At 47.7% G+C, this 70,492-nt stretch overlaps 2 protein-coding genes across 6 annotated transcripts; both read left to right on the forward strand.

Moving 5' to 3' along the window:
* Nucleotides 1-4,382: 4,382 nt before the first annotated feature.
* On the forward strand, nt 4,383-10,084 carry BHLHE40 (basic helix-loop-helix family member e40). Its single transcript, XM_006745864.3, has 5 exons — nt 4,383-4,782; nt 4,947-5,016; nt 5,275-5,382; nt 6,330-6,453; nt 7,777-10,084. Exons 1-5 carry the CDS (start codon nt 4,703-4,705, stop codon nt 8,631-8,633), a joined length of 1,239 nt encoding a protein of 412 aa, XP_006745927.1. The 5' UTR covers nt 4,383-4,702; the 3' UTR covers nt 8,634-10,084.
* An 8,764-nt stretch (nt 10,085-18,848) lies between these two features.
* Nucleotides 18,849-36,031, forward strand: LOC145721714 (uncharacterized). Of its 5 annotated transcripts, XM_081821121.1 has the most exons (4): nt 18,849-20,024; nt 21,263-21,325; nt 23,360-23,399; nt 24,570-25,255. In XM_081821121.1, exons 1-4 carry the CDS (start codon nt 19,968-19,970, stop codon nt 24,761-24,763), a joined length of 354 nt encoding a protein of 117 aa, XP_081677247.1. In that variant the 5' UTR covers nt 18,849-19,967; the 3' UTR covers nt 24,764-25,255. The 5 variants fall into 5 exon arrangements, 1 of the variants encoding a protein (XP_081677247.1); XR_014145569.1 differs by lacking the exons at nt 21,263-21,325; nt 23,360-23,399; nt 24,570-25,255 and adding exons at nt 25,963-26,263; nt 32,371-36,031; XR_014145570.1 differs by lacking the exons at nt 21,263-21,325; nt 23,360-23,399; nt 24,570-25,255 and adding exons at nt 26,145-26,263; nt 32,371-36,031.
* Nucleotides 36,032-70,492: the final 34,461 nt, after the last annotated feature.

The raw sequence follows: 70,492 nt of genomic DNA on the forward strand, positions 1-70,492 counted from the left end.
TTATTGGTGGGTTGTAAAATCAATTTATCAAGTAAAGACCAGAATATATTTTTTTAAGATTTTTATTTATTTATTTGAGAGAGGAGAGCATGTGAGCACACAAGCAGCGGAAGGGGCAGAAGGAGAGGGAGAATGAGAATCCTCAGGCAGACTCCCCACTGAGCCCAGACCCCATCCCGGGGCTTGATCCCAAGGGATTATGACCTGAGCCAAAATCCAGGGTCAGCCACCCAACCAACTGAGCCACCCAGGAACCCCAAGACCAAAATATTTTTTAAATAAAATTGACTAGACGAAACTAGAAAATATCAGAATTCACATATCAAGGAGATATTGTTTTATAAAAAATTTTTAACGATTTTGAGAGAGAGAGTGCGCATGGCACTCCAGCACAAGCAGGGGAGGGGCAGAGAGAGAGGGAGGAGCAGACTCCCTGCCGAGCAAGGAGCCCACGCAAGGGAGCCCATTCGAGGCTCCATCCCAGGACACTGAGATTACGACATGAGCTGAAGGCAGACACTTAACCAACTGAGCCACCCAGGCGTCCGAAATACATTGAGCTGGCTTCTTCCTAAATAGTTTTAAGTTTTTCTTTAAGTGAGCAATGGTTACTCAGTAGTAAGAGAGAGAAGGTAGTGGCGGCTTATTGCCGTAGCCCCATCAGGACTTGGCTGCCCTATGCTTAATGTACTTAAAGTGTATGTGTTTGTATGTGTTTATTGATACATAAAAATGTGATATGTGAAATGTGATAAAAAAAATTTCCCGAGGGTCCATAAATAGGCAAAAAATGATGTTATCTGAGCAAGAAAGAAAGTGAGCTCTAACTTCCTACACAGGAAGGGGCCAGGTAACAGGATAGACTCTCCCCAACACACAGCATCAGACCTTCAAAATGCTGAGTCTCAGTAGGAAAAGAAAAGGAAAAGCCGGTCCTTCCCTGTACAAAATTATGTTCTCTCTACACTTAAAAGGACAAAACAGAGGGGAGGGCTACAAAATGTCAGAATTACCCAGTGCAGCTGCTCAGTGCTACAATGCACAACTGGAGAGGGTGCTCTCACACAGACTGGGATGTGAATGGCTCCCCCTGGAGTTGAACAGTGCATAACTCATACAACCCTACCAGGCAGCCAAGAGTATAATGATTAAGAGAGTACAAGCTTCGGAGCCAAACAAACCTAGGGTCTAGTTCCAGATCTAATCTCAGGCTATTATACCTGAGGCAGGTTATTTAACCTCCCTGAGCCTCAATTTCCTTAAGAGGACACATATATTCCTAGGACCTACTTCAGTGCCTGGCACATAGTGGTTCTCAATAAATATGTGTTAAATGAATATAAAAATGAGCTAATACCTGCCTTATAAGGTGGTGGGGAGGACTAAATGAATTAACATAGACAAAGTTTTTGCAGACGTCTAAAAAATAAAACAGCATTAAACAAGTATCTACAAAAGATGACAGAGTGAAATTTTAAGATTCTTCAGGGTGGAAAGATGCAGGTTGGGAAGGAATTATTCTGTTTAAATTGATGAAAAAATAATCACAAGCTATTGAGAAAAGAAAAACAGACTAAATGGTTTAAAATATATAAAATCTGGAAATGGTATAAAATATATAAAATCTGGATAGGATAGAACTTTTGTACGGTGGAGACTTTTTCTTTCTTTCCTTTCTTCCTTTCTTTTTCTTTTTCTTTTATTTCTTGAAGCTTAAGAATACATTTGGAACAAAAAGTAGGAAATGCATATATTTTGTTATTTCCAACTGTAGCACAGGTAAGGACAAAAAGTATTGATAACATCAAAACATTCTAAGAACGACATTGTGCCATGGGAGCTGAAATGTTCGGGTTCATGTCCGGCATGGGGGGAGCGAGGTGTATGATGGTTCAGGGACAGGTGTTCCTTCCTCCCCCAGCGCTTCTTTCCTGGTAGAACTGTGGTTTTGGTGCAGTCATGACAATCCTTCACCCTTATTAAAGTCGCACAATGAAGCAGGTCGCCCTAGATTGAAAGCACAAACCCGGAGCAGGCCGGTCCCCTTCTTCCCCGATGGTTCTGCTGCCCACCTCCCGGCAGGAAGCTGCGGCGCAGTCATTCCCTCCCTAGAGATGGCTGAGAACAGAAACCAGCAAAAGTACATTCTGGGAGGGAAGGATCCCTGAGCCCCCAAGAGAGGTCACGCCAGTTAGCAGTTAGAAAAGGAGGCATTTCTCACACTTGCTAATGAGTTCGACGCTTGTGAAACATAAACAGGAAGTGGGAGCTCTCCAAAGCGACCTGAAGGAAATCCACTCCCAGTTTGGTCAAAGTGTGAATCCCAGTTCTCTAGGTTGTCAAGGACACTGCCAATTAAGACTGACACCCCCAAACTCTGCCCGAGGCAAAGCTTCACCCAGTCCCCGCAGCGACCCCGTTTTTGTTCTTTTTTACAATCCTTCCCACCGCCAGGCCACTCAGCAGCGGGGTAACTGACCCGAGGCGCGGTGGGAACGGCTTACAGTCATCTCTCAACTCCCCGAACTTGCAGGGCAGGGCAGCGCAGAGGTCAGTGAAATCCCCAGCCAGGCCTTATTTTAGTCATGAATTTCCACTGGCTCCCTCCTCTGACTGCATCAGCGCGGCTCACACCGCGGGCTTGGAGTTTCAGCTGTTTTCCCTGCTCCAGGCTGAGTTAGAAGGTCACAGAGCCCGGACTTTGCCGGGGGAGGTAGGTCCCCCCCGCCCTCCCCTCCCCCTCCCCAGGCGCGCTTTGCGGAGATCTGGGGCTGCTTGTGGGAGGCCTTTCTGCCCCAAGCTCAGGGCAGTGGGTTAGCTTCTTCCTCCTTCTCTTCCCACGCATCTTGGTCCGAATTAAATAAATTTTGAAACAAAACAAAACAAACTTATCTTTTTTCTGGCAGCCAGTGGCACCTATATAATTTTCCCAGGGCTGCCTTCCCCTCATTGCCCAATTTGTCCTCTTTCCAGAGGTTCCTGTAAATTCAAGGGCAGAATCTGTCTGATTCCCCACAGTATCTCTAGCAACGGTCACAACGCCCGGCACACAGGAGGGGCCTCAACAAATGTGTATCGACTGAATGAGTGCTAAGATTTCAATGTGATGGACAGATAGTTTTTTCTAGTCTCTCTTCCCTCCCGCTCCGGGTGCAGACCGCCAACAGCGCCGCCCAAGTTCCTGGCAGGCAGGGAGATGGCCCACCCGGCGGGCACACCGCGTCCCCGGGGTCTGGGTCCCACGGGCGGCGCAGAGGGACTCGCATGCGGCGGCCCTGTGGCCCGAGCTCTGGCCACGTGAAGCGTCACGCCCCGTGCTGCTGCAGGGCAGGCGTCGCCGCCGCAGTTGTGTAACGTTGCAGCCGGAGGGGAGGCGACCCGGGAGCCTCTGCTCCGGAGGGGGCAGGGGAGGGAGAGAACGCAGGGCATCGCGCCCGGTATCTTTCTATGCCGGACTAGCCGAAGTGGGGTGGAGGTGGGCACTGGGACACCCAAGGGGGTGCGCAAGAGGGTGCCCGCCGGCCCGCAGGCTGTACCCAGGAGAGGAGCTCCCGGGGAGCGAGGGGGCCGTGGCGCACACGCTCGGCGGTCAGGTGCGCGCAGCGTGCTCGGCGGCGGCCTCGGCTGCCCCTGCGCTTGGCTGCCAGCCCGCTTCCCATGGGGTGACATCCGCCCCGCCCCTCGGCCCCTCCCCACGGCGGGCAATTCCTGGACGCCCGGCTGAGGGGTGGGGGCGGGGAAGCCGGGACGGAAAGAAACACCAGCCTCTGGGGAGGGCAGGGGGACCGGGCGACTCCCTCCGCTGCGCGCCGGTTCCTCGGAGCCGGCCGGGAGGGGGAGGAGGAAGAGGGTTGGGCTGGAGCGAGCGAGGGGATATTCCTCTCCCGGCTTGAGTCAGACGCGGGCGGATCCGTCCTCCCCCGTTCCCTCCCAGGAGACGGGAACTTACTTCATTTCCCTGGGGCAGGTTCGCCCACGTTACCAACCCCCCCCACCACCCGGGCCCAGCGGCTCCCCGGCCCCTTCCAGCTTCCGCGCCCCCCACCCGGTTGGGCAGGACCCAGGCCGTGCTGCCACCCCCTCTTCGGGGAAAGGCAGCCGCAGCCGCAGACACCTGGGGGCTGAGGCTGGGGGTGGGGGCTCCCTCGCAGCCGCGGGAGCGTTGTCCAACACGTGAGACTCATGTGATGAAGCCGGGGGAGGGCGGGCAGGTCGCTCCTTCCCTCCCTGGCAGCGGCCAGACGTGCCTGGAGTCACAGGGTAGAACACGTAGCTCCAACCCACCCACTCGCTCCCATTTAACCCAGCCCGCAGCCTCTCCATTACTCCTCAGCTCGCACCCCCCACCCCCCGCCACCCTAGCCGGCCCCCCCCTCTCCGAGCTCCCTCCCGCCTCCCCGCCCGCCCCACTTCTCATTCACTTCGCTCGCACCGCGCAGACGGCGCAGGGAGCACACGCCGCCAGTCTGTGCGCAGAGCCGGAGCCAGAGGCCGCGGGGACACCATGCACGCCCCCAACTGAAGCAGCACCTCAAAGCCGCAGCGCCCGGCAGCCCAAGCGGATTTCAGGGAGCTCAGACTCAGAGGAACCCTTGCTGAGAGAGACACCCCCCGCCCCCCGGAAGCCCTTTGTAGGACAGTCCTCACCCCGACGTTCCGCTACTGCAGACAGGAGTGCACAGTGGCCCCGGCTCGCCGCGCCATGGAGCGGATCCCCAGCGCGCAACCGCCCCCCGCCTGCCTGCCCAAAGCTCCAGGACTAGAACCCGGAGACCTACCTGGGTAAGTTGGCACTCCCCGGCCCCTTCAAGCCTCGGCTCCAGCCCTGCGTTCTGCGCGGCTCTCGACTCGGAGCAGCTCTGGCCGCATCCGGGGGGCTTTTACCAGGGCTCCTGCAGCCTATGCGCACGCAAAGTCATGACCCTACCTGGCCCCTCTCCCTGCAGGATGGATTTTGCCCACATGTACCAAGTGTACAAATCGAGGCGGGGAATAAAGCGGAGCGAGGATAGCAAGGTAAGAACACCGCGCCCCTCGGGACCCCAGACCCTGGCGCGCGCTGTTTCCAAGAAAAGTTTTCTCACTTTGAGCTTGGCCGGGCTATGCAAGGTGTGGGCTCGGTGCTTCTATGAAATGGCTTGGACTAGAAGGGGCAGAAAGTGGTTCAGGGTGTGACTCCGCGGCCCCAACTCTTACCGCGCCGCGGGGTGGGGGAGGAGAGGGGCTTCTTACCCGCTTCCTCTGGTGCCCACCGCCTCCCCGTGTGCCTTGCAGGAGACCTACAAACTGCCGCACCGGCTCATCGAGAAAAAGAGACGTGACCGGATTAACGAGTGCATCGCCCAGCTGAAGGATCTCCTACCCGAACATCTCAAACTTACAGTAAGTGAGAATCTGGCCCCTCTCCAAGCCAGCTCTTCTGCCCAGAGAGCGGGCGGGGGTCATTCGCCGCCTGCAGGCCCCACGGGGAACTGCAGACCAGATGCGCGGCTCAAGAGCTTGCTTGCGGGTGGCAGTTTTGGGGTACCCTTCCCCAGCCCCGGGGATTTTTCTGGCAGCCTCATGCAAATGAGGTGAGAACCGCTTGGACTTCTCCAAGTTGGCTCCAACACCAACTAGACTTCGTTTTCAAGAGTTTAAGCCTTTCCTTTCTGGTGATTTTCAGGGTTCTTTAGTTTTGCTGACTTGGGTAAACCAAGGAACACGCAGATTTTATTTACTCCCTTTCTGTCGCCCTCCCCCTTTTTAAAAATAAAGAGGACTTGTTTGGGTGCGTGATTTTTATGTCCTGTCCTTTCTTGGCGGTAGCCAACAGCTTACTGGCTTTGGCAGCCTTTGGTTGGGAAAGGAAAAAAAAAATAGTATTTGAGGAGGAAGTAAAAAGCCTGGATGAGCTGAAAGTTATGAAAGGGTGTCAGGAAAGAAGCTAGGGGAAGCCTCTTGGCTGCCAGACACAGTAGAAGTCCCTCCTCAGGTTGACACCACTGCAGAGAAATGTTATCTCCGGATTCCCCTGAGTTAAGGTCAGCTGGGGCTGCTGGAGAAATTTATCTGTCAGAGCTTTCTCCTGATGTAGCTGCCTCTTCCCAAATGCCTCCAAAGATAAGTGACGCTCATTTTTTATTCTTTAATCAGAAGTGTGTGCATGTATGTATACATACACACACTTTTTAAAAACATCATCTCCAAACTTAAAACTAAATGTAGTCAACCAGGAAAGGCTATTTCATATTTTTTTTTTCCTTTAGAGATATTTCCCATTGCTAATAAGTGTCCCAGAGGTGGGACTTCTCTGAGCTCACTGTTGACTAAGGCTCTTTTTATTCCAGACTTTGGGTCACTTGGAAAAAGCAGTGGTTCTGGAACTTACCTTGAAGCATGTGAAAGCACTAACAAACCTAATTGACCAGCAGCAGCAGAAAATCATTGCCCTGCAGAGCGGTTTACAAGCTGGTGAGTGCCCGAGTCTGGTTATCATCACCTAAGAGTTGTAGCACAAATAGCCTGTGGGCTCAACATCTGGTATAAGGAACATTCCTACAACAAATTGCTTATGCACATTCGTTGGGGGAGATGTCATTTTATCTTTCCTAAAAGGTCAGACTTTTCATTCGGAATGCTGCTGTATGCCACCTGGCATGAATACGTATTAGTCAAGTGGTAAAATATTTCCGTGGCATTTTGGTTTAAGGGTTTCTGGGTTCTGGGACATTTTCCCCCTCCTGTTTAAAATGCCAAGGCACCTATAATTTGTATCGTGGGTGTTTTACAGTTGGTCTTCTTAGTCCGCTTTCATTGGAGAATAAATCATGGGTATGCCCCAGTGTTTTCCTGTTTCTCTACTTCCTTATCACTCTGTGTGTGGTATGATCCTGGCAGGATGACAGCAGGAGCTTTTCCTGCATTTCATGTGGTTCCCTGAATAGCCACTAGGTATCTTGGTGAGTTGCACAATCTAATGAAACCACTGAAGTTTCATCATTAGTTTCTACCAACTTCCAGAGAATCACAGTCAGCTTGTAACCTTCTAGTTTCACCCCTTCCAAATAATACTGTACAGACCGGGAAGAAATTCTTCTACCCACTCCCTCATTCCATTCTTCTTGCCCTTCTTTCCAAGACTAGTATGATGAGAATCACAAAAACCTAGCAGGTGCTTCTGCCAGTTTCTTCATTGAAAATAGGAAGATGATTGTACCTGATTTTTCGGGGCTTGTGGATAGAATACATGGAAAAGGCTTAGAAATAGCTTTGAAATTTAAAGATTGCAGCACAACTGCAACTTTTTTAATCGAAAATAAGCTTACTTGGGTGACATCGTTTCCTCATTCCTTATCTCATTCTATGACTGGTCTCTGTCCGATCTTGCTCTGGTAAGACTGATGTTCTATAAATTGACTCTAGTTATAAACATACAAGGATGTTCACTGCTGTGTCATGTATAATGAAAACTCAGGAACAAGCTATCGATTCAACAAGAGGAAAAATAGTCCCATCGCTATTAATTATGTTCTGTTTCTGTGATGGGATATTATGCAACCCTTACAACTCATATTTTACCTCTGAGTGGTAGGATAATGGATTATTTTTGTTCTATTATTTGTACTTTTCAGTATAACCCAAATTTTTTCTGATCATATTACTTTTGGAGTTAGGAACACGAATCAGTGAGTGCTAATAACAGAGAGAGGAAAGCTTCCAGTCTTTGAGGTGTAGGTACCCAGGTGAACCACAGGGCCTTCTGAAACGTCTTCCTTTGGATCTGTGTCGATCCAGGTGAGCTGTCGGGGAGAAATGTTGAAGCAGGTCAAGAGATGTTCTGCTCAGGTTTCCAGACGTGTGCCCGGGAGGTGCTTCAGTACCTGGCCAAGCATGAGAACACTCGGGACCTGAAGTCTTCGCAGCTAGTCACCCACCTTCACCGTGTGGTCTCAGAGCTGCTACAGGGGGGTACCTCCAGGAAACTGTCAGACCCAGCTCCCAAAGCCATGGACTTCAAGGAGAAACCCAGCTCCCTGGCCAAAGGCTCTGAAGGCCCTGGGAAAAACTGTGTGCCGGTCATCCAGCGGACTTTCGCGCACTCGAGTGGGGAGCAGAGTGGCAGTGACACGGACACAGACAGTGGCTATGGAGGAGAATCCGAGAAGGGTGACTTGCGTGGTGAGCAGCAGTATTTCAAAAGCGATCATGGACGCAGGTTCACCATGGGAGAAAGGATCGGTGTTATTAAGCAAGAATCGGAAGAACCCCCAACAAAAAAGAGCAGAATGCAGCTCTCCGATGATGAAGGCCACTTCACTGGCAGTGACCTGATCAGCTCCCCATTCCTGGGCCCACACCCACACCAACCTCCCTTCTGTCTGCCTTTCTATCTGATCCCGCCGTCAGCAACTGCCTACTTGCCCATGCTGGAGAAGTGCTGGTATCCCACCTCCGTCCCCGTGTTATACCCGGGCCTCAACGCCTCCGCAGCAGCCCTCACCAGCTTCATGAACCCAGACAAGATCTCAGCCCCCTTGCTCATGCCCCAGAGACTCCCTTCTCCCTTGCCAGCACATCCGGCCATCGACTCTTCTGCCCTGCTCCAAGCTTTGAAGCAGATCCCCCCTTTAAACTTAGAAACCAAAGACTAGGGGACCCTGCTGCTCTGCTTTCCTTCCTCCCTACTCCCCCTCCCCAAAAAAAAAAAAGTGTGACTGCAGCAAGATTGCTCTAGTGTGTATGCTGAGATAATCTGAGGCACGGAGAGAAGATTTGGGGTGCGTGTGTGTGCGCGCACACGCATTATGGTGTGTTGGTATAGGACATGAAAGCTCCTTCTGGCGTAGGGAAAATATGAAGGATTGCCTGACGTCAGGAGATTTAGGGGGGATTGTAGCAGATCTCTGGGCTTTCCTCCACCCAGAGAATAGCCCCCTCAGATACAGACAAATCAGCTGGATTTTCAAAAGCTTCAAAGTCTTGGTCTGTGAGTCAGTCTTCATTTTGGGAGCCGGGTCTGTGGCTTTGAGAAAAAGGTACTTTCAAAAGAGGGCTTTCCAGAGCGCTGTTCCCAGCCAGCTCTTATGACCCCACCCTTCTCCCTTTTATTGTTGCCGTGACTCACCACACGGGGAGAGGGCAGCCACACTGAGCTTTCTGCTAAGTGGTGAGGTAGCAGACACTGGCATAGCATGGTAGTGGTTTGGGGAGATTGCTACAGGTCTGCTCCCCACCCCCTGCCTCTGATGAATAAAGAGAATGTAGTTCCTACTCAGGCTTTTGTAGTGATTAACTTAATAAGGAACTGAAAAGGGCCCCTGGTAAAGCTGAGCTGCCAGGAATGAGGGAGACGTCCCTGGGCCCTATGGCACCTGTTTCTAAGTCTCACCTAGAAAACAATCTTGCTGTCCCGGGAACCAAAGCAGGGTCTGAGAGATGCCGGTGCCTAAGTTCCACTCACCCCCAAAATGCGTAAAGCCAAGTAACAAATTGCTACCTTCAACAAGCAGAGCTAGACTCGGTTTTCAGTTCTATCCTAAAACTCCTTTTAACCAAGCTTAGCTTACAGGCCTAACCAGCTCTTGGCACAGCAAGATCCTTTCTGCAGGCTAATGCCCCTCGCCCGACGGCATAGGGAGTGTCCTTATTGCTAAAAAGGATTCTGTCTCCTTCAAAGAAGTTTTATTTTTGGTCCAGAGTACTTGTTTTCTGACTTGTCCAGCTAGCCCTGCACCAGCTTTTCAAAATGCACTATGCTTGATCGCCGATGGTGTTTTAACTTTTTCTTTTCCTGTTTTTATTTTGGTATAAAGTCATTGCCTTTATTTGTAAAACTGTTATAAATATATATTATATAAGTATATTAAACAGGAAATGTTTCAGATGTTTATTTGTATAATTACTTGATCTACAAAGTGAGAAAAATGAATGTATTCCTGTTTTTGAAGAGAAGAAGAATTTTTTTCTCTAGGGAGAGGTACAGTGTTTATATTTTGGAGCCTTCCTGAAGGTGTGAAATTGTAAATATTTTTATCTATGAGTCAATGTTAAGTAGTTGTTTTAAAATACTTAATAAAATAATCCTTTTCCTGTGGAAGAGAAAGGTGGTCTTTTGCATTTTTTTTTTTTTTAAGATTTTATTTATTTGACAGAGAGATAGCGAGAGCAGGAACACAAGCAGGGGGAGTGGGAGAGGGAGAAGCGGGCTTCCCGCCGAGCAGGGAGCCTGATGTGGGACTCGATCCCAGATCCCTGGGATCATGACCTGAGCCGAAGGCAGACGCTTAACGACTGAGCCACCCAGGTGCCCGGTCTTTTGCATTTTTTAAAAATACCCTAGTCGTGTGAAAACGGCTATCTCCTGCTCTCCCCTTCTTGGCTGGAGACAACAACTAGTTAATCTTGGCGACATTTCATTCAGCTTTTTATGTGCCTTGTATTCAGTCAGACAGAATAAATGAATAAACTTGGTCAATTTTGTAGGTAAATATTTGTTTGTTTGTTTTTTTAACACTTGCTAAAGGTTCATGGTCACCCTGTGCCTCCTTCCAGAGTTAGGCAAAAAGTACATTGTCCCTGCCACCCCCCACCCCGCCCTGGCCTGCTTTTGTCGTGGTCCTTAGAACTTGACAGAAAATCAAATTATGGAATTGTTAGGCCGTAGGGTCTGGGGAGCTTGCTGGAACGGTAGGCACATGGAGAAAAGATTTAATGGATTATTATGCAATAATTGGTGCTGGGGATAGCACCTCTGCCAAGCCAGTCTAACTTTTTTGAGTCCAGCAAAGTCTAATGGGTTTGCCATATCCTGTCTTATTGCTGCTGAGGGCAACATTCCATAATTATTTTCTACATCCTTCCTGGATTTCCTCTCATTGGGTGTGTTTGTGTGTGAATGAATATTGGTGTTCCTTAGTCAAGTGCTCTTATGAAAAAAAAAAAAATTCCATGTGAAAAGAAGTGGGAAATGACCTGACCCGGTCGAGGATTTTTGCCTCTCTCCTTCTCCCTGTCAGGGATGTCCTGATGGCCAGTGCCTGGCTTGCCATGCTTCTGATCTCCAAGTATCTTGAGCCTTCCAGAACCCTTTGGTCATCTGGAGCCTAAGCAGGGAACCTGCCCCCAGGGAGTTCTCAGCCCGGCAAAGGCGCCCCCTGCCCATCATGAGTTTGCTTCCAACGTCGCCTTCCCTGTCCCCTGATGAGCCAGCAGGTGAGAGTGAGCATTGCCTGGCTGTGTGAGATGCAGAACGCATGCTCTCAAAGACACAGTGATCCGCCGGGGCAGCATGGAATCATGGACGGGAGCCCTGCACCAGGAGTCTGGAGATGAACCGATGGCCTGTCATCTCCCTTCCACCCCTGGTCCTGACTAGGTAAAATAAGGATTCTGAGCCCTGTCACAAGTCCTGTCGCAGGCAGATGGCAAATTCTGGAAGTCCCTCCTTCTCCCAGCTCTTTAGGGCCTCCAGGTCTCCTGCCTGCTAAGTCCCTTGAAATGCCTCCATGAATGGCTAGGCTTTTCTGGCTAGGCTTTTTTGGTAAAAACCTAAACAAGTCAGTTGCTCCCGGGGATGGAGCATGGGGTTGAAATCAGGGCCAAACGCCCTTTGCACGCCCCTCTCTCTTTCCTGGGCCATAACTCAAGGAGTCGCCGTGGAGACTGAAGGAAGTGGTTGGAGCAACCTGAACTAAAAAAAACACGTGAGCGTTCAGACACCTAACAGTCGACCCAGAGTCGCCCTCCTGGGGTCTGCGGGGTCACACACCCCTCAAGGGAGCCGCTGCCCCGCTGCCCCCTTTGCCCTTGCCTTTCCTTCTAGCCCACTTGCAGCAGGTTCCAAGTGGCTCCCAGGGAGATGCGAGGAGGGGCTTGCACCCCAGCCCTTCGCCCATTCGGGACAAAGAGGACCTCTGTTTAAAAGGGGTGTGTGTGAGTGTGAGGGGGTGAAGTGTTGGCTTTGAGGTAGGGGAGCCGAGGCTGGGGATCCGGCCGCCTTCAGACAGGGCGTGACCCTCCGGGCCTGCCGGGATGGTCTCACCCAGCGCTGACCTGCCTCGCCTGTTGACACAACGTCACGTTTCCGACTGCAGCCCTTTCATGTGCGGCCCGCGGCTAAATGCGGCTGCCGGTTCCTGGAAGCAGACGTGCCTGGCACCGCGTCAGCAGAAACCTGATCCCCGGGGAAGCTTGGCACGGCCACGGGATCGCTCGGCCCCCAGAATAGGGCCTGGCAGCGGGCGCCGGGCAGCCCCCGCCCCCCACCCCTCGCGCCCAGCAGGAAGGAATCCAAGCGCTCTCCCGCAGGGGTGGGGTAAGGAGCTGGATTTAGGCAGGGCATTGGGACAAGGGCCTAAGTAACTACAAGCTAGAAGCTTCCCACGGGTCATCGCTCGTTAATGAAGCCTAACAACCTAGAAGCACCATTATGGGTAGTAGTATAACTCGCGTTTTGGAGAGAAATAAAAGCGGGCTCAGAGAGGGGAGGTAATTTGCCCAAAGTCACACAGCTTCCGAGTTGCTAAACCATTAGTGGGATGGTGAACATGTTGCACTGTGGCTCCTCTTAATCGGATCCAAGGTGAAGGCTTTCAGAGTTCGGTTGTTAATAATAATGATGATGATGATAATAATAATAATAATAATAATAATAATAATAATAATAGCAACAGAACTATCACTACTGTTAAAGGCAAACCCATCCGAGGCACTTACAATTTGCCAGGCACTCTTCAAAGCGCTCCCATACAATAATTTAATTCTTGCAGCAACTCCATGAGATAGATACAATTATTAATCCCCTCATATGGTTTTAAAAAACATAGGCACAGAGAGGTTAAGTAACTTGCATAAGGTCACACAGCTCTAGTGGTGAAGTGAATTCAAACCTAGGCAGTTTGGCTCCAGAGTCTATGTGCTTAGCTACGAAATCACATTGCCCTTCTAGCTAAATGATAGTAATAATAATAAAAGTAAAAGTGGTAATAATTATAGCTGTTACTACCATATTTTGAACACTTTCCCTGTGCCATGCACTGTATTAAGCACTTTGTGTGAATTATCTCTATTTCCTCTAGCAACTGTGATAGATAACAGATATTAATATGCCCATTTTACAGATGACACAACTGGAGCTCAAAGAGAGGAAATGCCTCATCTGAGGTGACACATCATTTAAAGACAGCGTCATGCCCTTTCTCTGGTATGGAACTGCTTCTAAACCGAGCTGCTGTTGGGCTTGGACATGCATGAGCTCATTTAATCCTCAAAATAGCCCTATGGAGTAGGTATTATGCTCCCCAGTGGGCAAATGAGATAACTGACACTCAGAGTGAAGTTATTTGCCCACCTCTTTGTTGCCTTACAAATGCCCCCACACACCATCCTGCAGCAAAAAATGGGCCCATTCTCTAATTAAAGAACTAACCCCACAGGCATTTGGGGTCACATGGGGAGGCCCTAGAGACTGACTGCTGAGAACCAGAATCTGGGTTTGAGGAAATTCTATGTCATATTTTCTGGGGTGGGACTAGGGGTACTCACATCTCTCTTCAGGTTAGGAGAGAGACAGGTAGAGGGGCCTGAGGGAGGAGCTGCATGTGGACCACTCAGGTCAAAGCAACTCTGCTGGAGGGAGGGAGGGAGGGAGAGAGGGAGGCAGACACTGAGTTCCATGCTCTCTTGCTGGAAGGGAACCTGGCAGGCGCGGAGACCTGGCCACTGTAGCTGCTGTCTCTCTCAGCTTCCTTCAGCCCACCCGAACCCTGGTCCATGTCCCCAGCCCTTGGCTGATGACGGGTAAGCAAGAAGCCATTTTGCTTGGGGGCATGGGCCGAGTATCTCAGGTGGGAGCTTGCCTTGCTGCCGGGTTTCTCCTCAGGCCTCTAGAGCCCATTGCAAGGCTCAAAGAGACAGAATGTGTTGAGTTCCCAAGCGCTCTCATATAACGACTCTGTGTTAACAGGATCGGCGTGTTCTTCTGAGACCCAGAATTCCCAGAGGTGCCACGTGGCATGGAGGGCGGGGAGGCTCTGGGCTTCTCACTGCCTCTTCAACTGGAGCAGCTTCCTTTTTCCTTTTTCCTCTGTCTTATGTCTTGTAATGATTTGTTTGAACAAGAGTTCTACTGCTAAAAACATCCCACACACGTTTGGAAGGCACTAAACTGTAGCATACCCTTCCTCAGGCATGGCCTTCACATTCCCTGCCTCTTTCTCCAGGATCCTGAGGGAGGCTGAGGCCACTCAAAGCCACCTCCACCCCCTCAACCCAGCACCACCCCCCTGTTTATCCCAAGCCATCTGTTTGGCCCGACTACCACAGCGGAACATGAGCCGGGTGAAGCCTCTCCCACTGGCTATGGAAGCCACTGACATGCTTGTCTCGAGGCTGGGCCATCCAGTCTTATGATGTGGCTGGACTGGGGCCCAGAAGGTTTCTTCTGGTATAGATGGGACCCTCCCTTCCCGGAGGAATCTTAGTAAAGACACTGAGGTGGGACATCAGGGAATGAATCACCAGGCTGGTAGGTAGTGGGGTCAGCCTCAGACTGAGGCCAAAGTGATGGGGACAGTCAGAGTCTGTTCCTCCAAAGACAGCCCTGCTCTCTGTGTCTCCCACCCACCTTTGAGAAGGAGAAAGGGAAGAAACATGCTTATTTATTTGTTTGAAGGGCAAATGCTTTTTTTGAAGTCGCGTTATGAATGGCACATGGAGATTGGGATTATGCAAGGGTCTCTGGGGAATTCAAGTAGGGGGGTGGGAGGAGGAGGGAAAAGTACTCTCCAGAAAATAAAAAAAAGTGTTTCTTAAAGTTTTAAATACAATATCTAATATTTTTGTATCTTCTTACTATGGAGAATTTAAAACATATATAAAAGTAGACAGAAACAACAAAAAGAAAAATGACCCAATTTAAAAATAGGCAGAGGACTCGAATAGACATTCCTCTAAAGAAGATAGACAAATGGCCAAGAAGCACATGAAAAGATGCTCAACATCATTAGTCATCAGGGAAATGCAAATCAAAACCACAGTGAGATATCACTTCACACCCACTAGGACGGCTGTAATGAAGAAAAAACAAAACGGAAAATAACAAGTGTTGTCGAGGATGTGGAGAAATTGGAATCTTCATACGTTGCCAGTGGGAATGTAGAATGGTCCAGCTGCTTGGGAACACTTAAGTGGCTCCTCAAAAAGTTAAATATAGAGTTACCATAGAACCCTGCAATCCCACACCTAGGTATATACCCCAAAGAGTTGAAAGCAAGTACTCCAGCAAGTACACAGGCATGCATATTCACAATAGCCAAAAGATGGAAACAGCTCAAGTGTTCATCAATGGATGAATGGATACACAAAATGTGCCGTGTGTATACATACACAGACACATATATATATTAGACTAAAAAGCAGTGGAGTGCTGATATATTTTACAGTATGGATGAACCTTGAAAACATTACACTCAGTGAAAGAAGCCGGACACAAAAAGTCGCACAGTGGATGATTCCATTTATATGAAATCTTGAGAATAACACACTGACCGAACACAGATTTGTGGTCTCCAGGGGCTGGAGGGAGGAAGAAATGGGGGAAAAGTACTGAATGGGTACAGTGGTTTCAGTTTGAGGTGATGGAACTATTTTAGAACCAGATAGAGGTGGTAGTTGCATAAGTTTATGAATATGCTCAGTGCCTCCGAATTGTTCACTTTAAAATGGTTAATTTTGGGATGCCTGGGGGGCTCAGTTGGTCAAGAGGCTGCCTTTGGGCTCAGGTCATGATCCCAGAGTCCTGGGATCAAGCCCCACATCAGGCTCCCTGCTCAGCGAGAAGCCTGCTTCTCCCTCTCCCTCTGCTGTTGCCCCACTTGTGCTCTCTGGCTCTCTCTCTGTCAAATAAATAAATAAAATCTTAAAAAAATAATAAAATGGTTAATTTGGGGGCACCTGGGTGGCTTGGTCAGTTAAACGTCCCACTCTCCGTCTTGGCTCAGGTCTTCTTTCTTTTCTTTTTTTTATTTATTTGAAAGAGAGAGAGCACAGAGGTAGAGTGGGAGGGAGAAGCAGACGCCCTGCTGAGCTGAGAGCCTGATGCGGGGGATCAATCCCAGGACTCTGGGATCATGACCTTGGCCGAAGGCAGATGCTTAACTGACTGAGTCATCCGGATACCCTCACCTCAGGTCTTAATCTCAAGGTTGTGAGTTCAAGTCCCGTATTGCTTTAAAAAAAGAAAAAAAAAAAGGTTAATTTTATGTGAATCTCACCAATATAAATTATTTTTTAAAAAATACCCAGCATAGCATAATAAACCCTCTTTGTACCAGTTGCTTGGGTTTAATAATCATCAACTCATGCTCAGTGTCATCTGTAATATATGTACTGATCTGCTTCCCCTGCTCATATATTATTTAGAAGCAAATCTGGACATCATATAATTTCATTTATAAATATTTTAATATATATCTCTAAAAGGTAAGCAATCTTTAAAAATTACAATAGCATTATCACACCTAAAACAATTTAACCATACTGGAAGCCAATTTTTGTTTATTTTTATTTTTTTATAAAATTCGATAAAAAAAAGTATTTCAAACTGTACAGTCACCAGAAGTTCACGGTTACCAAAAATGCATGCATTTCACCTGCCGTCTCCTGGAAGGCGATTTTTAAAGACTAATTTTCTGAGAACAAGTACAGAATGGTTTCAAAATCTAAAAGCATGAGAAATGATCAGTGAAAAAAATTTTTCTCCTGTCCTGATTCATCCTCTTTCATCCAGTCCCTCTCCTCACCAAAGTCACCCGTGAGTAGGCTGCTAGGCACTGTTTTAACTTATTTTAGAGCTTATTTATATTTATGTGTGCAAATAGGAACGTTCGCTATCATTTGTAGTCTTTTCTCATACAAAAATAACATGCTATGCACACCATTTTGCACTTATTTTTCAATTACTATATCTTGGCAGCTATCCCCATGAATACATAGAAAGGCTTTTAATTCTTTTTCACAACTGTATAGTATATTATTGTATATACTATCATTTATTTGACCAGTTCCTTATGAAGGACATTTGGGTTATTTCTGATCTTTGGCGATTATCAACAGGGCTGCAATGACTAATTTTATACATGCATCATTTTGCATGTGTACAACAATACTTTCAGGGTAAACTCCCAGAAGTGGGATTGCTGGTCCGTAGTATGAGCATCTGTCATTATGATGGGTATTACCAAAGCTGTCTTCCATGGGGCTGTGACAGTTCGTATTCCTTTAGCAACCCAGCAGAGTTGCCTGTCTAGGAAGTAGTTTGCAAGAGATGTTGGAAGCCTTGGAACGTGTACATCTTCAGACCAAGAGATTCTACTTCTAGGAGTTATTCTAAGGGAGTTGTGAATCAGGTTTTCAAAGATTTAGCTACAAGGATGAACATCTCTGTGTCATAATAAAAAAAAAATAATAACAATCAGAAAAATGACCTACGGAAGACTGGTTGAGTAACTGAGTCATTTATGGTATGTGTAAATGCTGGAATACTACATAGTCATGAAAAAGTATGTGGGGAAAGTGTATTAGTTATTATTTATTTCTTGTTAAGGGGGGAAAAGTAGGTCACAAAACAGTATCTTCAGAATGATCCCATTTTTAAAATAAAGAATAGCATCTATACTTTTAAGTTTTCTCTTTCTCTTCCTCAATTTCCACTCCTGTAAAATGAGGACAATAATTATCAGCTCACTGAGTTGCTGTAAGGATTAATTTAGTTAAAATGTCTAAAACGCTTAGAATAGTATCTGGCCCAGAGGAAATTCTGTGTCGGGGTTAGTGAAAATTAGTGAAAATCACCATTATTCTTATCATTATTAATTGTATTAGAATTGCATAAGAGAGGGGCGCCTGGGCGGCTCCGTCGCTGGGCGTCTGCCTTTGGCTCAGGTCATGATTCCAGAGTCCTGGGATCGAGCCCCGCATCGGGCTCCCTGCTCCGCAGGAAGCCCGCTTCTCCCTCTCCCACTCCCCCTGCTTGTGTTCCCTCTCTCGCTGTGTCTCTCTCTGTCAAATAAATAAATAAAATCTTAAAAAAAAAAAAAAAAGGAATTGCATAAGAGAAAGGTCTGGCAGACAGTATAACAAAATTTTAACCATCTTAGCAGGACTTAGAGTGATTATTTGAGAATTTTCGCTTTTCTGTATTTTCTTTTTCTTTTTTTAAATAATGAACATGTGTCGTTTCTGTAATATATATCATGAAGTGCAAAAGAAAAAAAAAGGACAAGAATGGAATAATGGAATTCTTCTGAGGTAGTCTTGGAAATCCGCACTCAGCAGAGCCCCAGAGTGATGTGGAAAGAAAAGGCAGGAGGTTTTTTTGGCTTGTCAGCTCAGCCTTGGGTAGGATCAGCTCCGCACAGTAGGAAGAAGGCAACTCCCTCGGACAGTCAATTGGAAGGAAGGGAGAGGCTCTCCCTGCCCACGTGCACAAGCTTTGAATGGGACTTTCACAATTAGAGCGATGACAAAAGGTACAAATGCACACAGTGGCCAGAGTCTTAAGATAGGGGTCCAACTCCTTCACTGCTGTGTCCGTAGCACCTCTCCTGAAAGAGAGCAAAAATTCAGCGCATGTTTCCTGCATGAACAAGTGAACCCAGGCTCTTCTGGGTGACTTTGGGAACATTCTTTCACCTTCCTGAAACTCAGTATCCTCCACCACTAAATGGGGATATTAGCGATCTTGTAGACACCGTTGTGAGGATGAAAAGAAAAATCTGTACGTAGATTAAATAGCACCTGGCTCAAATTGGGCACATGGCATGTACCCAAGCATTTGTGGAATAAATGAATGGAAAGAACGAAGGGCACTGGTAGGAGCTTATTCACGTTAAAGTGTGAATGACTGATGACATTCTTTCCTGAGAGAAGCTTTGTAGGGGACAAAGGGAGAAGCTGGGAGACACCTAGCATATACCCCAGACTCTGTGCTAAGTACTGTACTAGGGCACTACGTTGTGTAATTTCCATTTTGCATGTACAGAAATTGAGACTCAGTGAGATCAAATGACTTACCCAAGGTCACATGGCAGGCAGATGGCACAGCCAGGATTTAAGCCAACATATGACTCAAAAGTCCTTGCCAAAGAGCCTTGGATGACAACACGGACGATGTCCTGAGGAGTGAAGAGGTTCTGGGGCATCCACCAGAGACAAGCTGCTCTCTGTGCCTGGCGCCGAATTACCCAAAAGGCAGGTGCACTAAGGGCCCTGGGAAAGCAGCCCTGGCTCCCTTCCATGGCCCCCCAACACTGGAAAATAATTTCTTTTTGATATTTCCGAAAAAACCATTGAGATAATCTCATGAAGCCAATCAAGACCTTATTGGGTTTTTCTACATTTATTTTGTTTAGTGTTGTTTTCTGTTTGAATTTCCTATGGGGAGGGAGCACCATGACATTTATGCCTCAGGATATTAGGGTTTAATTCCCCCTGGGGTCTTAGGACCTCTCCAGACCTTCCCCAGCGCGTAGGTACTATGCCACCCTCCAAGAGTTTAGGAGGGGCGGTGAGGAGGGCCCCCGCCACCCTGCTTCTCTAGGGGCTCCTGAGGCCGCGTTCGGGTGTTTCCCAGGGCAGTGGCCTGGTCTCCCCTGACCCGTGGCTTCCCATGGACCAGCCCTTCAGACAAGGCGCTCACTGTCCAGGCATGTTCCAAGCCACCGGCTCGAGTCTGAGCCAGCCCAGGCCTGTTGCAATGAGTCAGCCTTTCACTGGGGAAAAACGTGGTGACTGGCCGGCAAGTCACTTTTTCCAGCTTGGCCGTGGTCCTGGGCTGGGTTTTGGGAGGGCTTCTTTTCTCTCTTTGGGATTCTACTGCCTAGGGCATGCTCCCAGGGGGTCCTGGGAAGCATGGGAGCTGGAATTCTTATGCTGGGGGGTAGGTCGAGTTGCTTCAATGGAGCAGGACGAAGGTGTCCCTCCCCTACATGAGAGAACGAGAGAACGCGGAGGCCACAAAGATTGTATCTGCATCTGCTACACAGGTGAGCCCAGAATGGCCGCTGGGGAAGGGGTGTACACAAGGAAGTCCACCCTGCCACCCTCTGCAGGCTGGGGTGGCCCAGCACCCCCAGTGACCTGGAGCTTGGGGCATTCTTGGCCCCTTACCAACTAGAATGCTTTCCTGAAGATGCTGCTGCCGAGGGCCCCCGGAATCTTAAAGCAAGCACCGTTACCTCCCATGAACCTGCCCCCACGCCCAGCTCAGTGCCAGGGCTTGGGTTTCAGAGCCGTTCACTTTACCGTCCCTTCTGACTCACCCCCAGCTTCCCTGAGGTTTGCACAGCTCTGCTGACATGGATTCTCCCAGTGTAACTGGGGGAGGGAGAGGCGACGACAATTAGTCAAAGGTGGGAAGGGTGTGTGCGGGTGGGGTTTTGGCCCTTGGTGGCTCATGGAGCAAATTCTTTCTCTCTGCCTCTGAGGCTCTGACCTCCTCATCATTTTTGTGATTCGCAAGGACTAACCTCTCTCACTAGACCATTCATCCAGGCCACAGATATTTGCTGATACCCTTTACTGATAGCCCAGATTCTGGGCTTTGGGGGTGTAGCAGTGCACGGAACAGTCATGTTCCTGTCTTTGTGGAGAGTCTGAGGGGCGGACACAGGTACTCTCCAGGTAATTACATAAGCAGATACCAACAATCCACGAAAAATATGAAGGAAGAGTATGTAAGAGAAGGCATCAGGGCCTGGTGTCAGAGAAGGCTCGCCTGAGATAGAACAGATAAGGAGGAGTTGTCTGGGGGAAGTTGGAGTGAGGAAGAGGGTGAGAATGGTGCTTGTTATGGGTTGAACTGTGTCCCCCCGCCCCGAAAAAGATGTTGGAGTTCTAACACCTCGGTATCGCAGAGTGTGACCTTATTTGGAAATAGGGTCTTTACAGAGGTAAGCAAGTCAACCTTGCTTGAGGTCATTAGGATGGGCCTTCATCCAATAAGGTGTCCTTATACAAAGGGGCAATTTGGATGCCAAGACAGACATGATACAGGGAGGAGGCCATGTGAGGAAGAAGGCAGAGATCAGAGGGCTGCATCTATTAGCCAAGGAACGCCAAAGGTGGCCAGCAATTCACCAGAGGCTGGGGGAGAGGCCAGGAGCAGATTCTCCCTCGAAGCCCTCAGAAGGAACCACCCCTGCCAACGACACCTTGATTCTGCACTTTCTGGCCCCCACAACTTGAGACCAAATTTCTGCTAATCTGTGGTCCTCTGTTACAGCAGCCCCAGCAAATCAATACAGTGTTCCACGCGGAGGAAGCCACAAGTGGGAAAGCCTTGAAGGTGAGGGGGGTGAGGCAAACTTCAGAAAGCAAGCCACCCTGGCTGGAAGGCAGAGTCACAAATCTCTTTATCTCTAATGAGAGGAGAGGGGGTCAGTGAGGGCAACTATACAAATAATAAAATAATAAGCACCTTGAAGATGGATAGAACATAGAGATAAGCCCGCGGAGGCAGCAAGTGACTGGGGTAGGTGGAGGTTTTCTTGTGGGGATGAGGACTGGAGCCTTAACCCTAGGAGAGAGAGAAATCTATCAGAAATCACAGGGCAGGAGACCTGGAGTCTAGTTGGAGCTGTGTGACCTTGGGCAAATTGCTGTCTCTGTGTCTTAGTTCTTCAATCTCTTTCCTTATCTGGGACATTCCATGACCATGTGACTAGCAGTGTGCTTGATGTTGCCACCCTGTGCGTGACGGGCAGGGTGAGAGGGAAGAGAGAAGAATGAAAATAGTATCCAACATCATTTTTGTTCTTAGGGAGCTTGTAGTCTACTTGGGGACATGACATTCGTTTAGGCCAGTACACAATAAAGTGTGAAGTGTGGTAAGAAGACAGCATCAGCTAGTCTCAGGGGCTGAAGTGGGGGTTTCCCTCATGGGGGTGGGGGAGGAGAGGGAGTCCTGATACCTGGGTAAAGGCCCCCTGGTGGCCACATCTGTGCTATGCAACTCCATCTCTCCCTCCCCCTCCCCCCATAGTTGATTGACCCAGGGAATAAACACATGATCCAAGCTGGACCAATCAGAGTCTTCCCCTGCGATTTTGGAGGCAGGGCAGAAGCCTTGGATCTAGGGAAGAAAATTCAGTTTCTCTCTAAAGAAATAGGATGCTTTGGTGGCCATGTTTCCTGCCCCATAGAAGGGGCTGGTTTGTGGGAATGAAGCTGACAGGCAAAGACAAGATGGGAGAGACAGAAAGACAAAGAGAGATAGACAGAGCAAGGGAAAGCCCTTCCGTTGTCCCAAGGGCTGGCTGCACTTCTGCTTTTCCTGGGCTTACATGAGTTATACTCCCAGATTCATCGTCCCACATTTCTCCTTTTGGCCTCGGCTATTAGAGAATAAGAACAATGTGTATCTTATTTATTGAGAGCTTACTATATGCCAGGCACTCTTCTAATGCTTTGTGGGTGTTCATTTAGCTGACTGTCACCCAGCCTTATGAGGTTGGTACCGTATGCCCATTTTAGAGATGAGAGGGTTGAGGCTGAGAGAGTAAGTGGGTAAATTACCACTTACCTGGAAGTGGGGTAGGCTAGCAACTGTCAGAGCGATGTCTAGCCCTCTGGCTCCCAGGTGCACTCCTAACCATTGGCCCGTACTGCCTATTTTTGAATGAATGAGTGAAAGCACACCAGCTAGCTAAAGACACACACATACACCTGTGTTTTAGGGGAGCTGGCAGTGGAGAAGAGCAGATGGGGAGGAAAGCACCGAGAAGTAGTGAGGCCTAGGAAACTTACACTCCAGAAAGATTCCCAAAGAAGTGAGGTGTGAATGAGCCTCAAACATGAGTTGGACTTCTGAATGTCACAAGGAAATAGGGACACTTAGGTCCGGAATCTCCTTCTTTTTTGGAAGATTTTATTTATTTATTTATTTGAGAGTGAGAGAGAGCGCGAGTGGGGGAACTGAGAGGGACAAGCAAACTCTGCACTGAGTGCCGTGCCCAGTGTGGGGCTCATCTCAGGACCCTGAGATGATGACCTGAGCTGAAAGCAAGAGTCAGGTGCTCAACCAACTGAGCCACCCAGGTGCCCCTGGAATCTCCTTCTTAAATCAACAGAATAATTGCTTTCATGAATTGAGAGCGTTCTCTATGGCCTGCACCCTTCCTACCTTCTGAGTCGTCTCATCCTCTGGTGTTAGAGGCTTGTCTAATCACCCTTTGGACGGCTCCCCCCTCCCCCGCCCCCCGCCTTGCAGTCTACAGCAAGGTCAGCTTCATTGGCTGTTCTTTTCAAAGCCATGCGATGTTCCTTGATAATGACCAACGTTTCTAAGGCAAAAATTGACAAATATTTATGACACCCACAGGCTTCACAAGCTGAGGACAGGAAGCCCAGAACTCCGACCTGTGAGTTGGACTAGATCCATGGATGAGGGTGGATGAGCCACAGTGGGAATGGCAGAGCCCAAGGAGGTCACTTTATCTGCTGGCCGCCTTCGCTGGGGGACTAGATTTCACTCACTATCTCCCCTGGTGATCTCTCGAGCACCCACTTCACCCTGGTGTGGCAATGCGCTGCTTATTAGCTTTGAGGCCAGGCCAACCAGACAAGAAAAGGCACATCCCAATTTCAAAGGGCTGCTGCAGACCAGGACGCTGGGCAGAGGCTGGTGCCCCCACGGCGAATCCGGCTGCATCAGGATCGAGCTGGTGCGAGGCAGGACGGAGTGCTGCCCTGCGGGCTCAAGGGGTTTCCAAGTTGCCAACAGGAGATTTGAAGAAAATTCATTTTCCAGGCAGCCTCATCTTTCAGGAGAACAACCTCTGGGGTCTTTTTGGGGAGTCTCAGGGATAAAAGTTCTTTTGGAGAAAAATGGCCCTTAAAAAAATGCACCCTCACTCTTAGACACATGAACTCTTAAATAACTTTGGAGCATTTTCTTTGTTCCTGGTACTATGCTAAGCACTCTATACACAGAATGTCTCTTAATTAATCCTCAGAACACCTCATGCAGAGAAGATGACTCCCCTCATCACATGTCCTGGGGAAAACTGAGGTTCAGATTTTTTGGAGGTCATATAGCTAATAAGTGACAGAGCTGGGGTAAAACTCGGGTCTGACTTCAAATTCCTTGCTCTTAACCAGAGGGCTATGTTGGGACCTATGAGGCACACATTTCACTGAAGCCTAGATGTTTCCCTCTTATCCCTTCACCCAACTCGTAGTTCTTAAGGACCTACTACTGTGTGGCGGGTACTGTTTTAGATGCTGGGGATAGAGCAGTACTTAAATAAAACAGACATAAACCCCCGCCATCATGGAGCATAAAATACATCAACAAAATTGAAAAGCAGCATTATAAGTCAGGGATCATCGCTCTACTTGGTAGCTGAAGTAACTGAGACAGGTGTTCATTATTGTCTGCGTAACCCCCAAATCCCTTCCTTCGTGCTTTGTTGTCCAACAAATATTCTTTGACAACCTACTAGGAGTCAGGAGCTGTGCTAGGCACTGGGGCCCCGGGGTCACTGAAACGGATGCAGTCCCTGCTCTCATGGCATCTACATTCCTGTCAGATTGCTCAGTCTTCCTAACCTGTAGCTGCTGCTGCCAGGACAAGGAACTGTACTGGCTTTGGCCCCGAGGCTGTTTCTCTGAAAAACCTGAAGCAGAAGGGGCAAGGCCAGCCGTGTGTGAACTAACCAAGTCGGTACAAGTGCTGGGGACCGTAGATGCCCTTTGTTCTCCCTCTCTGGATGGTGACCCCTGACCCAAGGTTTGTTGGAAGGAACTCTAGGGGAGAAGTCATAGCCCTGGGTCTTAACCAGCTGCCTAGCTTTGAGCCAGTCATCTAAACAATCCAAGGCTCATCCCTCATCTATAAAATGGAAAGAAGCCCTTGACCTAGCAGCAGACTTGCAAGATGGTGATGAATTCAAATGAAATAATGGCCCCATGAGCATTTTTAAAAAAAAGATTTAATTTATTTGAGGGGCACCTGAGTGGCTCAGTCGGTTAAGTGTCTGCCTTCGGCTCAGGTCATGATCCCAGGACCCTGGGATAGAGTCCCATGTCGGGCTCTCTGCTCAGCGGGGAGTCGGCTTCTCCCTCTCACTCTCCCTTTGTGCTCTCCCTCTCTTCTCTCTCTCAAATAAATAAATAAAATCTTTTTAATAAAATCCTTAAAAAAGATTTTATGTATTTAAGAGAGGGCACAAGCCGGTGAGGAGGGTTTGGGGGGGGAGAGTGGGACAGGGGCAGAGGGAGAGGGAGAAGGAGACTCCCCGCTGAACAGAAAGCCCCACATGGGGCTCAATCCCAGGACTCTGGGATCATGACCTGAGCTGAAGGCAGCCACTTCATCAACTGAGCCACCTAGGCGCCCCTCCATGAGCATTTTTGGATTTTTCTTCTGGGTCCTACATTCTACGCTAGTGTCTTCCAGTTCTTCACTTCCTGTTACTACAGTGCTTCAGAAGGATCTTAGAAAGTCATTCCCATGAAGGTATAAATAACTTATGGGCTTTCAAGTCTTACCTCTCCCAGGCCTAGAGCCTTTCTCATTAAAGAAAAACTGATTCTGGACAAAATGGAGTAACAGGGGCTAGTTCTACTCTCCCACCTGAAACAATTAAAAAGTGCCTTAACTGTGTCCTGACAAAACTTGATAATATTTATAAGAGTGAAAAAATATCCAGCACCCAACAAGGTAAAATTCCCAACGTCTGTCATCCATTCGAAAGAATTTCCAGTGGCAATATCTTGGACAAGAATATTAGCCCCCCGAGGGCAGGGATTTTTGTGTTTTATTCCCCAGGTCCTAGAAAAGTACCTGACACATCGTAGGCACGCAATAACTCTTTGCTGAATAATGAATGAATGACAGGGGATGTCAGGCATCAGTGAGCATAATGTCCAGCCCGGGCAGGGGTCACCTCCGGAGTCCTAGAACCCACCCGGTGCTTACAGCCTGCCCGACAGATACGGTCCTCAAATCAGCCCACGCATGGGAGAGGAGACCCTCTGAACAGCGACAGCCTTTAGGGGGAGGGAACCTCTGCCTCAAGAGCCCCGTCATCACGTCATCACGTAGGGAGGAAAAGGAAAGCTTCTACTCAGTGATAACCATCGCTGTGAATTCCTCCCCGCAGCACCCCCTCCCTGCAAGCCCCCGCCTGTTTACTGGAAGACGCGACCCTGTGTTCTACATCCTGAGCACTGAGAGATTTCATCACTGGCTCAAGGCAAGACAGAGAAGCTGGGTGTCAAGGTGATAAATCGTGTCAGATTTGGGATGGTTGGGGTGCTGTGGGGGGTGGGGCATATGTCGAATGAGTCTGCTCGTTCTTGTGTTAATCCTTTCATTCTGCACGAATTGATTTGGGTCATGCCTCATGTGTGCATGGGGCCTCCAGAGACAAAAATGAAAACAGTGGTGATGAAAATAATCATAAAAGTCATATTTTCTAAATGATTACTTCAAAAGGCAATGTGTTGGCGTGGCCAGGAGTGTGGCTCTAAGCCAGTCTACTTGGGTTCTTAATTTCAGCCTTTTACCAGCACTGTGACTCTGGGCAAGTTACTGAAACTCTCTGAGACTCCATCTCCTTGTCTCTAAAATGGGGTTGTTCTAACTAAATGAGTTAATACATTTAAAGCTCTTGGAACAGTATCTGCTATTTGTTTGCCTGGCATCCCGTTAGACACTTTCCAGCCCTATGCTGGGGCGGCTGGTGTGGTGCTGGTGGTGGGGTCAGGGAGGGGGGTGGGGAGGGTTGGAATTGCAGTCATGAGCTCTGAGTTCGAAGCTGGGCACCTGCTTTCTCACTGTGTGACCTTGGGCAAGTACTTACCTTCTTGGAACTTCCTTTCTCTCACCTGGCAGGGGATGCAAGTAAACTCCATGAGGGTGGAGAATTCTGTTTGTTCACTCCTATCTCCTCAGGGTCTTCAACCGTGCCTGGCTTAATAAATACCTCTTGAATATTTGGATGAATATATCATAATCAGGTTCAGCAGCATCATTTGTAGGGCCCAGGGTAAAACGAAAATGTGGGGCCCCTCATTGACAAATCAAGACTTTCAAGATGGCGATGGCTGAGTATAAAACCAAGCGCGGGGCCCTTTGAAGTGCGGGGTGGCCCTGTGTGACTGCACGGGCCACACGCCCACGGAGTTGGCTCTGACAATAGCTCTACCATGTTGTTGATACAAGGATGAAGTGAGTTAATGCCTGTAAAGCAATGAGCATATGCTTGACCCAGAGCAGGCTCTCAATATGTGCCGATATTCCTCCTGTCCTAATTTGTGTTCACCCACGTCCCTGTGAGAGCACACGGGTATTACCCCACTTCCCAGGGCAGGGAAGGGGGCTTGGAGAGGTGATGAAGGCACTTGCCCACTGTCCCACTGATGAGGAGGGTAGGATTTGAACGCAGGTCAGGCCAATGCTGACTCTACCATGAGGGAATGGTGAGTGGAAGCAGGGGAAGATGCAGAAGGGTGCGGGGAGCCAGGAAGGAAGGGTCTTGGGTTGGAATGGCTTCCTTAGGCCTGATTGTCTGATAACCCGAGTTTGTTCCTGTTGTTCAGTGGGGAACCCGCAGGCCTGAGAGGCTTCTGAGCTGGGCAAATGAGAGTGGCTCTGCCTGGCTCATGACCCTCTGCGAGTGGAGGGGGTCATGGACAGCAGGGACCCAGCTGAGTCAGGACTGAGGCCTGGGCCAAGGACAGAGCCTGGGCTGGCCGTGGAGGCCTGAATTTATGGATGAAAATCCAACCTCTGCTACTGACAGCCCCTGACAAAACTGTCCCTTTCCCGTGGTCTAGAAGGCTGCTGTGACCCAGGCCCTGCTGCCCCACCTTCCCTCCTCCCATGCTTCTCCTTGCTCACCTCAGTCCCTCCTTGGACTTCCTAGAAATCCACCAGTTTCTTTCCCACCCAAGGGCCTTGGCTCTCCCTGTTTGTCCTGCTGAGTACAGCCTTTCCCAGCTTCCTTCCCACCCATCCCACCATAGCTCAAATGGCACCTCTGAAAAAAAGCCTTCCCTTACCGTTTTTGCTAAACACCACCATGCTCACAATCTATACTTCCTTGCCTTGCTTGCTTCCTAACCCCATCTACAATTGCTTTCCTTGCTGATTTGCTTATTTGTTCGCCCTTGACTAGAACATACACAAATAAACTTGATAACAGGAACTGTGCTCGGATTTCTATTCCTCTCACCTAGGACAGTGGCCACCACATGGGAGGGATCGATACCTATTTGTTGAGTCCACAGACAAATGAATAGCTGTATGACGGTGGGAAAATGACTTATGCTCTTTGGGCCTTAGTTACCCCATCTATAAAATGGGATTAATACCTACTTCTTAGGTGGACATGTGGATTAAAACAAGGCTGCCATTTATTGAGAGCTCCCTGTGTGTCAGGCACTGTACTAGGTACACAAAGCCTGGCATCTAGAAAGAGTTTGATTAACGACAACTCTTACTTGCATTACTACCATTGCTACTACTAATCGGACCCCATAGGTTGGGCTCCCCAAATTGAGAAGCTGCACCCTGGATCCTGAGATGTCCCCCAAGAGGTTCCATGGAGTCCCAAGGTAGGGAGACAATCCCAGGAGCCGGAAGCAAAGGTGACACTCTGGGAAGGAACACTAGTCTGAAATCCTCTGGGGTTCCTTCTTTTTGGATTTCTCTTTTCTCTCCTGACTATCCCATCCCACTCCACCCCTGCTCAGCCCCGCCCTTCCCAACCACACACCAAGAATAAACCTCACACCCTGCGTGCCTCCGTGTCACAGTTTCCTGCCTTTATGGTCACAGGCGGCTCGGGCTCTGAGGGATTTTCCAGCTCAGGGCAACGCTAGTGGGACCCGAGGCAATGTGACATAAGAGGAGCTGTGATAGAGACCCAGAACCAGGAAAACCCCAAGCAGACACCGACAGAGAACCGGAGCGGGGCCCCTCAGACGGTGCCTGCGGCGGAGGCCCCCGGGAAGGGGAACCAGGCCTTCTCTCTGCCTTCCTCCTCTGCCCTCACAGCAGGCCATCAGAGCCTTGCTGCTGGCGGTGAAGGCTGTCCTGGCTCGCGGCCAGGGGTCCCCAGACTGACCAGGCCCAGAACCAGAAACTGCACTTCGGGTCTGAGACATTCATGGCCAGGCTGGATCCAGATGGATTCCAGTTTAGAGACCCACCCATTCCTTGAGGAAGTCCTGTTTTCTCTCCCTTCTCTTCCCCTTCAGATAGTCTCCAAGGACTCTCCGGTGTCCTGTGCTAACCCCTGGGGCAGTCTCACAGATAGCTATCACCGTCAGATACCATCGCGAGAGAGCTATTTCCCCCCTTGGTCTTTCTCTTCTAATCTCCACTGCTGATATCTATCTACTTCTTCCAAACCTGTCAGGGGACCTGGTTTCCAGTTCTGCTCTGGCTCTGACTTACTCAGTGACTTCAAGCAATTTCCAGCCGTTCTCTGGGCCTCGGTGACCCATCTATAATATGAGGCCCCACATGGTCCATTTCAGCTCTGACATTCTGGGGTTCAAAGTTTAGAGATTCAACCACAAGAATATTTACCAGAAGGGGTGCTGCTGCCTACCCTGTCTCCATGCCCTTAGGACTTGAAAGATTCACACACAGTATGACCTGCTCCCTGCCCACCTTCTTGGCTGTGTGACCATGGCCACAGTCACTGTCGAATGGACAGAGGACAAGATATTTGGAAGACTAAAAAGGCAAAATGTCTTCTAACACAGCGCTTCCTAACACCTAACAGGTGTGCATTAAAAGGAAGCCATTATGAATTAAAAAGAAAAGAACAAGAGGACGGAAAGTCTAAAGGGAAAAAATGTGGTCAAAGAATGATCCGTTCAGCAAACATTTGGAGCATGTCCTATGGTGCACTGGGGTTACGAAAATGAATATGGAACTCAAGAACTCAGAATTCAAGATACTGAAAGTGGAGGAGGCAGATTTGTCAACAGATGTTCTGTAGCATTCTGATTTCTCTATTTCCCAGAATCCAAGTCCATTGTAAAGCTGTTCACTGAACAAGGGTGCAGGCTCAGAGTTCATGGGTGCTGAAATTCAAGCCAGGTTCCATTTCCTAAGCATGGGTCTAGAGGGCTGTGTCTTCCCTGGAAAGTCCTTTCTCCGACTTCTCACAAATGTGCCGTTTGAGCTTGCTAGTCCAGGCCCAGCAGCATCCACATTTGCCCTGCTCTGAGCCATTCGAGTCCCCATAACCAGAGTGGTCATTTCAGGCTTAAAAGAACAATGTTCACACACACACACACACACACACACACACACACACCCTCATGAGTACCTCATCATCCTTAACTTGGCCTTCAAGCTCCTTTGCTATCTGCCATTAGCATCCAGCTCTATGATCTCCTCCCCACTCATACTCCTTAAGACTACAGAGTCCATACTGTGTTCCTTCACTTCCTTCCACTAAGCCAGAAGGCCTTTGCACGTGCTGTTTCCTCTGTCAGGAATAACCTCTTTTCCCTGTTTGACCAGCGAATGCCTCAAATCTCCAGATCCCAGTTGAGACACTATTCTCTCCAAGAAGCCTACTTTGAATCCTCTGCATGCCCCCACCCCATCAGACCTCATTCTTCCTTACGTGCCCTCACAGCTGCTGCACTTCTCTAAAGCCCTTGTCAGACTCATAATTCAATGATTAATAGTATTAATAGTTGATGATTGCCTTTCTCCCCTAGGAAATTAGAAGCCCTTGGAGCGTAGGTACCAAGTCTGTTCCATGCTGTGTATGTTATCTACGCCCCCTTTCATCTGTCTATCTATGCACTTGTTATGTGCTATCACCCCAGTGCATACAGTTGGTGCTCAATCATTGAATAAGTGCCCAATCACAGCTTAATAGAATGAAGGCCAATAGAGAGGTGAGTTCCACTTGTCTGAGGAAGGAGCAGTTGCAGGCGAGGAAGGTTGCAAACAGGAGGTATCCTTGTTTCGGGGGTGTCTGGAGGGACACGTGGGGTTCCCACGGCACACTGGCTGAAGGCAAGGGCAGAGGGTACGAGGCCTTCGGGGGCCCATGGAGAGGGGCCGCTCCAGACAAGCTGGCAATCATGTGGAAGTCAGAGATCTGGTCTTCCCCAATTTTCTGGGCGCCCCAGGACATATACACCCTGTGCCTCTGCCGGCATGTTGATAAGAGACTCCCCAGATATCCCGACTGGGTGAACGTGAACCCCGTATGGTTCTAAACTCCATCACAAAACCGCAGTGGGGCTTCAGAAACCCTAACACGCATCGCCACTTGGCTGGCAGTTTGGGGGCAGATTGTTCTCTAGGATGCAGAGAGGGCCCTTGTGATGCAGGGAGAGCAGAACCTGGAGGCCGTAATGAATGCCTTCTCAAGGCGCCCTTCAAGTGCTCTCAGCTGTGGAGCGGGGTGATGCCCTCCCCCCCACCCCCAGCACAGGGCCTTTCCCAGGGCCACTTCGCTTCTCCTGAATTAATTATTCTTCACATGCTAAATGTAAATTGTATTTTTAAGTGATCAGGGACATTTTCAAACACTTTTGCAATGGGAGAGAACAGAATAAAGAACCTCCCACCCAAGACCCAGCTTCAAGAAATACCCATTCCTGCACCATTTGCTTTGTTTATATTTCCCCCCAAACTGGATTCGTTTAAATCAAATTCCAGACAACTTATCGTGTTATTTGGAAATGCTTTGATTGGTAGTACTCCCTTTTAAAATGCAAGTAATCTGTGTTCTTGACAAGGGGGGAAATGTTTTAAATTAAAAGAGGAAGAAAATGACACATATCCCAATCACCTGGTGTTGATTTCAATGGGATGGCTCCGGCAGGGGTTGGGTTTGAACCTCTGCTTTGTTGCCTGCAATTATGTGACCTGGGTAAGGTGCCCCTGTGGGCCTCAGCTTCCATGGATATAAAATGCATGGAGGAAGTGTGTGTGTCTCACCTAGGCTTGTTGTGAGGAGGAAAGACGTGGTTACTGTTGGCTCGTGGCCAGTAAGTGCTCAGTACAGATGGAGCATCCTGCCTGGTCTAAGACCTACGATGTGCTTGGCATCAAAACTCTGCAGAAGGCACAGCTGCTTCACCCACAGAATGGGAGCAGAATTGCTCAGGAAGGGAGGCGGCCCAGTGTGGGAGGGAACACTTCTGCTTGCCTGCGGCGTTTGGAATCTCAGATCCTCGGGCCATCTTAAATTGCTTCCAGAGGCTGACCTCATGCTGGGTTATTACTAATCCACACCATTTGATCAGGGTGACTTTTGCCTTCTAATTCCACACTGTCTGGAGGGAAAAGAAGAGGAAGGGCTGAAAGGAAGATGTGGTCTAAACATGTCCACTTTGCAGATGGGAAAACTGAGGCCTGCCAAGTGAAGCCACCAGGATCCCAGAGCTGGCTAATGGCAGAGCGAGGACCGGAGAGGCCAGGTTCCAGCCTCAGTCTTGCACCTATAAAATGGATGGGCTGAAAGCCTGGGAAATGTCAACTCTCCTGAGATCCTGAAGGTACAGCAAGCAGAAGGCCCACCCCTCGGAGCCGGTCAAAGAGCAGCCGAGACGTTTATGCAGTTGGGGTGAGGGCAGCTTCTAAGAATTGGGGCCATGTGTTTTTTCCCAAGAGACTTTTGAAAGCAAAGCTTGCAGGGACCCTTCTCTTCGAGACAGGAGGTCATAGCCGAGGTATCTGGCCAGATGCAAACAACTTCCCTCTCTGTTCTTGTTAACGCTGATAAAAGGGCTTCCTTCCGCATTCTCAGGATCGGCTTTTCACCCCTTGCCACTGGCCGACTCAGCCACCAGTCCCCTTCTTGTCACACTATCCTCCCACTGCCCCCACCCTCTCGCCGCCCTCCACTTGACCTTGTCCTAGACCGTCCTTTTGGCAGGATTTGTGGGCCGCTGGACTCTCCTCACCTCAGCTGGCTTCTTCTCTTCTTTCTGACACTGGTGGGTTTGTGTTTCACTTCTCCACCGGGGCAAGGGGTGGAGGCAGGCATGATGATAACTCGGCCTTATTTCTGGCAGCTGTGGTGGGCCTTGGGTGCAGAAGATGTCTAGTTCTGGTTCTGCTGGCAGACACGCCTCTCCACCTGGCCAGCTCTGGTTTCCTCTTTTGCACCCTGGGGATGGTCTTGTCTGCCTCGTAGGGCTTGGCGGTGGAAACCAATGCTAGTGACTAACACAAATTGAGCATCTACTACGTGCCAGGGACAGCATGGGATTGACCTTGGAAGCCTCATGGCAGCTCTGTTCAACAGACTTGCCCAGCGACACACAGGCCGTGAGGGGTGGAGGCAGGATTTGGAGCCAAGTTTTGGGCCTCCAGAGCATGAGCTCTTAACCACCTCACACACTGTCTTCCTAAAAAGTAACATCTATATGACCCACCTAGAACTACTAGCCCCAGAAGCTGCAGATTTCACAAAGTGTAAAAGATCTCCTCTGTTCGCATGCCTGCCATATCTGAGCGACAGCTACTGATGGGGTGCCCCCACCCCCTTATTTCATTAAGTATAAAGTCTATACTTTTACTGGTACTATCCCATTGTATTGATAGGGGAAGCGGCAGCTTAGAGAGGTTAAGGGACTGAGCAGGGTCATATAGCTAGTCGGGGGGGGTGCAGCAGGGAGATTTGAAGGCATCCTGATTCATTCATTCCATTATTGAGCTCCGACTGTATACCAGCCTGCATGTCCAGTGCAGTTTTGAAGGGGGGTCCGCAACGGGGTTTCTGCCCTCTCAGGGCTTCCACTTGAAGAGGCGCGTGGGTAATAATTCCGTGACAGGTCTTGGCTGCTCGGCTGATAACACTCTGCAAGGCTGTTTCCCTTGCACTGTTCACACTGAAATCACACTCAGCAGCCAGCTCGCCATTAATTGCCAGAATGGATGGAGCCACCCAAGCAACAGAGCTCTGGAGCTAGACCCTGTGGCCACAGGTCACTTGGAGTGAACTCGAATGGCCTGCCGTGCCCCTGCTGCCTCATTCGTTCTCTCCCAATAACATCCAGCAGCTGCCAGGCCTGCAGGCCAGAGGACCCCTGGGGCTGGCAGCGGGCTGGGTGGGGCCTTGACTCACCGCCACCCGCCGAGCTGTGTCTGAACACTTCCCCTCCAGCACGCCAGAACACCCATTTGGAAACCAAGGTGAAAAGAGGGTAGAGTCCAGTCTGGGATTGGAGCCTGGGCATCTACATCTGTGTGGTCTTTCTCTGTCCCCGTCTCCTCCTCCTTCCTTCCTCAGTAAATGCGCGTTCATTCGAGCAGAGCCAACCAGGCGGCTGCCTCAGCCTGAAGCTGCTGAAGGGTCACCTTGAATTTAAAAAATCTCTGTCACCCGTTCTCCCTTCCTTCCCCCTCTCTCAACCTCTCCTCCTCTGGCCACTGACTGACTCTTGTTTAAGTTCCCTTCTCTTCTCTCTTTCCCCTCTGCCATGCCTTGCCCTTCATTCTTGGCACACGTTGCAGGCGAGGAGAACCCCTTTCTTTCTTCCACCCCATACCTTTGCTCCTTGTTTGTTTGTTAAGAAAAAGTTGCCTCCAGGCGCCTGGGTGGCTCAGTGGTTAAGCGTCTGCCTTCAGCTCAGGTCATGATCTCAGGGTCCTGGGATCAAGCCCCACATCAGGCTCTCTGCTCGGCGGGAAGCTTACTTCTCCCTCTCCCACTCCCCCTGCTTGTGTTCCCTCTCTCGCTGTGTCTCTCTCTGTCAAATAAATAAATAAAATCTTTAACAAATAAAAAAAAAGTTGCCTTTTCCCCCTGCCTTCAAAATAATATTCCAAGATTGTCTTCTCCCTTCAAAAGTCATTGGTTTCATATACTTTGATCACAGTCATTGGCGGGATTGCTTTTGTGACAAGTGTCCTTTGGTCATCCTGCTCTTGCCGAACAGAAGGATACACTTGCGGGTCAGTCCGCTGGGAGGGAAGACCCGAACCCAGAGCAGCTTCCCTTTCTGCAGGCTGTCTGCGGAGAGGCTTGCAGCGGCTTTGCCGACTTGGACAGAGGCACAGGCCGGGAGTGGGGAGCGAGTGGTGCGTCCACTGGCATCTAAGCCTCCCAGCTCCGGCCCCGGACCTCTGTCCGCAGTCCTGTCCTCTGTCCTCAGCAAAGTGCGCAGAAGGCACGGTGTCTGGCTTGTCGGTTCCCGCCAGCCACGACCAACAGGGAGTTACTGAAAACATAGTCCTCCACCTCAGAAGTGTTTGTTTAGTCACGGTTGGTAAGAATGTCTGAGAGCAATAGGGGGAGGAAGAACAGGAGGAGCAGGAGGGCGAGAGAGAGGGAGAGCAGAGACATGGGAAGAGAGATGTTGAGAAAGTCCAGCCAGAGAAGGGGCGTGAGAAATACGGACAGAAACCGTGCTGGGGAGCCCGCACAGGAGACAGCCGCGACAGAACAAAAACAAGGGGAAGAGATGCAGAGGGAGAGAGCAGGAGAGCCCGTGGAGTAGAAGAGTCAGAGAAGAGACATGACAATAGGAGGGAGAGCCTCAGGGTAGAAAGGAGAAACTAACAAGAAAGAAAAAAAAAAAAAATGCAAAGAACCACAGATTTTTAGAGCTGAGAGGGACCTTAAGAGCTGCTTCTTGATTTGGCCAACACGGCGTCTTCTAGACCCAGACTGCCTTGGTTGCCCACTTCCTAGCTGTGCAGTGGAGAGAGGTTACTAATTTATCATGCCTCGGTGTCCTCAACTGCAAAATGCAGACAACAGCCCTTACGCCACAGGGTGCTTGGGAGGGCTGCCTGAGTTAACACAGCTAACAAATGGTCAAGAAAGCCAGTTCTGGCTCTTACCATTTTTTAAAAAAGATTTTATTTATTTATTTGACAGAGAGAGACACAGCGAGAGAGGGAACACAAGCAGGGGGAGTGGGAGAGGGAGAAGCAGGCCTCCCGCCAAGCAGGGAGCCCGATGCGGGGCTCGATGCGGGGCTTGATGCGGGGCTCGATGCAGGGCTCGATCCCAGGACTCTGGGATCATGACCTGAGCCGAAGGCAGACGCTTAAGGGCTGAGCCACCCAGGTGCCCCTGGCTGTTACCATTTATTGAACATTGATGTGGCAGGAAGTGCGTGGTGTGGGACCCAAAGATGCCCCAGACCCTTGCCCTATCGTTGGGGGTGGGTGGGAGTGGGGTGGGGCGTGGGGGGTGTATGCTCCGGTTTTTCCTGGGCTGTCCAGTTTATTTGTGGTTATAAATAACATCCCCCTTTCACTCTCAAAAGTGCCCAGATGAAGAGGATAGCTTATCTCCCTGGATTTCTGGGGCAGAGGGTGTGAGCTAATTGGACGGGGCTGGGCTGGGCCTGCAGCAGACAACGGCTCGAGCCTGCCGAAGGTGACATGGGTCAGGTGCCAGTGATGATGGCGGCTTGGGTTAGCACAGTTTTTAATTCTCCAAGAAAAGCTGGAAATCTAGGTTTTTATACAAAATCATCCTATTTTTTTCTAAACAGACTTTATTTAGATTTTTTCTCATAGACTTTTTAAAAGAATCGCCTCCCATTAAAATGCCTCCAAATTCCCTTGCAGTCCAGTTAAAGCACACCTGTGGTTTGGGCCAGCAAGTGGTCCATTTCCAACCTCTGCTAAAGGAAGCGACAGTCTATTGAGGGGAGCAAGACAAGTAAACAGGCCGTTACCACACAGGGGATAAGGGTGGTGACCAAGGTGAGTTCAGGGTGAGTCAGAACCCAGAGGAGGGGCAGCTACCTCAGCTGGCAGGTGGGAGTCAGGGAAGGCTTCCTGAAAGAGGTGACAACTGAGCTGATTCCTGAGAGATGAGTGGGAACAGTTCCTAGAATTGATAATAATGATGACTGGAGCTTTTTACACTGTTGCTTTCTAGGTGTTTGGCACCGTTAACAACCGTACACAAATCACCTCACTTAACCAGCACAATAACCCTATAAATCAGATACCTTTGTTATTCTCATTTCCCAGAAGAGACTGAGGCACAAAGAGAGTTAAGTAACTTGCTGCAGGGCACACGGTCAACACGTGCCATGTGCTCCACCGTGCATGCTGTGAAGCCCTATTCCAGAACATTCCGAGGAAGGGCAGAAGGGTATGGCCAAAGAACTGCCAGGCACGCTAATGAACCTGAAGGTGGGCTGTTGCAGCTGAAGCTTGAGATGTGTTTGTAACACAAGGCAAGGAAGTAGATTGTGGGCTGGGACCCAGGAGGCTGCTGGGAGTAACACTCGCCCCTGCTAAGGAGCCTGGACTCTTTGACTAGAGTGAAATGCTAGAAGATTTAAAGATCAGCACAACACACTCCCCCACTTCCCTCCCTCCATTTTATGGAAGAGAAAACTGAGGCCGAGAGCACTTCCCTCCCTCGCCCGAGGCCACACAGCCCAGTTCCGGGGCCAAACTTGGGCTCCCGACTCCCACCGGGACAGGGCCCCACCTTCGGGAGTGCCTGCCTAGTGGGAAAGGAGAGCGCCCAGAACCGTGGCTTTCGAGACTTTACACCGAAGATTAAAGGGTTATCTGAACAAGAGAAGTTAATCTGCTCTGGCTCTGTTCCCTCGCCCGCCCTGGGTGGACCCAAGTTGCTCTTCTGGCCTCACCCTCCCCACCCACCGGCCTCTTGTGAAGGGAGAACCTTCACAAGAAGATGACTCTTCCGTAGAAAGCCTGGGCCTGGGCTTCATCAGGGCCCAGCAACTAAGGAAAGGCGGTGGATCAGATGGGCTGGAGCTGGCCCTTTGAAACCACCCCTGGGTGTTTTCAAATAAAGTCCCTGGAAACCGAAGCAGCTTGATCTGTGAGAGTCCTGCCAGGGTGTGGCTGGGCAGGCGGGCAGAAGACAGACGGCCCTTCGGAGACAGTGCCTATCTCTGCTCCTTGGGTTAATGCCTGCCGCTGATAGATTGATTCGTGTGCAATTGGGAGGGCAATCCAGCCGAGACGTTTCCAATCTGTCTTGTCCCAGCTTGACTGCAGGGCAGAGCAGTCTTATTGTACTCTGACGTCTGGTGGCTGGGGAGCCTGGGCTAATTTGCATGGATGGATTCAAACCACCTGGTTGGCTCAGGTGGCCAGGGAGATCCTCCATGTATATTCCAGAAGGCCATGCGTAACTCACAGCAGGCACTGTTCTAGGGCCCAGGGGCAGGCAGCACCGCCGGTCTCATGGGACTCATATTCTAGGAGAGGGGACCAAAACGGTGAATAGACGAGTAATAAAATAAATAATTTCAGAGACAGTGGAGATGACTCTAGACCAGAATTTTGCAACGTTGACTCTATTGCCATTTTAGGCTGGATGATTCTTGGTTGTGAGGGGCTGTCCTATGCATTGTAGGATACTTAGCATCTCTGGCCTCTGCCCATTAGATGCAAGCAGCAACACCCTTAGATATGACAACCAAAAATGTCTCCAGTGTCAAATATTCCCTGGGGGGAAACATCGCCCCTGCCTGATTGACAAACCCTGCTCTAGACCAGAACTCTTTTTTTTTTTTTTTAAGATTTTATTTATTTATTTATTTATTTGACAGACAGCGAGAGAAGGAACACAAGCAGGGGGAGTGGGAGAGGGAGAAGCAGGCTCCCCGCCGAGCAGGGAGCCCGATGTGGGGCTCGATCCCAGGACCCCGGGACCATGACCTGAGCCGAAGGCAGACGCTTAACGACTGAGCCCCCCAGGCGCCCCCTCAGGGCACATCTCAATTCCGAGAGCACAGTGCTAGACCTCCCATCGCTACTGCTTGAGTGCTGAGCTTCAGTGTACTCTCTCCCAGGCTCATCGGAAAGGCAGCTGAAGACAGAGCCTTGCTACTTGGAGTGTGGTCCCGGACCAGCAGCAGTGGTGTTACCTGTCCTGTCAGAAATGCAGGATCTCAGGTCCCTTCCAGAACCTGCTGAATCAGAATCTGCATTTTAATGAGCTCCCCAGGTCATGTGTGTGTACATTAAAGTATGAGAAGCACTGGTGAGGAAATCATAGTGCCCAGTGTCGGGCATCTATCTTGGCGGGGGGACTGAAGTCCATGAAATAAACTAATTCGGTTAGCAGACACTGCATGTTCCTATTAGGTAACCTGGGGGTCTCAGTTTCCTCATCTATAAAATGGGGATTACAAATGCTCTGTCTCTGGGTTGAGGTGGCACTAAGTGGGAGCCGCACCAGACCCCTTTCCTCAGCCCACGGCTCCCCTGCCCAAGGGCCTTCCCCCTAGGTTGGAGAGGGGTGAATAGGAGGCAATTTCTGCTGCTAGTGATGGTGCCCCAAGAGGGGAGACCCTGAACCCCACTTCAGGGCCCGCCTAGTTGGGGAACCCATGTGGAGGGACCTAAGGGGCTTGGGCATGGGGGAAGGCCCTCACTCCAAACAGGGCTTGTGAGCACGTACAGAACGACTTATACACTCTCACGCACACTCCGTGAGCTGTCATGGGGGAGTTTGGGAGTGGTGGAGATTTTGAGGGTGTTGGGGGGAAACTCTGCCACCTGTGTGAACTTCCTGTCCCCAAGGCAGGAACTCTATAAAATGGTTATTAAGGAGCTAGAGGTTTACTGTTTTCCAAGTCCCCTGCCCCCGCTACCACCCATCCTTCCTCAGAAAGGCCATATTCTAGGGGTCACCCTGGCATCTACCTGGGAGAGCCAGCCCCCACCCCCAGCAGCCCAAGGTCTGGGTATAACCCAGCTCTCTCTGCTGAATGTCAACTCCTCTTGATTTCTAGTTACAACATGTCCAAATGAAAGGTGCTTATCTCAAAGCCCCAGGGCAGTCTTCGCTTGGTGCTCACTTCCTTTCCCTTTCATGGGGCCTCTGGGCGGACTTGAGAGGTCAGGCAAAGGCTGAAGCCAAAACCAATGAGAGAGGGTGTTCCTGCAAGTGCCTGACCTCAGTCAGAGTGGAGTTCAGATTAAACAAATTAGCAGTTTTCAAGCAGAGATCAGCCAGCATGGAGGCATGAGGTGGGTATTGAAGGAGTGCCACCCCCCTTGGTTTTCCCCTTCCCGGTGAACTACAACTTGATCTTGGGCAAGCCAGAGTGCTGCCCTGGGGTTCATGGCTGTGGGTTCCTCTAGGGGTGCCATATTTGTGAGGATGAGTGCTGTAAACAACGAATAGAGCCCCAGTGTTTATCCTGCCTCCATTGTGATTCATAAATAGCACCCTGCACCAGGCCAGGACTTTAAAAAGAGGCTAGAGAGGGACACCTGGGTGGCTCAGTCAGTTAGGCATCTGCCTTCGGCTCTGGTCATGATCCCACATCCAGCTCCTTGCTCAGTGGGGAGCCTGCTTCTCCCTCTGCCTGCCGCTCCCCATGCTTGTGCACTCTCTCTGACAGATAAATAAATAAAAATCTTAAAAAAAAAAAAGGGGGGGGGCTAGAGAAAGAAAAAAGGTGGGGGGAAAGGGGAGAAGGATGGGAGGAGGGAGAGCAGGAGGGAGGGGAGGGAAGAGGGAGAAGAAGGGAAGGAAGGGAGGGAGGAAAGAAGGAAAAATCAGGACCATATGAAGTAACCAAAAAAAGAAAGAGAAAGGAAGCAAGGGAAAACGAGAGTGGAAGAAACAAAGAGACCTACATCTACTGCATACTTAATATTGTTATGGGCATTTTACTGTTGTTTCTCCCTTTCCTTTTCATCTTCCTCTACCCCTTTCTTCTCGTCCATCTCATACCCATTTTGCAGGCAAGGAGAGGGAAACCCCGAGAGCCCACTTTGAGTCAGACTGCCTTGGGCTGGAGTGACCCTTACTAGCTTACTGACCTTGGGTGGGTCACTTACTCCCTCTGGACCTCAGCTTCCTCATCTGTAAAATGGGACAATAATAACTACCTTTCAGAGCTGTCAAGTACACAAGATAATACACATAATGCCTAGCAACTGTCTCATGTTCAAAACATGGTAGTTATTATTAGCCTGATTACTTTTAAGTGAATTGTTGGAGGCCAGAGAGCTAGTGAAAAACCAGAGTTTCAACTCAGGACTGTTGTTTTTTTTTTTTAAAGATTTTATTTATTTGAGAGAGAGAATGAGAGAGAGAGAGAGAGAGAGAGCACATGAGAGGGGGGAGGGTCAAAGGGAGAAGCAGACTCCCTGCTGTGCAGGGAGCCCGATGTGGGACTTGATCCCGGGACTCCAGGATCATGACCTGAGCCGAAGGCAGTCGCTCAACCAACTGAGCCACCCAGGTGCCCTCAACTCGGGACTGTTGAGTCCAGAGCACAAACATTTCACCCCACCAGACTGACTCACTGACAAACTAGGAAAGTGGCACCTAAATTGTAAACCCTCTCTCCCACAGGTATACATTTATGACAGGGGAGTATAAACCTATTGTTTTTCCCTGCCCAGCAACCATTACCTTTTATTATGGAAACAGCATCTATCTCTTTCTCAGTCTGTGAGGTTCTTAGTCTGTGAGATAATTTTGTTGGGAAGGAAGATTTCTTTCTAATGAGGTCTTAGGCCTGTAGATGTAAGCCCAGAGCTACTGGAAGATTTTTGGCCAACTTGTGGGCCTATGAAGGCAGAGTTCAGAGGTCTAGATCAACAGATCCCTAACATTATCATTTGGGCACCTGGATACAGCTGTGCCTGAAGTCATCATTTGGATTCTTCCCCCTTTAGCTAATTTGAATGCATTTTATGTCCCTTGCAACCTAGTATCCCTGCTTAATACAAGACTTGTCTTATGCTAAGGCTCATGTACCTTAAACCGTATCAGACTGACTCAACAACATAGAGACCAAAGAGGAAAAAGGCAAAACAAATAAATCAAAAACTTTCTCTTTCTCACTCTCTTTCATTTTATATGCATGGTAGCTCTGCTAATGGTTGCTAGATGAGTGTACAAACATGTCCAAGAAAGTCCCTTCACATTACTACTTATTAATAACCTAATTACCTGCATAATAAACATCATGGTTCCTTGTATTGATACCAAGACTGTCCACATGAAGCCTGTGTCCACTCCATAAAAATATATCAAGCTCTAATTCCGGTGCCTCTTTGAGAAAACCAGAGTTGGTAAAACCTAAAAATATATATGTTTTACTAGTAGATTGGGATTGTCCTTGTAGTTGAACTCCTCCAAAGTAAGAATCATTTAGCAAATATTTACTGTCCTCTTCCCTGTGCCACTCTCTCAGGTTGTCTTAATCAGGATAATCAAGATAAGTAGAACAATTCCATCATTTCTTAGATATTTAGCATTCCAACTGAGAACAAGCTCCCTCCTCTCTCTTCCCAAGGATGTATGTCTCGCCTCTTTTGCTTATAGACCATGACTTGGCAGTCCCGGGTCTCGACCTCAGAGCTGGCTTTGGTAACCAGAGCCTTCATGAACCATCTGCTGGGGTGTTGAGTCACGGAGTCATAAAGAGGAATGTTTCCCACTGAACATCACAGCAGAGCAGCTAGACCTGCAGCTAAGCTGGCTGTTGACTTAGCTGCCCCTGAGGGGAGAAGATGGGAGATGTGGGAGGTGGGGAGCCTGCTCGATGCAGACGGTCACCCCATGATGACCTCACCTGCCAAACCAGTGACTCACCCCCAATCCTCCCCCCTCCCTGCCAGATCTTGCTCATCTGGAATACCTGAGGGGAATACCAGGCTCCTGTATTTATCGAAAAGGCATGATTGTGAGCTATTTTTAAAGGTGTGACGTTTTCTTACTTTCAAGTGGAGGCAGCAAACCCTGCAAAGTCAAGAAATGGGTCTTAGGTTAAAGCTGCTCCTGTGAAAGCAGGAGGATCTCCTCTTAAGAAACGAAGTAGAATAAGAATGGAGAGCACTGAGGCGGTTGGTTTCCTTTACATTTTTTTTTCATCGTGGCAAAGTCATACATAACAAAATTTATCATCGTAACCATCTTTAAGTATACAAGTGGGTGGCCTTCAGTACCTTCACAATGTCGGGCAACTATCACCACCATCCATTTCTAGAACTAGCTTACCCTCCCAAACAGAAACTGTAGAGGCATTAAACAATAATCCCATGCCCTCCTCCTCCCCCCACCCCCCCAGCCTCTGATAACTTCTATTTATTTTACTTTCTGTCTCTATAAATCTGTCTATGCTAGGTGCCTCATAAAAGTGGAATCCTACAAAATGTGTCCTTTTGTGACTGGTTTATTTCACTTAGCATAATGTCTTCAAGGTATCCGTGTTGTAGCATGTTCAGAATTTGGGCTTTTTTTCTTTAAGGCTAATATTCCCTTGTGTGTATATACCATATTTTATTTATTCATTCATCAGTTGATGGACATTTGGGTTGCTTCTACTTTTGGGCTATTGTGTGTGGTTTAGGTTTGTGTCCTTAAAGACCACTTTTTTAAAAAGTGGTTAAAAGGCTTTCTGTGGAAAGAAAAATTTGCCTGTAAATCGGGGCTAAGATAAACCAGTTCTTACTACTCAGGAGTGTTGCGGAGATGAAGTTAGGTCCTGGGTAGCAAAGTGCTTTCTAAACTCCAAAATGTCCTATAAAAATATTCTCACCTTGTTTATAATATTTGCTTAGCAACTCCCCCCCCTCCCCCCGTGGAGAAAAAAGGAACCCTACCCTAGCCTGCTTTCATATTATAATAAATCTTAGATGGAAACAGCACAAATGAATGAGGTTTTCTTGGGATGTTTGTGTGCACTGCCCTCTTTCTGTACTTTCCAAAGCAGAGTGCAATTGTATTGAATGCCTACTAGGGACCAGGATATGATTCTATTAATTACTAAGTATTAAACTGCTAGCTGTAGGACATGAACAAGTTACTTTACCTCTTTGTGCCTCAGTTTCTTTGTCTGCAAAGTGTGGATCAAAACAATGGAACCCACCCCAGAGAATCGTGAATATCAAATGTGGTAAAATGACTGTAGAGGATTTAGCCCAGTGCCTGACATTGGGTGGGCAGTCAGTCAATGTTAGCTGCATTTAAATTAGTATTATAGATTTCTTATTCCTTCTTTAAGATTATTTTTGCCCTGATCTTCTCAATCATTACTAACACATAATTAAAGACTAAATGCCTTCTCTCGGTGCAGTAAAAAAAATGCGTCAATTCAATGCACGTGCTAGGTGCTCCCATATTAAGCTTGTCCAAGTGACTTAAAACAAACACTGCACCGAAGGTGGATGAAACCAGTGACTATTCTAAAGAGAATCCTAAGAAACGGCTCCAAAAAGATAAAAAAAAACCAAAAACAAAAAACCAACAAGAATTCAGAGTATTGAAAAGTCTGTTTTGCCAGGCACGTCCTGTCTTAGGGCTGTTCTTTGTGTTTGGATTTGGCGGGGGGTGGGGGGGTTTCTTAGCTGGTTGGGTGAGAGTGCTTTGAGTCTTGATAATCCTGCATAATAAGGAAGGTGGCCCAGCAGGGCGTCCCCAGGGGAGAAGCCAGGACCTGCGGTCCCATCTCCCTGGGCCAGCACCGTAGAGCCCGTGGTTTCCCGAGTAGGTCCGGGTCACTTCTCGGGCAGATTGGCCTCACCAAGGCTGCCAGGATGCTGCCGTCTCCATGACAACCGAGTGCGAACCGGAGACGCAGCTTGCGAGTGGTGTCATCCTCCGAAACCAAAAGCCCCCGCCCCCACACCGCCCGGGCCCCTGGCCGCAGGCAGTGGAATTCTTCTGGGAAGGCGGCTGACGTCGCTGGCAGCCGCTGCCCCAGCCCTGGCAGCGCTGATGCAAGCACGGCCCCGCGCCTGCAGGCAGGCAGCCCCCCGGGAGAGCTGGCGCAGCTCTCTGTCTTGTTCCCTTCCGGCCACCCCGCCCGGTTTTCCCTGCGAGGAGTCAACAGCTCCTGGGTGGTTCCTCACCGAAAGGTCCAGTGCGGGTGTGGGTGGGGGTGGGAACGTGTCTTTGCCTAAACCAGTTCTTCCCCTCTGTTCTTCGCAGACTTCCTTGGAGAACCAGAGCAGCCCAGCCTGCGTACGTGTGGGTCAATATGGACGGCTCTCTGGCTCCCAGCCGCTACCGGGAGATGCCCTGGGTTGCCTGAGATACCTGGTGCCAGCTGGTGCCAAGGAAACCGCCCCGATCACGAGGGGATCTTATGTCTGGGTGGGGAGGTGGTGAAGGGCCGGGGAAGTGCAAGGTGCCCAGCCAGGGCTGGTCTCCATCGCCCTCTGCTGGGCGAACGAGAGAGTTACTCTAAAGTTCCCGCTGGGACCTCCCACACACTTGGGGTGGGGGTGGGGAGCGGGGATGGGGCTGGAATATTAGAGATTACGCTCCTCCTCGTAAAACAGACCAGGAAACTGAGACTGAGAGAGGGCAAGGGACCTATCCATCGTCCCGCAACTAGGACCAAGTTGGGAACCAGGAGTCACGTTGACATCCTCTCTGCACAAACTTTGTTGTTTCAAGTGAGGGGACTCATTGTTGAGAACGTGTTTTACATACCACTCCCCTATGAGGCCTTTGTCCACCCTGGCCTCACCGCACCAGTCCTAGCGGCATGGGGACTGCGACCCTTCCAGGGGTATGCAAAGCCAAAACCAATCTCACGACAATAGTAAGAGGATATTTGCCATGGTCACTGTTTCTCTCCCAAGTGTGCAGTAGAGTTTTCCAGAGACCACAAGGCACGTGGTACAGCAACAGACTGCAGAAGCAGATAGGAGAATCCAGCTGTCTTCTATTAAGGCAACATTTAAAAAAGATTCGCAAAAATGTGCCATTCTGCTCATTAATTCTTTTTGTTTTAGAAAGTATAGCTACTCTCACAAAACGTATGTTAGTATGTAATATTTACTATTTTTCAATGAATTGACAATATTTAAAACATTTCTTTGTCTTAACTTCTAGAAGGGCAGAGAGAGCTTCCATGAAAGAAAGCTCATTAGGGTCCTCCACAATCTTGAAGAGTGTAAATAGCTCCTGAGACCACAAACTTTGAGAACAGATGCTCTCCAGAAAGTGGCCTCTTCCTAGTCATTGTCACATCCCCCACTCTTTTATTTCCTTCACTGTCCTCTTCAGTGAAGAAATGACCTTGTTTATTATTTATTTATTCATTTATGAATCACCAGGGGGTCTCGTTAAAATTCAAATTTGGATTCAGTAGGTCTGGGCTGGAGCTGAGGGTCCGCATTTCCAACCGGTTCCCAGGGACCCTGCTTTGAGAACTGCTGCTTTAGTGTTTGCCCTTTCAGATGGTGTTTGCGGGGCACTCCTCAAGTGAAAACAAATCAGATGGCTATTCAATGTCAGCAGTGAGGACGTTTACACAGGACCAGTTCGTCTCTGCTCCAGGGTGAGGACCACTGGAAGAAATTGAGGGTCCGCTAATTTGCAAATTGGGAGAGGGAGTAAAAATGGAGTCAGGACTCAGTCAGGAATTGGAGCTACCTTTGAAAATATGCGTTGAGCTTTGAACGGTAAACTAAAGAGCAATTCAATTAATGAGCGTTAAATCAAGTATGCGAGGGGCTATGTTGCTGCAAGCTACTCATAAGATAGAAATTATGCATCTTCAGCTACAATTCTGGAATCAGCTAGAATCGTCCCCAAATCTCAAAGCACATGGTAGACAGTTGAATAATGGGAATTTTAGTTGTCATGAAAAAAAAAAAAAAACCCTTTACTGTGAGAGGGGGAAAGAATCTAAATATGCTGTATAACATTTTTGCATTGGGGTGGAAAATGTATTTAAAACCAAACTGCATGTAACTGTTTCTGCTATCTAATTTGGGGTGGTAGTATAATTTACATCAGTGGAAAAATGAATATCTCTATACTGGGTCTTTCCACTTACAGAAGGGAAGGAAGAGGACTGACGTAAAACTTCTGCCAGTTGGGTTATATCGCCAGGGAAGGGATTACAACTCAAATGCTTCCAGAGGCCAGACTTTGAGTCACACAAACCCAGGATTCTGGTGGATTCTGGTGAAGAGTAACAGTCTCGCCTGGCGGAGGGGCCAGCTTGCTGCTGCCACGTTTGACTGTGGCGGGGGGGGGGGGGGGGGAGCCTGTGTTGTCACATCTTCCCCAGGTTTTTGAAAGAAGCCCGAAATCAGGGTTTTAGGTGAAATGGGTCCCTTTTTAAATATCAGGAAAAAAAATAAAGTTGAATACTCCATCGAACAGGTTTTTGTGCTGAGCCAAGCAAAGCAAATCTTCCAAGCTCTGGGGCAAATGAAGCGGGAGCCAGGTTAGGTTGTTCTTTCTTCATTTCTTCAGCTGAGCGCTGAGCTTCAAGGCAGATGGTATCTGTGGGGTATGTGTATGTGTGTGTGATGGTCAAGTGTCTTGCCTAATCAGATGGGGAGATTTCAGTATTTCTGTGGGAAAGGAGCAGCTCAGAGGGAGGGCAGTCTTGGGGACCAGAGGAGAAGCAAGTGTGAGGAAGAAAGGGGTGGGGGGAGATGGTGTGTATGCAGGGACGGGAGCGGGGGTGGTGGTGGGGATGTACCTCTGTTAGGTGAGGGAGTTTTTGGAGGGGTTGCGGGGAGGACCTAGGGAAGCAGGGCTGTTGGAGCTGAGCAGACAGAGGTTATCAGCCGCCTGAGGTGAGATGCAACTGAGATAAAACAGTAGGAACAGAATTCGGCCTGGTGGCTGACAGAACATGGCGTCCCAGGAACTACCAGAAAAACTTGGGCTTGCCTCCGGAGGTAGATAGGGACCTTAAGTCACTTTTATGTCTAAGGAGCAGGCAAGACCCAGCAGGTAGCCTCTGTGGGGTGCTGAACTGCTAAGGGACAGACCCTTAGTGCCACTGTTTGTCTTATCTGTAATTTAGGTAAAGTCATTTAGCTTCTCTGGGTTTCAGCTTCCCCTTAAAATGAGTAATAATAACATGCATGTCACCTCCCAAGAAGGTTCCTGTAGGGGCAGCTAAGGTACTATACGAGAAATGTTTGGTAGAAGAGAACTAGAAGAAATGTGAGGTCTTGGTTGACAGATGATTCTCAGTTGGTCTGAGTGACAATGCTAGTAAATATTAACAGTCACTGAGCACCTACAGTGTGGGGCTCCGCTTCACTAAGCCCTTCCCATGCATGATCTGAGTGAAACTTCCTAACACTGGCAGAATATCTCTCTGCCCATCATACGGAGAAGAACACAGAGGTTCAGAGAGAGAAACTAACTTGCCCAAAGTTACTTTGCAGGAACCAGGTCTGACTGACTCTGAATACGATATTCGTAACCTCTGCGACAGGCTGTCTTGACATGCATTCTTAACGTTATGGGGGCCTGCATATCGGAGAATATCAATCATATGTACTTTTTAAAAAAATATATTTTATTTATTATTTTGACAGAGAGAGACACAGCAAGAGAGGGAACACAAGCAGGGGGAGTGGGAGAGGGAGAAGCAGACTTCCCCTGTAGCAGGGAGCCCGACGAGGGGCTCGATCCCAGGACCCCGGGCTCATGACCCGAGCCGAAGGCAGACGCTTAATGACTGAGCCACCCAGGTGCCCCAATCTTATGTGCTTTTAAGTACTACTATGTTAGTAAATAAACGTTCTTATTCTCTAGGACTTTAAAATACCATTTTGGTCATTCATTCAATCACATATCTAGTGAATACCTACCATGTGCCAGGCGTGGTGCTGCTATTAAGAATACCTCCACAAACCAAAGACAGTCTCTTGCCTTCAGGAAAATTACAAGGTAACTACAGAGAATAGAATTCAATGATTATGATACCAGGTGGCAAAGGCAAGTGCTTTGGCCTGAGGGAGGAGAGGACATTCTAGCTGAGGCCTAAAGAATCAAGAAGTAAACCAAGGAAAGGCGAGGAGTAGAGACAGTGTCCCAGGCAAAGGGAATCAAAACAAGCAAGAAAGCCAGGAGGTGAGCAAGTGCTTGGGGTGATGGAGGGAAGGAAGGTCAGACTCTGTGCCCAACATGGAGGGCTCAGGGGCCAATAGTGAGCAATGATGCTGGGGAGGCAGTCAGGGACCATCAGATCACACAGGGCCTCGTGAGTCATGTGAAGTCATATATAAATATATCTATATACGTATGTATGTTTTCATTTTTTCCCTTAAAAACTAAACCAGAATCATGCCTAATACAGTATTTTTTAAAAGATTTTATTTATTATTTGAGAGAGAGAGAGCGCACATGATCAGGGTAAGGGGCAGAGGGAGAGGGAGAAGCAGGCTTCCCGCTGAGCAGGGAGCCCGATGCGGGGCTCGATCCCAGGACCCTAAGATCATGATCTGAGCCGAAGGCAGACGCTTAACCGACTGAGCCACCAGGCATCCCCTAAGATTTTGTTTTTAAGTAATTTCTACACCCAGTGTGGGACTCAAACTTAACACCCCGAGAGCAAGAATCGCACACTCCACTGACTGAGCCAGCCAGGCGCCCCACAGTTTTGACACTTCTTTTTTTTTTTTTTTAAAGATTTTATTTATTTATTCATGAGAGACAGAGAGAGAGAGAACCAGAGGGAGAAGCAGGCTCCCAAGGAGCAGGGAGCCCGATGTGGGACTCGATCCCAGGACCCTGGGATCATGACCTGAGCCGAAGGCAGACGCTTAACCATCTGAGCCACCCAGGCGCCCCAGTTTTGACATTTCTTTACACCTGCGAAACCATCACCACAATCCAATCAAGAGAGTGGTTACTTATGCCTTGATAATCTCTCTCCTGCCCCTTCCAGCTACTAGCCACTGCTGATTTGCTTTCTGTTACTATCTATCCGTCTGCGTTTTCTAGAATTTCATCAATTCAATGTATCAAGTCAAGGGAACCATACACTGTGTACATTTGTATCTAGTTTCTTTCACTCACATAATTATTGTGAGACTCATCCCTGCCGTTGCATTAACACGCTTTGTTCCTTTTCATTGCTGAATAAGGTCCTCTCCTGTTTTGAAACCGGCTTTTTTCACTTCATATATCAAGATAGCTGGCTCTAGGTCAAATATCAGAATTCAAACATCAGCCATGCCTTTAACAAATGGACAAGCTTGGGCAGAGACCTCAATATGTTACCCAGTTTCCCCCAACCTCAATGATCATGACTGTTAAAATTGGATCTTAGCAGTACAATCTTGGTAGGCGTGTTGAGTGTTAAGTGAGAGGATGTGTGGGCCTGTGCCTAGTAATTGCTCAATAAAGTCCTCAGGAGTAGTAGTTCTACTATTACTGTTAGGGTTCACACCTGGTCCTTTTTTTTTAATTGGGGGTTTGTTTTTGTTTTTTTAACTTTTGAGCTTTGATTTTTTAAGATTGATTGATTGGTTGATTTTTAGTAATCTCTACACCCAGTGTGGGGCTTGAACTTAAGTAATCTCCACGCCCAATGTGGGGCTTGAACTCATGACCCCGAGATCAAGAGTCCTGTGCTCTACCAGGCACTGAGCCAGCCAGGTGTCCCTAAGGCACATTTTAAGAGAACTTCAGACACAGCCATGGAATGCCGATGTGACCTTGAAGCTGGAAAGCAGGGAGCAGAGACCGAGTTCCCTTCCTGGTAAAACCATGAGCTCCAGGGTGGGCAAAGCCAGTTCCTTCACCTCTCTGCTCCCCAGATTCTCTTCCTCTAGTCTGCTGACATCCAAAGTGGGGTTCGTGATGCGAAAGAACTTAAAGGTTCTCTATGGACGAGAAAAAAAGGGAAGCTGGGTTAACTGCAATCCATTTAGTCACGCAGACAGTCATGCCTTATCCTTCCAACCCCAGAGCCCCACATCTTCTTTGATTGCTTGCTCAAATAACAGATTAAATCATCTCTAACATGCAATAACTATGTTATGTTTAAACAGAAGTGTCTCCAAAAGACAAATACTGTATGATTTCATTCATATGTGGAATCTAAAAAACAAAACAAATGAGCAAACAAAACACAACAGAGACTCCTAAATACAGAGAACAAACTGTTGCTTACCAGAGGGGAGGGGTGTTGCAGAACAGGAGAAATAGGTGGAGGGGATTAAGAGATACAAAATTCTAGTTATAAAATAAACAAGTCACTGGGATATAATGTACAGCATGGGGAATAGAGTCCATAATATTGTGATAACTTTATATGGTGACAGATGGTGGCTAGACTTATCATGGGGATCATTTCATTATATATAAAAATATCAAATCATTATGATGCACACCCAAAACTAACAGGATATTGTATGTCAGTTATGCTTCAATTAAAAACACAAATTAAAAAAGAGAATTTCCTCTAAAGCTTACCTGTAAAGGAGGAGTCTGCCTTGTGTCCCGACCACAGTGATATAAATAAAGCCTGCAAAAATTTATCTGCATTATGCTATCCTTTCAGTGCTCCATTCTATCATCTTCCCGGGCTGGATGGCCAACAGCAAAGAGAGCCATGTCTTCTAATAGAAATACACCTAAAACTCATAGCTTTGGAGTCAGGTGAGACCCGAGTTCAAATCCCAGTCTTACCAAATAGTAGCTCTTGAACTTGAGCCAGGTACTTTAATTCCTCTGGGCCTCATCTTTTAAGATAAAAGTCCTCCCCAAATTCATGGATGTGTGGTGAGGGCTGAAGGAGAAGGAGAAGGTGTGTACAGCCCCGTGCAGTGCCTGGCACAAGGAGAATGCCCCACCCGGCAAGTAATGGGGTGCCATAAACCTGTGTGTGTGTGTGTGTTTCAATATACACTTTCTCTAAGCCTTCTGTCTCTCTGTCCCTCCTTAAATCACACCTTGTACAGCAGTCAGCCTATTTTAGGCATCTTACCAGCTGGACATGAGGTCCCACGAGGAACAGTCAGAAGGAATAAGGTTGCATAAGCCAGGAACTAAGTGGGACATGAAAATTGTCTTTCAGGAAGGGCTGCCATAGAAAAGGTGTATTTAATTAGCCTGTTTCACCCCGAAGAACTCAGACCCACGGATGAGTGTTACCAGCAGGCAGATGAGGAACCATGTTGCTATCAGAGAAGTCTGCAAAAGGAAGTGGACCGCCTTGAGGCTCTTTCAGCTGCCTGCTGTGGACATGTTCAGTGGAGGCTTGAGGACCAGGTGTCAAAGATGTGGTCAAGGTGATTCCTGATGTAGGAAGTTGAACCAGATGATTGTTTTCAGCTGGATTCAGGGGAGGTGGACAGAATCAGGAGATGGTAAGCAGGGCTGAGGGTCCCCCACATTCTTGCAGCTACATGAGCACTTCCTCTTTCATCGGTTTTATATATTTGGGTTCCTGAAGATTGAAGAGAAGATTCTGCTACTGCAAACCAGAGTTATTATTTTTTTTTCAAGCTGCTGTCCTGGATGATCTTTTGAGGTCTCTTTAAAACACATCTAAGTTGATGATTCAGAATTGCCTGTGACCCTGGCAAATAGACAACTTGTCAGAACTCTTTTGGTTGCAAGTGTCAAAATTCCTCTCAACTTCACTAAAGCAAGATGGGGATTTAGTGACTTGAGAAACTTGCAGGGCTGTTGAGGTAGTTCACAGAATTGATTAAAAAAAAAAAAAAAAGAGCTGTGATAACCATGACCTCAGGGCCTAGACCCAGCAACTCCGTGCTGCCCAAACTCCCTTTCTGTTCATCTGACTCTCGGATCTGCTTTTCTAATTTCTGCCTGGGTGTGTTGGCCTCTGGTTAACATGGCTGCCAGCTTCCTCAACTGAGAAAGGGACATCATGCTCACAGCATCTGTATATGGATCCAGGCCATGATTATCATTGGCCCTCTGTGAATCAATAACCCAGCCCTTGATGGGGCTGGAGCACTATGGTTGGCCAGGCCTGGGGTACTCCCCCGAGCCAGGGCAGGGATGAGCTTTACCGGACTGAAGAAGGCTCTCTGAGAAAACAAAACATAGTGGTGCCTTTCATCTTGGAAGACCGTAAGAGAACATGTACAGAAAACTTTGGGGAAAATTGTTGACTCTCCCTCAGAGAAGAGAGTCCCAATTAGAAGAGTTCCTATTTACGGAGTATTGATTTTAGGTCAAACACATTGCATGCATCATCGTTTTAAATGGTCATTACGGTGATCTGAACTGGATTTTTATTTTCATTTTACAGACCACACACTGAGGCCTAAAGAGTTAATAAACTTTCCCAAGACCACACAGCTTAGAAGTGAGGGAGCTGGGGTTTTGCTCAGGCCATCGGTGTGGGCCTGGATTTCGAGCTCTCCTTCACTCTGACAACGCAGAAGATGCAGATGTTCATCAAGGGTTTGGACATACTTGGAACGAGTTTCCTCAGACACACGTGCTAAGACCAGGGCTCACCATCTGCGGTGGTGAGAAAGAATACTGGGCAGGGAGACGGAGAGACTTGAATTCAAGGCCCAGCCCCGCCTCTGCTACCGATGAGCCATAGGTCAAAAGAATCTTTTTAAAATGCAGATCTCACCGGGCCATTGTGCTGTTCGGAATGCTGCTGTCCCCTCAGGAGAATGGCCACGTGTCTCACAAAGGCCAGCGAGTCCCAGCACGCCCACCGTCCTCTGTAGCTGCTCTGCACCCTTGTCCCAGCTTTCAGGCTTTTTTTGCAGACACAGACCCTTGTGTTCGGAATATCTGTTACCTCCCCCCATTCTGAGTCAGCACCTCCTTTTTTCCTTCTGGTCGCAGCTTTCCTGCATTACCTCTAGGTGAAGGCCTTCCCGATGGCCAAAGGGTCACACTCCTCTGGCAAACACCCTCGAGCCACACTTCCTTTTCCTTCAGAGCACCTCTCTCCGTGAAAATGAGCGAGCCCATTCCAGTGGCCCCTGGACTGCAAGCTCCACGAGGGGCAGAGGCCGTCGCTGCCCAGCTCCCCCATACCCGCAAGCCCAGCCTGCCGCTCGGCGCGCTGGGGGGTGCCCAATGAAGTGGTTATCGAAGGGCTCAATGAAAGTCTGAGCACCCACTTGGGCCTCCTCTTCCCAGCCGTGAATGTCATCTTGTGTAGGTGTCCAATTTTATGACTTTAAGAGCACCTGGGTAAAGAGGGACCTAGTGTCAGTGGGTGGAATTTGGTAGAATCCCAGAGGGTGTTGCATTTTATTCAAAGCCTGTAAAAGAAAAGGCTAGCGGGGGGCCATCTGGTCTGGTAACAGGTGGACTCCAAAATGAAGAGGAGAAGTTCACTGAAAAAAGCAGCCTTGCCTGTAAAAAACTCACACTCCTTCCCAGAAGAAGGCTGTCACTTGGTTCCTCTCTCCGGCTCTGACATATGCTTCAAGCCCTCGCTCCTAAATATGGTTGATATTCAGAGTTTGCTGCCATGTGAGGAGAGCCTCTGTGAGGACTGAAAACAGCTCCTCCAGCAGCAATTATCAGCAGGAAGAATTCCATGCTGCCTTCGGCCCCGAGCCTTTGCCCCTGTCTCACTGGCTCAGATCTAGACCCTGGGGGCTCAGAGCAAGATAGCAGCTCTAGCCGTGTTGCTGGGGGACAGAGTCTTCCGAGGCTTTGGCTGTAACCTAGAGCCTAGGTCTGCCATATGGGAGCGTGTGTCTTGGCTTGCTTGCTGGACAGACTCCGGAGCCAAGCTGTATTCAAATCCTCTTCTGCCCCCTCCGTAGCTATGTGATCTTGGGCCTCAGTTACTGCATCTGTACAATGGGGATAGTAACAGTATCTCCTTAGTATCGTAGGGAGGATTAAAGGAGTTAATTAGTGTAGAGTTCTTAGGGTTCCTGGCCCATACTAAGCATCATATAAATGTTTCTAGCATGACATTTAAAAAGATCTTCTCAATGCCCACTCTGTCATCAGGCAACTGGACTAATATTTCTCATAGAGTGGTCTGCAGGCCACCTGCATCAGAATCACTTGGGCCAGAGGTGATACTCAAAATATTTAACACCAGAAAAGGCAAAGACCTCCACTCAGAACTGACAGCTCTTATGATCAGAGAGGCCCATCCTATGCGGGGCTTTAACCCCATAATCTCTGAACCATGGCAGATCTGGGAAAGATCAGGGTTAACTGGAGTGGCAGGGGACACTCAGATGTGGTAAACAACTGTTCTGCTTTCCCCCAGATGTCGGACTTTCATTGCTGGAACTGGAACATTCCCAGGCAAACCCGGGACAGTTGGTCACCTACACTCAGGGCATCTGGGAGCAATGAATGTTTACCAACTGGTTCAGAAATAATATCAATATTTGAACACCCAGTGGGGCCATGCCAGTGCCTACTGACTGAAAGTCAGTCCTGCCTGGGACCTTAAGTAAATACAGATTCCTGGGCTCTACCCCAGAGAGCTTGAATCAGAATCGCCAGAGCTGGGAAATCTGCACTTTCAACATGCACTCCAGGTGATTCTGTTGCTAACTCACATTCGATTTGACTCATTAGATTGTCAGTTGCTGGAAGACAAGGACTGTGTGTGTCTTGATCTGTGTCCAGGGCCAGCTTATGGCAGGTGCTCAGTCAATATTTGCTTAAAGAACGGATACAGGTCATAGTGTTGCAGGAAGCTTCGAGTATGATGATCAAGGGCATGGGCTTTGCACTTGGACTGCACTTAAATCCTAGTTCTTTTATTTATTAGTTGGGTGATCTTGGGGAAGTTAATTGACCTCTCAAAGATTCAGTTTCTTCATCCAGGAAAGGAGACAAAAAGAATACTGCTTTATATAGATGTGTGTTAACTAAAGCAACACACATAAGGCAATTAACCATAGTGTCTAGAGCAGAGTAAATGCTCGATAGAAAGTAGCTATCACCACTGCTGTGGTTGCTATTGTTAATAATTCAGTTCCCTTTTTTAAAAATTTAAATTCAATTAATTAACATAATGTATTATTGGTTTCAGAGGTAGTGGTCAGTCACTCATCAGTCTTACATAATACCCAGTGCTCATTACATCACATGCCCTCCTTAATGTCCGTCATCCAATTACCCCATCCCCTCATCCCCCAGTTACCCCATCCCCCAACCCCTCTCCCCTCCAGCAACCCTCAGTTTGTTTCTTATGATTAAGAGTCTCTTATGGTTTGTCTCCCTCTCCGATTTCGTTTTGTTCTATTTTTTTCCTCTCTTCCCCTATGTTCCTCTGTTTTGTTTCTTAAATTCCACATATGAGTGAGATCATGATAATTGTTTTTCCCTGATTGACTTATTTCGCTTAGCATAATACCCTCTAGTTCCATCCTAATTCAGTTTCTGTTAATTCAGCAAACAATTGCTGACCTGTGTGCCAGGCATACTGGTAGGCATTGGGGTTTCCAAGATGAATAAGAAATGCCTTGCACCCCAGAAACACATCTGAGAATGATGAGAATATAATGCCCTAGGCACGGTAGTGGCACGGCCTTTCTCTATTTATCTTGTAGGTGTCCCAGGAGGCTAGCCCAGGTGATAAAGCACCAGGCTGGGAATCAGGAAATGGGACAGGTGACATGTGAGGATTGGGAATCCCTGGCAGAATAGAAGAAGCACTTTGTTTAAAGATGCAGCCATGTGAAAGGTCATGCCTTATCAGGAAAGGGTGAGCAGATCAGGGTGGCTAGAAGATAGAGCTCATGGTGTAGGGACAGTGAGTGGCAGATTATGAAGTGCTATGTATTTCTAGTTGGTAAATGACGCTTGTGGAAACCACCAGGACTATCCTGGACTATGGGCACCACAGTTGTGGAAAAATTAGAACCAGCCTAATGTCCACATTACCATTTGGTTGAGTGACTTGAAGCTCGCCTGTTTTAGAATACACTGCAGTGTTTAAAAATGAAGTGAGGTTTATCACATGGCAATATCTTCGAGATATGTTTTTGAGCAAAGAAAGCAAGACACAGAAGACTTTGATCTTCTTTTTTATATTCAAATAATAAAAGACTATCTCACTCAACAAAGCACCGCCATGTACTAGTTGTATGATCCAGGACAAGTTCCTTAACTTTGTCATGTCTCAGTTTCTCAAACTATAAAATCAGGATAATGAAAGTCACTGCTCCATTGAATTAACATGAGGATAAAGAAAATAATGACCCACAGAAAGTGCTGAGCCTAATGCTTAGCATGGATGAGGCACTCAGTCAATAATAGTTATTATTACCTGTGCAGAGAAAAAAGTCTGGGTCAGTATACACCAAAATAGTAACTCTCTGAATGATTGAATTATACATAATTTTTGTTTATTTTCTTTGTGTCTGTATTTTCTAAGTTACTACAGTGAACATAAATTACTCTTGTAAAAAGGAGAATGAACCTTGATTGCTTCCCTGGTCCTAGAAGTACGTGGCATATACTAAGTGCACAGTAAATATTTTTAAAATAACTGAATGCACACTCATATTCCCAGCTTATATAATTTAGGAGACTTTAGTCACATCAAAGCATAGCTCTTTAATTTCCCAAGGATTACCACACTTGAAGTTTTTTTTTTTTTTAAAGATTTTATTTATTTATTTGACAGAGAGAGAGAGAGCTAGAGCAGGAACACAAGCAGGGGGAGTGGGAGAGGGAGAGGCAGGCTTCCCGCCGAGCAGGGAGCCCGATGTGGGACTTGATCCCAGGACCCCAGGACCATGACCTGAGCCAAAGGCAGACGCTTAACGACTGAGCCACCCAGGCGCCTTTTTGTTTTTTTTTTTAAAGGCAGGGCCCCTTGGTGGGGTTTTGTTTTTTTTTTAAGATTTTATTTATTTATTTATTTATTTGACAGAGAGACAGACAGCGAGAGAGGGAACACAAGCAGGGGGAGTGGGAGAGGGAGAAGCAGTCTTCTGTTGAGCAGGAAGCCCGATGCGGGGCTCGATCCCAGGACCCTGGGATCATGACCTGAGCTGAAGGCAGACGCTTAAGGGCTGAGCCACCCAGGTGCCCCCACACTTTAAGTTTTAAAAACAAATGGTTCCCTAAATTCTTTTGGTATTGTTTCATAAATCACTTACTAAGAACTGAAACTTTCCAATTTTTAAATCATTTTCCATTAAAGACTAAATTAAAAAATAAGGCTTTACATTGATAACAGCTGTAGTAGTGAGAGAGGGGGTGGGGGATAGGCAAAATAGGTGAAGGGGGTTAAGAAATACAAACTTCCAGTGACGAGATAAATAAGTGCGGTATAGGTAAGATAGTCAATAATAATGTGATAATTTGTATGGTGACAGATGGTAAATACCCTTCTTGTAGTGAGCATTTTGTAATATGTAATTGTCAAATCACTATGTTGTACACCTGAAACTAATATAATATTACATGTCAACTATACTTCAATTAAAAATTTAAAGGAGCACCTAGATGGCTCAGTCAGTTAAGCAGCCTACTCTTGATTTCGGCTCAGGTCATGATCTCAGGGGTGTGAGATGGAGCCCCGCCCATCGGGCTTTGTGCTGGGCATGGAACCTGTTTAAGATTCCCTCTTCCTCACCCTCTACCCCTCTGCTCCCAACTCTTTTTTTTTTTTTTTAAAGATTTTATTTGACAGCGAGATATAGCGAGAGAGGGAACACAAGCAGGGGGAGTGGGAGAGGGAGAGGGAGAAGCAGGCTTCCCGCGGAGCAGGGAGCCTGATGCGGGGCTCGATCCCAGGACCCTGGGATCATGACCTGAGCCGAAGGCAGACGCTCAACGACTGAGCCAGGCAGGTGCCCCAACTCTTTTTTTTTCTTAAAAAAAAAAATTAAAAAGTGAGGACTCTTTTAGATACATGTTGCAGATATTCAGATGAAATTTGTTTAAGCAAAAAAAGAAAAAGATTTATTTTGGCTCTTATGAATAAGTGTCTCTAGGTGTTTGGCTTTTTGAGCCAATGAGATGATCTCATTATGCTTCTCTTTTTTTTTAAAAGATTTTATTTATTTATGGGACACCTGGGTGGCTTAGTTGTTAAGCATCTGCCTTCGGCTCAGGTCATGATCCTGGGTCCTGGGATTGAGCCACACATCGGGCTCCCTGCTCGGCGGGAAGCCTGCTTCTCCCTCTCCCACTCCCCTTGCTTGTGTTCCCTCTCTCACAGTCTCTTTCTCTATCAAATAAATAAGTAAATAAAATCTTTAAAAAAAAAAGATTTTATTTATTTATTTGAGAGAGAGAGGGAGCACGAGTGGGAGAAGGGGCAAAGGAAGAGAGACAAGCAGACTCCCCACTGAGCTGGGAGCCAGATGAGGGGCTCCATCCCAGGACCCTGAGATCATGACCTGAGCCGAAATCAAGAGTCGGACGCTTAACTGACTGAGCCACCCAGATGCCCGTATGCTTCTCTTTTTTTATGTAATAAATGAGACAACTGCTGGTGACCCCAAGGTTGTGCTCTGAAAGCTGTCTTCCAATGGCTCTTGCAAAAATCCCAGGAAAGCCTCTGACTGGTCAAGCCTGGGTCATGTGGCCATCCTTGAGAAGAGGCTAGAGACAATGGATGGAGTGTTTACCATGGAATGGGTTGGAGAGTGAAACCCAAAGGAAATACTGCCCAACAGGCCAAAAATGGTCACTATCCATGAACAACCAGGCCCCTATTCCTAGAGTCTATTTTTAGTTCTATGGAAGGTTTTTTTTACTTCACTAGGAGAGCAATGCCATATAAATGCAAGAAATTATGATTCTGCTAACAGATCTAGACTGCCATCCGGATTCTAGTGTTTTTGGATTAGGAAGAGAAAAGTAGTAAAAATAACTATTAAAATATTGCTTCCTGATTGCACATTAAACTTTCGTGTCTTACCCAAAATCTAGTTTGTAGTCCTTATTCTGCCACTTAGAGATATCTTCAGGCCTCAGTGAGCTCTTTGGTAAAATTAGAGAGTTGGCTTTGATGATTTATAGCCTTTTATTTATTTATTTATTTTGCTTGAAGATGCTGTGATCCCAGACATCACTACACCAAAACAAATTCTGCCTAAATTTCAAAGTAACTCATTTACACCAGCCCATATTTTCCGAAATGACAATGACCTTCAATGAGTAATTTCACAGAATGAGGTCTTAAGAAGTAAAGAACATCGTTTATTGATTACTCACTGTGCCAAACATGGTCCTAAACACTTTACATATATTATTTCATTTGGCCTTCACAACAATTCTGAGGGATAATACAGTAGGCAAAAGAATGACCCCCCCCAACTTTGTCCACATCCTACTCCTTAGAACCTGTGAATATGTTAAGTTATATGACAAAAGGGTGTTAAGGCTGCAGATGGAATTAAGGTTGCTAATCAGCTGGCATTGAAATGGAAGTTTATCCTGGGTAATCCCACTGTAGTCACCAGGGTCCTTATATGTGACAGAGGGAGACGGCAGAGTCAGAGAAGGTGATGTAATGACAAGAGCAGAGGCCCGGGGTGATGCAGTTGCTGGATTTAAAGATGGAAAGGTGTCATGAACCAAGGAATGCAGGTGGCCTTTCCAAGTAAGAAAACGGATTCTCCCTTAGAGCCCCCAGAAGGAACACAGCCCTGCAGACACCTTGATTTGTAAGACTGATTTTGGACTTCCGACCTCCACAACTGAAAGGTAATGAATTCGTGTTGTTTAAGCCACTAAACTTGTAGTAATTGGTTGCAGCAGGCAGAAGAAACTAATGCTCTAGGGACACCTGGGTGACTCAGTCTGTTAAGCATCTGCCTTCAGCTCAGGTCATGATCCTGGAGTGCAGGGATCGAGTCCCTCATCGGGCTCCCTGCTCAGCGGAGAGCCTGCTTCTCCCTCTGCCCCTCACCCTGCTCATGCGCTCTCTCTCTCTAATAAATAAATAAAATAAAATAAAATAAAATAAAATAAGCCCATGCTCTTAACCACTGCACTGTATTTTTTGAGGCCCATGTATGATACAGTGTTGGACTGCAGAGGTCACAAAGAAGCACAAGAACATAGTGCCTGGCCTTGGGGACTTTATGAACCTGTAGAGGATCAAACAACCCAACAGTATTAATAATCACCTTTTACTGGAATGACTGAGTGCCAGGCACCTTACATATATAATCTTTGCATTATTATTGTTATTGTGAAAAGAAAAGATGTTACCATCTCTTATGCGCTGAATTGTGTCCACCCACCCCCAGCCCCTGAATTCATATGGTGAAGTCCCAAGCCCTAGTAACTCAGAATGTGACTGTGTTATGGAGATAGAGCCTTTAAAGAGGTGATTAAAAAATAATAATAATAAAAATAAAGAGGTGATTAAGGTAAAATGAAGTCATATGGGTGGGCTGTCATCCAAAATGACTGATGGTCTTATAAGAAGAGGAGATTAGGACACAGATAGACAAACTCAGAGGGGAGACCGTGTCACCCACAGAGAAAACGTGGCCAGCTACAAGCCAAGAAGAGAGGCCTCCCAAGAAGCCAACCCTGCTGGCACATTGATCTTGAACTTCCAGCTTTCAGGACTCTGAGAAAATAAAATTGCATTGTTTAAGCCACCCAGACTATAACATTTTGTTATGGCAGCCCTAGCAAACTGATACATCATTTATAAGTGAAGGGACTTACTCTTAGCCAAACTTTATACATCATGACTTAGAAGAGTTGTCTGCTTTGGGTTTGAGTGGCTAATTCCTCTCTTTTTTTTTTTAGGATTTATTTATTTATTTATTTTTGTGAGAGAGACAGTGAGGGAGAGAGAGAGAGCGCACAAGCAGGGGGAGGGGCAGAGGGAGAAGCAGGCTCCCTTCTCAGGTGATGGGGGACTCGATCCCAGGACCCTGGGATCATGACCTGAGCCGAAGGCAGGCGCTTAACCAACTGAACCACCCAGGTGCCCTGGAATAGATAATTCTAAGCGAGGACAGAGGAATTTAGGGGCATGCTCTCTACTCTAGTCAATCCATGTCCAGCCACTTAAGTAGGCCTTGGATCTCAACACTCTAGGAGCCCAGTGGGACCTCTCTGAAACTTTCCTTTTCTTATCTCCATCTCCCAGGCTCCCTATGTCCATTCAGGTCATGGCTCCCATGCTTGCACCCAGGGTCTGGCCCTTTGTTTCATTTAATCTCTAGTGTGGCTTCTCTGTCTAGTTCCACTGAGGGATGAGGCATGATTCTTAAAGGCAATGTGGGCAGGGGATAAGAATTCTGTACAATAGTCTGGTCTTAGAATGAATTATTTAGAAACGATTCAGACTTTTCACAGTGCAAAGGTTAAGCTTTTATTGGTAAATCTCTATACCTCCTATCACTTTCTCTATCAGAGTGTGTATTCTTTATTTGAATATATCAGTTTGTATCAGTTAAGAAAGCCTATATTGGATGGCAGCAACAAATACCCCCCAAATCTCATTGTTTAACACAATCAAGTCTATTTCTTGCTCATGCTATGTGTGTAATGTTTGCTTCAGGAGCCTCTGTTCATCATAGTCACTGGGGAATCCAAATTGGTGGAGGCTCCATCTATTTTTCATTGATGGCCCAGGCAGGGCAAGAGTGTGGAAAATCATACTGGCACGTACAAGCCTTTGCCTGGAAATGATACACAGCACTTCTACTAACATCTCATTGACGAAAGCAAGCTAAATATGTATATCTTATGTCAAAGGAGGTAGGGAAGTGCAATCCTATCATGTGCCTAGAAAGCAAGAATGCAAATAATTGCAAATAGCCCTGATAACCACCATGGAGGACACCTTTGACCTCCAATAACCTTCCACAAGTGTCTAAAACAATGAGATTTATTATTTTATATAACAAGGAGCCCAAATATCAGGGAGTTGTTGGCTTAATTCATTCACTGGCCAGACATCATCATCCAACACACATGTTCCTTTTGTTTTCTGCCCTGCTGTTCTCAGTTTGTTGACTTAACCTTGTAAGATGGCTCTCTTCATGGTCTAAAGATGGCTGCTTTTGGGACCCCTGGGTGGCTGGGTCAGTTAAGCATCTGTCTTCCTCTCAGGTCATGACCCCAGGGTCTTGGGATGGAGTCCTGCACTGGGCTCCTGGCTCGGTGGGGAGCCTGCTTCTCCCTCTGCCTCTGCCGCTCCCCTGCTTGTGCTCTCCCTCTCTCTGACAAATAGATAAATAAAACCTTAAAAAAAAAAAAAAAAGGCTGCCTTCTTTCAGTTATTGCATACAGATGACAATGCTCAGAGATAGAAAGGGACACATACCTGTCTCGTATCCCTTTTTTAAAACAACGAAAACCTTCCCAGAGGCTCCTGAGCAGATTTTCCCCATTTCCTTGGCCAGAACTATATCATGTGCTCTTGTCTAAACTACCCGCTTGTCAGGAGGATCAGGACTGCCAGGACTGGCTTAAATGAAACAAGATTCATTCCCTAAGACTGCCTAAAGGGCCAGTCCTCCTGTCCCCGCAAAGAACATGGCCACTTAAAGGAGAATGAGCTGAACTAGGATCTTGTTTCTGAGATAAAAGGAGTACAGAATCACAGCTGAGTAGAAAACTAACAGTGTCTGCTGCCCCCAGCCTACCGGAAGGGAGAGCTGAGTGTGAGGAGGTGAGAGGGAAAACCACTCTGAATCTTCACATTAAACGTACGAGGCAGGTTTTCTTGTCCTGTTTCACAGATAAGAAATGTGGCATTAGGTATACATCAGACTCCAAAGTCCAAACTTGGCCTGCCTGTTTCTCCATCAAGTTCAGTTACAGAGTGGGACGTCAGAATAAGTTTTTTAAAAAGTCCTTTGGGGAAGGCAGAAGAAGTCCATCAACTGTCAGCCCTGGTACAAATAGGATTTCCATGATCCAAGTGGCTACTCACTGAATTCCTTACTGACGTCAACCAAAGATCCCTTTTTAACTAGGAGTGCCCACTTTGTGGCAAAGAAAAACGAGCAGGTGTGCTAATCTGCAACTGTATCCAGGACTAAATTTACCTAGAAAAGGAGTGTGGCCAAGCTGTCTTTGAGGCAACTCTCCATTATTGTAGGGTTGAGGCAAAATGTCTTATGACTCTCACACCACCAAATTTTTTATTAGCCTCATCTCCATAAGAAATATTGGTGTCAATTTAAAATTCAGCCCTTCCCTCAGTCTTTGCTGATAGCCACACTGATAAATGTCCTAAGAGCCCAAACTTAAGAATTCAGTTGGTGGGGTCAAAATATGGGGCAAGCAGGTCTTAGGAGGCCTCCAGGGTAGAGCAGAGAAGTGTCCACTGACATGCAGTACTTTCTTCCACATTGGACCTCATAGCCTGCTCTCGGGTGCTGCCCGACTCCTGCCTGGGCAATTCACTTCAAACCTCTGGCCAGATCATAAAGAAGCCCAGGGTCTGGTCCTGCCTACGCCTAATAGGTGGCACTCCTTTTTTGGGAGAGCTTCCTAAAGTGCCAGGCACTGGATTAAGGACATTGCTGATACTATATCACACATAATTCTACTCTAACCCTTGGAAGTAGGTGGCTTTCCCATGGCTGAAGCTCAAGGAAACTAAGCCACCCATCCAAAGTCATAAGGAGGTGGTTGAATGGGATTTTATCTCAGGTCTGGTTGCAGACTTAATGGCTTTCACTGCTATACCCTGCTTCCTCTGTTCACTTGAAGTACTTGAGTTTTTTTTAAACCCCCATGAGAAGTCTGCCAGGTGGATATGGTCATGACTATCCTATATCAGCTCAGAGAAATTACAAAAAGTTGGCCTTAAGTTTTCCAGTCAATAAGTAGGGGAGCCAGGATTTGAACCCATGTCTAAATGGCCCCCACCCCAAGTCCCCTCATGCATGAATGGCCTCCACCTGTACCTGAGCTGCTGATCCTAGCATCCCCAATCCCTGAGTGAGCTACCACCTGGATAACCACCTTCTTTATAATGGAGAATTGCCATAGTTAAAAAATCATGACAGAAAAGATGTTTGCCATTACAAGCTTGTTTTGAGATATATACATATATACACACACATATGTAATTTTTTCTCTCTCTTTGAAGTCAGTACACACACACACACACACACACACATAATTTTTTTCTCTCTCTTTGAAGTCACTCCACGTTTTCTAAAGGAGTCTTCTGCTATTAAACATGCCCCATCCACGTTCCCCAGGTCTCTTCAGGTCAGCATATTTAAAAAAAGAAAGATTTGAACTTGTCATTCAGCTCTCACTCTGTATGAATCATAACAAGACTCTATGTGGGGAAATAGCCTAGTTCTAGGAACTAGTGATAGAAGCTGGGGTTTGTCACCTTCATGGGTGCATCTCAAATCCTGCTTGGGTGCTTCTGGGGCGTATGTGATGGTACACCCTTGACCCAGGGGGAACTGAGCAATTGGGTCATGGCCACTTCAACTGACAGATGGCCTGGTCACACACACATCTGCCTCTGTGACCAGACCCCAGGCAGAGGCCAAAGAGCAGATAAGAGTCTTCAGAGGGATGGTCTCTCCCTCCCTTTAAGATGATATTTTTAAGGGCGCCTGGGTGGCTCAGTCGTTAAGCGTCTGCCTTCGGCTCAGGTCATGATCCCAGGGTCCTGGGATCGAGCCCCGCATCGGGCTCCCTACTCAGCGGGAAGCCTGCTTCTCCCTCTCCCACTTCTCCTGCTTGTGTTCCCTCTCTCTGTCAAATAAATAAATAAAATCTTTAAAAAAAAAAAGATGATATTTTTAAATCAGGGCTAATAATATAATGACAGCAATAACAACAGGATGTAACATTCATTGAACACCTAGCTACAATTATTCTCATTGGTATTGTTACTACTGCTAGTCCTTTAACGAACTAATTTAACCACCAAAGTACTCTATAAGTAGCATTTATTTAGCATTTATAAGTATAAGTAGCGATTATTCTTGCAACAACATGTGGCACTTAAGAGATCAGGCTGCAGGGGCAAAAAGACCTGAGTTTGACGCCTACTGTCACCTCTCTCTGGTCACGCGGGTCTGGGAAGTTACTTCAACTTGCCTCAGTTGTCCTCATCTGTGAAAGGAGACAATAAAAGTATCTGTTCCCATAGAGCTGTTGGGAGGATTGGATAAGCTCATGTAGGCAAAGCATGCAAGAGCATAGTTGCTGGCTCGACATGGGGGCTCAGTGACTAGAGGTATATTAGGGATCAGAAGCCAAATGCTGGGAAAGTGCCATTTCTGTGCCTTCAACAAGAGGCGGACTTCCAGGGCCAACTATTCTCTGCCTGCACCCTGTGAGCACCTACAAGGATCTGAGCTTCCCAACAGTGATGATGCAGGAGGAAAAACAAACACTGAAAAAATCTCTAGACATAAACTGGTGTCTTGCCCATGAGCCAGAAAATGGTGCTCAGGTGTCTTGCTTGGCAGGGGTATCTTTGTGTGGTGGTGGTGGGATAGTGGAGGATTTAAGGAGGTGGAGAGAAATCTGTTTTTCAGCTTTCATTTCTGCCTGGGATTTCGTACCAGATATATTTTCTCACCAGCAAGATCAAAGGGACGGTGCACTTGACATCACTCATGGCAGCCTGTGGGACAGCAGGGAGGAGAGGGAAATAAATCACAGTATTTGCTACCTCAGTCATTTGCGTCTGAGAGGAGAGGATGACATAAATCTTCACTGTGAGCTAGGCCTTGAAATAGGGTGAGAAGTTGCTGCAAAATGAATATTCAATCAGGAATGTTGGTGACCTGGTTTTCTTAAGAGTGGAGTTAGTCTATGGATCTGATTATCTTTTAGGACAAACCCAGTAACCCTAATCTGAGTTTTGGGGCTCCTTCCCTCTTCCCATCCAGTTTCTTTTCTACTGACATCTACTGAGGGCTAACCATGTACGAGGTACCGGGCTGCCTAGCAGAGGATACGGGGTAATGGACTCTGTGTAGCGTCTACCCTCAGGAGTGTCCAGTCTCATGGGAGAGTGTGGCTGAATCCTACACAGAACACTAATTATAATTGCATGAGATGTGAAGAGGCAAAAGGCCAGAACTGATAAGGATGAGACTAAGTGCGAGAGCCCCGCACCTAACCTGGGAGTTCAGGGACAGCCTTTCTGAGGAAGTGATGTTTGAACTGAGACCTGAAGGGTGAGCAGCAATTAGCCAGGCAAAGAGTGGGTGGTGGGGATGTGGGTGGGGGAGGTTCACATTTTCGAGAAACAAGGAAATGGCCAGTGTGGCTGGAGCTCAGAACACAAAGGGAAGAGTGACGTGGTATGGAGCTGGTAAGGGGGAAGGAGCCAGGGCTGGCCTACTTTCCTCTTACTTTGTATGACTCCCGTTTAGTTCTGCTATGTCCAGTTCCTAGAGGGGAGAAGGCGGGCCCGCCCTTCCTGTTGTGGGGCCACAGGTCTGCAGGCCAGCAGAGTACTCCCCTGGGTCTGGCCGAGACCTCCTCCTAGTGCACCATGGTGCCCAGTGGCTGTCCGGCCCCTCGGTTCTCTTCCCACCATGGTGGGCCGGTGAGGCTTTCTCCTAGTTCTCCTAGGAGCTCGACGGCCCCCAGGCATGGAGACCAGTGCCGTCCTCGCTCAGAGGTTTCAAGAGCCTTAGTCCAGCTACTAGGCTGATCTGGTTTCCTCTTGTGAAAGGTACTGCCTGTGATCTTATGCCACAGTATAAAAACCAAGTCCCCACTTCCTACCCTGGCTCCAGTATTTGGTTCCTTTTCTCTATATCACCCTTGATAGCGAGAATGGTACCTTTTACAAGACCTTCCCGGTCAGCTCATACAACTCGGGTTGATCTGTGCCTGCTTAGCATCAAGTACTCCAGGGGAGAAAAGGGAAAAACACTAGACAGTCCTAGGGGCTCCTGGGTGGCTCATTCGGTTAAGCATCTGCCTTCGGCTCAGGTCATGATCCCGGGGTCCTGGGATCAAGTCCCACCTCAGGCTCCCTGCTCAGCGGGGAGCACTTCTCCCTCTCCCTCTGCCTGCCACTCTGCCTGCCACTCTGCCTACTTGTGCTCTTCTCTATCTCTGTCAAATAAATAAATAAAATATTTTTAAAAATTAAACAAACAAACAAACAAACTAGACAGTCCTACCCTTGAGCAGCTCACAGGCCCCCCAGGCACTGTGCTAAGCACCTTACCTATGATCTCATCTCATGCCCAGGACAACCCCATGTGATAGAGACTATCATTAGTGCCCATTTTATAGATGAAGAAACTGATTCAAAGGGAAATAATACAATTGGCCCAAAGTCACACTTACCAGTGGAGGGGCTGGGATTTGAACCTGCGTAATCCTAAGGCCCAAATTCTTAACCAATACCCTCTATCATCTCTACTCCTCTCTCTCTCTCTCTCTCTGAATTTCTAGAGGTGTCCTTACACTGTGATTCTTCAGCAACTGGGGCCTTGTCCTGTGGGTGGAATCCTGCCGTACACCCCCATGTTTTCCTGTGGCTACAGCTTACCTTCCTGTTCTCGCATGCCCTATTGTGTCTTACAGGGCCTCTCTGTCCGTGTCATCTGTTGGCCTAGTTTCCTGCTGTCACTGTGTATTTCCCCAGTACTGTGTGCTCTTTGGAGCTGGAGTTTCACCAACTGCCTGAGGTTAAGCCTACCACTCAAAGGGGCAGGATTGTTCTTTTCTGGAGCTAGTGTCATTTCTTCTGCTGCTACCCCTTGGATTCCCAGCTGGGTGGTGGAGTACAGACTACGCACTGCAGTAACCTCCCCAGAATGCCCGAGAGACCTGAAGTTCTCCTAAGATTTGTGACTTTAAGGAAGTGCTTCTCAAAGGGGATAGTACCATCCTCAGGGGATGTTTCCTTGTGAGGGCACTTTTGGTTTTCGTAGGGATTGCAGGGGTATGGAGGTGGAGATGGAAAGTCTCATGTCCTACTGGTTTTGGGGGCCACTGTGAGGCAGGCCTGTGGGGCAAGAGTTGTCTTGAGTCCCCTGAGGATTTGAAATGTCCCACCATGGGGCACCTGGGTGACTCAGCCTGTTAAGCATTGGCCTTTGACTCAGGTCATGATCCCAGGGTCCCCTGCGGCAGGCTTCCTCCTCAGTGGGGAGTCTGCTTCTGCCTCTACCTCTGCCCCTCCACCCCACTCACGCACTCTCTCTCTCTCTCAAATGAATAATAAACTCTTAAAAAAAAAAAAAAAGAAAGTAATGTCCCACCATACATTTACCACGGTGAGAACTTACTTCTCATTACCTTACCATAGATCCTCACTCTTTTTCTCCCATATAAACAGAAATACCAGTATGGTTTTAATGGCCACTAAGCTTCCCAGAATGGTCCTACTGTATAAATGAAAGCGAGCCTCTATCACTTTACTAAGAGTTGTCCGCCATTTTGGAAAATGACATCATTAATGGCAGTACCATGCTTGGGATCTGAATCATTAGTGCCACACAACCGCGTCAGTCTTTACTAATAGCTGTTTCATTTGTGGAAATTTTATGTATGCCTTTTTAGCCCTGATTTGGAAATAGCACATATAAAGCAAAATGGTCAACAACTTTCTGTTGAGTCTCACTCTTCTGAAATCCAGACGTCTTCATTAAAAGTAGGGGCAAATATTTGACTTCTCACTGTCTTCCTGAATCATCTGAGCACTCTTGTATTGAAATGCATATTGTACTATAAATCATATCTTTTGTTTCTTCCTTACATGAAATTTAGAGCAATATACTGATTTTTAGAAATGTTTTGTAGGTATTATATTCTCTATGAATTTCTGTTCAGTATAGCAAAGGCAATGTAAAGGCAACAAAAATATTTCTTTTAAGAAAAAGGGGTTGTGATAAAACTAAAAACTCCAGTTTTAAGGAAATGAGAATGACTATTTTTGGGGGGGGTGCCAGATTTTATACACTGTATAAATGATCATCATCCAAGCCTTTTTGGCAACCAAAGACTTACTTCATTCGCTATTTTTTCTCCAAAGACTTTTGGTATTCTCTTGGAAATATCTTCAGAGGCAGGCAGGATTTTATTTGTCCCACCCTTCTTGGAGAATTATCTATGGTTTTGCTTGTGGAAAAAGATTTTGTTTTTTGAAAAGAGCCAACAGTTTTTCAGAGCAAATTGTTGAGACCAAGGTCAGTGATCAAGCTTGCTGATGATATTCTTGGTGGCAGATTGTGAGGTTTGGGGGCAGGGATTGTGTTTTATCCATCTCTGCCCCTCCACAGCACTTAGTACGTGGCATACAGTAGATGCTCTGTATTAGGTTGAACAAGATTTTGTCAAATATGCGATGTAAGCTTGGGGTAAAAGAATTGAATCAATGCCTGTGTATTGTACTGAATTTAAGTGATACAGAAGTGTATAGTATAACTAAGTAAAACCTCCTCTGGGTGTCAGTGAAAACATTTAAAAGATGGTATGGCATGAGCACAGTCCAGTAAGAGTGAACACTGCCTTTAATTTGAAGAAATGGGATTTTATCAATCCTGTTCTAAAATGTGGTCTCTTCCATTTCCTGTATCATAGCCCATTTCGAACCATGTCATGATCAAGTGTTTGAATAGCTTTGTTCTGAAGGAAATCCAGAGCAAGAATGCCAAAGGGGTTTTGAAGATAGGAAGACAAGAGGGCAGTTTTAATGGAAAATATGCTTTTATATATTTGAGTTCTTATGGATGCATTTTTCCTTCTCTTTTGAAATGTACTGGAACTTTGGAGTTGGTTTGATTTGAGTTCAAATTCCAGTAGGGAAGAAGAGCTTATGGTTTAGTGTGGGAGACCAACACCAAACCAGGAAACAAGTAAGGAAACAGCATCCGTGTCATTTACAATTGGGGTGACTGTTCTGAAGGCTTAGAGACTGGAAGGAGGCCACTGTAGATAGA

The sequence above is a fragment of the Leptonychotes weddellii genome, chromosome 1 (assembly GCF_054177405.1).
Source record: "Leptonychotes weddellii isolate Sample4059 chromosome 1, ASM5417740v2, whole genome shotgun sequence".
In the NCBI taxonomy this organism is placed as follows: domain Eukaryota; kingdom Metazoa; phylum Chordata; class Mammalia; order Carnivora; family Phocidae; genus Leptonychotes; species Leptonychotes weddellii.

Bases quoted from the DNA above. Each gene is read 5' to 3' on its own strand.
- BHLHE40 (XM_006745864.3), top strand. From the start codon at position 4,703: ATGGAGCGGATCCCCAGCGCGCAACCGCCCCCCGCCTGCCTGCCCAAA. The intron at 5,017-5,274 runs GTAAGAACACCG...TGTGCCTTGCAG, and splicing joins AGCGGAGCGAGGATAGCAAG to GAGACCTACAAACTGCCGCA. The intron at 6,454-7,776 runs GTGAGTGCCCGA...GTGTCGATCCAG, and splicing joins GCAGAGCGGTTTACAAGCTG to GTGAGCTGTCGGGGAGAAAT.
- LOC145721714 (XM_081821121.1), top strand. From the start codon at position 19,968: ATGAGAGAACGAGAGAACGCGGAGGCCACAAAGATTGTATCTGCATCT. The intron at 20,025-21,262 runs GTGAGCCCAGAA...CCTCTGTTACAG, and splicing joins TATCTGCATCTGCTACACAG to CAGCCCCAGCAAATCAATAC. The intron at 21,326-23,359 runs GTGAGGGGGGTG...TGACACCCACAG, and splicing joins CAAGTGGGAAAGCCTTGAAG to GCTTCACAAGCTGAGGACAG.